Below are 72,089 nucleotides of genomic sequence, written 5' to 3'. Positions count from 1 at the left end.
TCTTGGAGATTTATGAAAGAGAGAGAAGATGAGTTTGAGAAGAGAGATAATTAGGTGGAGGAGAAAATCTCTAAAAACATGTATGTGAGTGGAGATGAAGGAGAGAGGAAAAAAAACATATAAGAAAAAACTATTTTGATAGGCCATGTGTGATGTGATATCTTAAAAACATCATCAAAAATCAAGGGGCTCTATTTCCCAATGTCCAAATTTATGTGTCAACCTACAAACATGAAAGGAACCCAACTCAACCAATGTCGAGCATGAATGTTTGCTGCAGGTTTGTTTAAGCAAACTTGTTGCAAGCTTATAATATGGGCCCCCCTCTTTCTCATACACCCATATTATGTATATTACACACATGCATACATATTTAATATTTTTTAATAGGGTTGTAAAAATTTGTTGTTGTGAAAGAAAGTAAGGTTTTTGATAAAAGTTTGAAATATGATGTGGCGATGATGTGGCAGTTTATATGAGTTTATTGTTGTGGATACTTTTAGTAATGCTCTAATTAAGTCTTTGCAATTGCATTGTTTGTGCTTCTTTGTCTCCTAGCTTAATTTGTGTTCTTCGTTGCCTCCTCTCTACACTAAAAAATTCCAACTTGGAACATATAATAATGTAAAATAAAACAATTAAAACTATTAAGTTTTGTGCCAAAAGAGGTCTAACAATAAAAGATTCGATTGACTTTTATTATGGGGCGTAGCTTCGATCAGATCCGAGGAAACTTCATGCATAATTTATGTAGAAATCCCCCAAATTGGCCATTTTCATCCAAAGGATTCTAAGATTAACCTTGTATTGAAAATCCCTAAAATGGCCGCTTCAAAAACTGTTAATCGCCCGTTTTCATTTGTCATTCACCCCAATAAAATCCTTCACCTGTTAAAAAGATTAGCCATCCAACTGTTTTTATAAAAGCCCGACCGTTTTTAATAAGAATATGACAATTTAGATTGGCCACCCGAGCGGTTTTATAAACATCTAACCATTAAGATTGGTCACCCGATCGTACTTTATACAGTCGAATCTGATGGAAACAAAACTTTAAACCAAAAGTTATATATCTTTACTTTTAAAGATAGGTTGCAAACAAACCATATTCGATGGCTAGCTATGTTTGCAGCAGTTTCTATTGATCGCAAATTTTGGCCGCATTTGCCTCTTTTTTCAATAGTAAGTGTCGTTCGGGTATCTTGATCACAATATGCTTATGTGATTCCTTTAACTTTTTTGTTAGTTGGATGAAAACTTTAAGGTCGTCAAGATGGATTTGTTCTACGACAGAGGAAAACTACTCGCCGGTCTCATGAAGGGTGCAACTTGTGGTGCTGTTGGTGAAACCGTTACTGGTGCAGGGTCTTCGGCGTGTCCTTTTTCTTAAGGGATGGCAGATGGGTTTATTTGCTAGTCAATTTGACATGTTTTTACAGGCTGGATTGGAATAAATGAAGTTGTGTTTTCGTTTTTACAGAATTGGAATAAATGTAGTTGTGTTTTCTTTTAGCGTTTGTACTGTCGTATGTCTTGTTTTCCGTTTTAATTTTATTAGTATGTTACTAGAGATGTTGTCCATCACTGTCTTTTATTATTGTAACAACTTATTATAACTTAATTTAAGGCCTACTGCTTGTGTTTCAATATGTTTACGAGAAACAAATAAAAATTACAAGGAAAACAAAAGGGCTTTTATTGTTCTGAAACTCTCATAATCGTGTTCATTGTTATGTAGAAGATTATGGGCCGCGCACTAACTATGAAGTGTCGGTGATTCTCCTATGATGTATTCAGTACTTGACCTGTTTCTTTAACTCATAGATAAGTAGTTTTCAATACTTGACACTGTATATTCTAGCTTCAAAATATGTCATTAGAATCTTTAGCTTAAGCATTTTTATTAAACAAACTAGCAGATAGGTTTTGGTGATTATCAGCCATAGTCTATAGGATCTAATAGGTTTGAAAGCAAACCATTGGTTTTGGATTCGGTTTGGGAGTAATGGGTCAGAATCATGTTATAGGAGCGTTTGAATGGGTATTTTAGATTTAGTCGTTACTTAACAACTGTATAGTCGTAGTTGGTCACCTGTCATAGAAGCACCGCAGAATTCATCGTAATTCATTTGAACTATATCTAGGTATGTATTTTACATCAAATTCGACTTCTCTTCTGGATTATTGGTAATTTCGCTATCATGAATTGGATGAACTAAACCTCGACTATTCCTAACCTAGCTTATAATTTGGGATTTCTTGTACAAACTAGATTGCAAGAATTCATCTATTAAATAAACTTGCCTTGGATATATACTTCAACAACGCTTCATCTGTAAGTGAATATGTTTTTCTTGTCATTCAATAATAGAATTATCAATTGAAACCTAATGTCCCAAGGTTCGTGATTTGCATTCAGTGCTAATTTTGAATTTATGGGTTTGCCCATTTTGTTTGAAAGGCTACAATGCTAGGAATCGCACATGGCACTTAACACTTGCATGCCTTTGAACTATCTAGCCGCTTAATACTAAGAGCTAATCTAATACACACGTTTCTATATCGTTGGGTAAGTTATCAGTAATTGGAAAATATGTAAATGTTGTCACTCAGTAGTAAGTTGACCTAAAATTCTGTTTTGGTTAGGTTGTTAGCTCTGTGAAATGGCTTTGAAGATGAGTTAGAACTTAATGCATTTCATATGTGTATGAGTAGCTGGTTAAATTGTTGATTGGGATGTCCATCATGGAAATTGTAACCAAAAGATGTTTCGGAAGACTCTCAACAGTGTTGTTCTTCTCTATTCACAGGTAAAACACATGATTTATTTTTGTTACTCTTTCCTATGTTTGTTTGTAAAACATGTTCTCTATATATAATGTGTTCGCCACGCCTAAGAAGTTCCTTATATTTTAGATTGCAGCAGCTATGAGTCGCCTTTTGTTTGTTTGAATCATTGAATAACTTACCAGAATCTTTAAAATGATACTTATATGATAATCTCTTGCAGAGTAAAAATAATCAGTTTTCTTTCCTAAAAATCAAATGTGTAATTTGAAACTTTAAGAAGCTTGCTATTAATTACAGCAAAGACAAAGCTGAGAATTAATTACCAGTATGTATTTGATGATTATGCATACGGAGTAGTTCAGATTTATTACAGAAATTTACAAAGTATCTTTGTTGCATACTGGTTTCATTTGATAAAGAGCATATCTATATCAACAAGAATAACTATTCCTTCATAAATAGAGGATTCAAAGGATACAATGACAAGAAATCAAGAGTTAATATATCAAAAACCAGTAGAATATTATGAACACATTAATTTTTCATATCTTGGTCAATGAAATGGTTACCAGAAGGCTTCTTTGTTTCTTTTTTGTGAGATATTCGGCCACGAGCTTCCCAAACTTCTTAAATAGCATGTCAATAATGGAATCCCCGAAATGAGAAATCAACAACGGTTCAAGAATCGCTCTCATAAGTTTAGTTATGTTTACCGTGTGGATTCGGCTGAGCTCATTAGAATCATACATGTTTGTGTAATCTGTGTCGTAGGGATCCCAATTTAGTTTAAAACCATTCATGTTATCAAGAGAAAACGATCCCTCGTGTTCAATAATGTTCCTAACTTCATCCTCACATGGAAGATACAATGGAACATTGAATGAGTTAATGTCCGATTCATTAACCATTCCCTGTAGTAATAGTTAAAGCGTAATTGGTTAGTCACATGAGCAGAGCGGAATAACTAGAACCAGGGGCGAAGGATATCAAGGGCCAGGGGTGGCCCCGCCCCCATGTTTTTTCGCGCATTAGTGTAAATTTAGTTGTTTTTCGCCTGAATTTTTTTATGCGTAGTGTAATTTTAGCTATTTTCGGCCAAAAGTTTGAGCCCGGCCCCCCTCGTTTATGAATTTTGTAATACATTTTGAGTCCCCCCCCCCCCCGACATTCGTGTCCAAGCTTCGCCACTGACTAGAAATTTTACCCAAATAAATTATTCACTATTTTGAATTCGAAATTGGGTATTAAAGAACCATATATATATACCTCTTTCGTCATGTCGACAAGTGATTGCCCGAGTAGCTCCAAGAGTGCATAATAATCATCTTTTCTTGGATCAACCGTACTCCGAACAGCAAAAGTTAAAATCATGCTTCCACCATGTACTACTTCCTCAGAACGCATTCGTAAAAACTTTGTAAAATCAATATGATATTGTTTTCCATATGCTTGGTATACATCCGGAGGACTTGTTTTTGCCATGCATATATTTGATCCGTTATTTTCAAGGCCTTGAGGCACCTATCACATATTAGAGTGACAATAGTTTTATCATTCCCAATAGTCTTGAAATCATATCAGATAATTAAAACTACAAAGTTGGATATTACGGATACCTGAGAAAGCCAATGGTTACTATTAGCACAGTGTACAAGGTGCAAACTTTGGTCCGGGAAAAGTCGACCATAAAAGGAACCTGGAACAGCAGAAACAAAACAAGGGCCAAAACTTTCTCCTTTGTCCCTCTTAAGCTTTTCATAAAAGTCGGGTAATAACTTGAAAATAGAATTGAAATCATTTCCAAAGAGGTCATTTAAACACACTTGAATCTGTGGCATTTTACGATCATTTTCTTGGCACACCTCATACAATGTATCAATAATATTAGACGCAACCAATAACGTATTGGTGCCAGACGAGCACCCTAAATCTGCAACTGTGAAACAGTCTTTGAAAACATCATGCTTAGCCAAACCCTTGATTGATTGCTTTAAAAATGGCACAGCTTTTCGTATCCCATTTTCCTGGAAGAAAACAAGAACAAGTAATTTAAGACGTACATCTTTTTGTAAAGAAAATTAAAATAAAAGGCAAGCGGGCACAAGTGGCGCCACTTATGTTTATGGTATCACTCAAACCTGCATCATGGAGTTGTTGGCATAGCTTGATTCGCCATCGCCAGCATTCATATGCAGGATGTTTCCTAGGGTCATGGTTTCCTTCTCTTTGCCTTTGTTCTACTTTTTGCGTGGCTGCATACCTTTTGTTGCTTTAAATAGGCCTTAAGTTTACTAGTTTAGCCGACTTTATTAAAGCCCTTAACATTAAAAAATAAAAAATACATTTATAACTATACAGTTTTTGAAATCTTTTATTTTATTGGGCGTTTGGTAATTGGACAATTTCTAGATAAGGAGTATTAAGACTTTATCATAGGGGTGTGCGTGATTCAGTTTGATTTAGTTATTAGCATTAACCTAACCGAATTGATACGGTTCGGTTAATTTCGGTTAATAACTGATATCAAACATTAGCTAAAATTTTGCTTAATAATGCATTAAATGAATGCTTAAATGTATGAAATGAATGTGTAAATATATGAAATTAAGATATTAGTACATGGAATTGAGATATAAATACATGAAAATGATAGTACTAAACTATTAATACGTATAATACATGAAATAGAGGAAAAAATGCTAGAAAATATGATAAAAATGAAGAGTTCGGTGCGGTTCGGTTAATTTCGATTATTTCGATTTCGGTTAGTTCGGTTAGGTTCCGGCGGTTATCGTTTCAGTAACGATTCGGTTTTTGATCACCCCTGTTTTGACCCTCGTGTTACGAGGTTGTATTACATTAATCGTTTCTAATAATTATATATCTTTTTTTTATTTCAATTTTATTTATTGTAAGAGAGTTAATAATATACTTAAGATTTGATGATGAAAGGTGTTTCACAAATAAATGAGATGTTATAACACGGTTAAAAAAGATATTTGGGTTTGGTGAGACCCATGACTCGCTTATTTTTTTACTATAAAATTGTTTCTTATATATAAATAATATCTTTTATAAAAAAATCGGATACTACTTTTTAGTATATCCCTAGTTTATAAGATTTTCATATTAAATATTTGGTGCGAATAATTTTTAATTTAATGAGATGTTATAACCCGTTTAAGGGCTATTTGGGTTTGGTAAGACACACACCCATGAAATTCGGGTAAAATGCATGAGAAACTTGTATTTACAAATAAAACAATCTGTTAGTTTGAGAAAACATAGGGAGTTTTCGTTTAGGGTTGCTTATAACCTCCACAAATGTATGGCTTGCTTATAACACACCCTTTTTATACCCAACCAATAGCTTCGTTGTGGGAGAGAACTTATTGGATATGGTTTTTGTTATTAAAAAGTTTTATGTCATTTAGAGTTAATTGCAGTTATGGTTTCTGTGGTGAAACCCAAAACACAGCTTGCAATCCCATGGCGACACTTTTCGCATATATGCGGGCCTTGTGGTGGTCCTTTTTTTCAATTTGTGTTTTCCGTTAAGTCTGTGTTAATAATTTCTGTTAAACTGAAGGGTAAACCGGTCTTTTCACACATAAACTTAATAAAATATATTTGATTTTGTATAAATGTGGTGATTTTAGAAGCTGATTTGCAGTGTGCCAGGGTTGCAATTAGGGTTTCTAATGTGTAATGTTTGTTGATTTTTGTTTGGTTTTGTGTGGGTGTTTTAGGGTTTTGATTTGGGTTTGAGGTTTCATGTGGTTTTGAGTTGGGTTTATGTGTTACTGATCCGTTTGAGTGGACATGGTACTGTATGCTAATTTCTGTAGCTAAAACTTGCTTTTAGTTAAGAAGTTAAATTAGTTTCTAAAGTTGTGTGTTTAAAGTATTAGAATTCTTGTTGACCAATTGTATGATATGAACTATGTGTGTGTGGTAAGTCAGTAACTACGATTTTTGAATGTTATATTGTTTAAATTGTTTATTGTTGCTTTAAAAAAATATGTATTATTTATAATTAAGAAACAATTTTATTGATAAAAAAATACACTGGTCATGGGTCATCAAACCCAGATAGCTTTTAAATGGGATTTAACATATTATTTGTGAAAGTCTTTCAACATGAAATCCTAAGTATATTATTAACTTTCTTATAATAAATTAACTTAAAATCCAAAATATATATAAATATTAAAAACGAAAAATGTAAAACAACTCTCATAAAACGAGAGATAAAACCTAGTAATTATATAAGCCTATAATTTACAATCGTTTATAATTTATTCAGCTAACCACGGAAATTTAAATGGAAAGGCTAAAAGGTCGAACACGTCGATCTTGAGAATATGAAAAGTGAAATAATTGCATTAAACAAAGTAATTATTAAAAGAAAAACCATAGCATAACAATTGAATAATAAGAACATCCTAAAATCAATTTAACAAAACCTTAGACTAAGCGTACTGGGCGAATAGTTGGGGCGACATGGGGGCGATAGGGGCTACAACACCCCTCACCCCCGGCCGAAATGTGGGGCGATATGGGGGGAACCTTTTGTCGCCTGGTTTGTTTAATAAAATAATAATATTTAATTGTTTTGACCGTTGAACGGTCATAATTTAAAAAAAATAAATAAAAACTTAATATAAATATCAAAGCAATTCAACCTATTTTTCATCATATCATACACAAACTCAAACACAAATACCAAACTAATTCAATCATTTTCACCATTTCATACTTCCTCACAATTTCATTTCATTTTATCTCAAAATGGATTCCCCGGATACCCCGAACTCTTTCGAAATTTGGGATCAAGTAATTAAGGAGAGTCAAAGAATTTGTCAAGTACAATAATGAGTGTTTGAGGAGACAAAAGAGGTCATAAACGAAACGCGGGCCGTCGCCAATACGATAGTGTCTGGCTCTACAAGCTCTTCGTTACCACGTAGGCGATCGTATATCAATTGGGATCGTACCGAAACGAACGATCGTTTGATGAAGGACTACTTTAACAAAACACCTACATATAACGACGCTATGTTTCAACGTCGTTTTCGGATGTCTAAGCGTTTATTTTTGCACATCGTGGGAGATTTGAAGCGAGAGTATACGCATTTTCAACAAAATCCCTACGCAAGAGGATATTTAGGATTCACCGTCATCCAAAAGTGTAATTCGGCGCTACGCATTCTCGCATACGGCAACACGACCGACATCAAGACGAGTATTTAAAGATGACTGAGAAAACGACTCGAGACGCGTTGGAGAATTTTTGCATCTGTAAAATTTAAATTGTTTACATTAATTACTATCTTTAATATAGATATTTTTATAATAATTTATTTGTATAGGAATAATACAATTATACGTTGGTTGTTATCTGAGGGTTACAACTTCAAACGACCTGACTCGCATATACGATGTACACGAAAACAAACATTATTTATCCCGGCTTTATCGGGAGTATAGATTGCATGCATTGGGAGTGGAGCAACTGTCCAACCGCATGGCGAGGTCAATACACTCGTGGTGACCATGGAGTGTCAACGTTTAGTCTTCAAGTCATTTGTTCTCTGGATTTGGTCGGCCTAGTTCGGCTCCGTCGGTTACAACAACGACATAAACGTTCTTAACGCGTCCGCCATGCTAGAGTGTTACATCAACCGAAGCATACCGGTCTTACCGTTTTATGTTAATGACACCTTCTATCGTCACGGATACTATTTGGGAGATGGGATATATCCAGAGTACTCGATCATCGTCAAAACGTTTCAAGACCCGATCGAAGAAAAAAGAGAATACTTTAAGAAGAAACAAGAGTCCGTGCGAAAAGATATTGAGAGGTGTTTCGGGGTTCTAAAAAACGTTGGCATTATATGAAAAAACCATGTCGTGTATAGACGATGGCAAAAATTAGCGATGCCATGTATATGTGTATCATATTGCATAATATGATTTTAGAAAACACTGCAAAGCAATATGTCAACACTATATACCAGGAAGCGTTCCAGAACAGTTCCCTCAACCAACCGCAGAGCAACGAACGCAAAACCTTCACGAGTTCATATCAAGTAAGATACATAACCAACTTAAGGTGGATTTGGTTCAACACGTGTAGGATAATCATCCCATTGAAGTAGAGGACGAATACGAAGACAAGGAGGAAGACGAGGACGAGGAGGAGAACAAAGACGAGGACGATGAGGATAACGAAGACGAAGATGAAGACGATGACGAAGACGAAGACGAAGATTAGTATTTTTATATGTACTTTTTATTTTATTTTTTGGTGTGTTTTTTTATTTTGATTATATTTTATATTTCTTTTATTTAGTTAATTTAATAAATTTTAATAACTTAAATGGTTTTGGTTTATTTACTTTAACTACAAAAATATAATAATAAAAAAGGTGATGTGGCACTGGAGGGGTTACAAAATCATTACACCGCAAAAACAAATTCTTACCCTTTGTTGGCTGGACGCCAAGTGTCGCAATTCGCCCAATTTGTAACCCCTCCACTACGCGTAGTCTTATACCAAATAACCAAATAATAAAATAATCATCCAAAGTTTGTTAATAATATAATATGAAGAAATGGAAGCTAACATGTCGATGTAAGAAAACAAAGTTGTCCATAATGATCCTAACGTAATTACTAAGCAATTTATATTATTGCAATTATGGGAAATTTATGACAAGGTTTTATAAATTATGTGTCTGCCTTGCAATTCACTCTCCATTCAAAATGTACAAGTCCATTGTTGTACGATAATATTGTATTATATATGGATAACTATGTAATGTACATACGTATTACTGTGCGATGCTGTTGTATTACACATGTTAATGTGTAATTTGTATTACACATGTGTAATGTGTAGTGTTGTGTATTTTTTTTGTGTTCAGTCGTTTTTAATTGCATATATTCAATATTTAAGTATTTTATATGTGTAGTAGTGTTGTATTATATGTAAAAATATAAAAAATAAAAGTTGATGTAGTGCACATGTACATTAATTTTGCAATACACACGTACTAACGTGTGTTCGATGTGTGCATTAGACTTATATTGCATATATACAATAGTGTATTATATGTACAATAGTGTTGTATTTTATGCAATACAACATTGTTGCATATATGCAATACACACTATTGCACATATGCACTACACCGGCAAATGTTTTTTTTTTAACAATATCTACAAATAAAAATAATGAAAAAAAGCAACGAAAAAAAAATAAGAAAAAAAGTTAAAAATAATTATTTACGAGTTTTTAAGTTTTCTTTTTAAGAGAAGTTTTCATTTGATCCTACACACACACACATATATATATAAATCTTTGGGCAAACATCGGCTATGATTATAGTGGGGTCTCATGAAGGGTGCAACTTGTGGTGCTGTTGGTGAAACCGTTACTGGTGCAGGGTCTTCGGCGTGTCCTTTTTCTTAAGGGATGGCAGATGGGTTTATTTGCTAGTCAATTTGACATGTTTTTACAGGCCGGATTGGAATAAATGAAGTTGTCTTTTCGTTTTTACAGAATTGGAATAAATGTAGTTGTGTTTTCTTTTAGCGTTTGTACTGTCGTATGTCTTGTTTTCCGTTTTAATTTTATTAGTATGTTACTAGAGATGTTGTCCATCACTGTCTTTTATTCTTGTAACAACTTATTATAACTTAATGTAAGGCCTACCGCTTGTGTTTCAATAAGTTTACGAGAAACAAATAAATAATTACAAGGAAAGGCACATTTTAGAACAATATTGCTAGGTGTTGAAAGGCACTTTGACATCAGGTTGATTATAATTTTATATTTATCATAATAGCTATATACATTAATATTTCGGTTGCTACAATATTTTTTCTCTCTGTCAAATAGTAGGGGTGGGTAAAAGTCAGTTTGGTTTGGTGATGAGGCTTAATCATAAACATAACCATGTTTTCGTTACGAAAGATTGTTTGACCAAAATCATAACCGAATGATCGGTTAACCATGGGTTGGTTTTTTTCCCTTTGTTCTAGTTGAAAATGGTTCTATTATGGTGTTCCGAGCTTAATTATGATGTTTCGAAGCTGAAATATGTCGGCTCCACACTTGGTAGTTGTATCATATACTAGATGTTTGAAGCTAGAAATGAAGTATAAAAAACGGAAATAGAGGTATAAAATTTGGATAAACACAAACATATAAGATTCGGTTCAATGCCGGTTAAAATCGGTTTGATGAAGACATGTTTGCCATAACCCTAACTGAATGGGTGGTTAACTAGATTCAGTTGATTATAATCGTCGGTTTGTACAGCTTTGATTAATTTCGGTTTCTTTTTAGTTAACGGCCTGGTTTTCGATTATGGTTTGCGATTTGCTCACCCATGTTAAATAGACTAGAAATAAATACCAACAATTAAGTGTGTTTTGTCGATTCTTTTTCAACCTAGTAGCTTTTATCAAAAGAAAGTGGGTTTTAGGTGTCTAACAAGAGTGTTAATGGGTTTTAGGTGTTCCTCTATCTGATATGGAGGAACCGATCTAATGGCACGCCAAGTCAGCGGTGACATGTAAGTAAGAGATGACCGGATCCTCTATCTTAGATGGTTGGATCTAAGATTCCATCTTTGCACACATGGCAGCCTAACAAGAAATCCTTCATCTGTGATGGAAGGATTGAAATATATATTTTCATTTTTAGCAAACTTATGTATAATAAAAAAAGATATGAAATGTGACACGGGAAATGAATTAACAAGAAAAATTAAGGTTCTTATAAAATGTGGAATTTAATAGAATCTATGTTAAGTGTTGCGATCGGTCCAGGATGTGCGAACAATAACATATTGACCACAAATGCAAATTACCATTAAGAATTTATGATGTAAGGTTGTATACCATCAGTTAAAAATTTAGACATGTGTATATCTTAAAATCTCACACTATTTTGCTTTTATAGAATATCCCGTCTCTGTTCTTCACAAAAGTGTGTAAGCCATGTGACCAAGACCACACCCATGAGTGTGCCAAAACTGAAATTTGAGTTCAATCTCTCCGTCTCATATTGAGGGTTTCACTCATTTTTAAGTTGCACATTTTTTATTTATTTATTATACGTAAGTTTATTAATTAAAAATAAAAATATGGAGTTCAGTCCCTCCATCTCAGATGGAGGATTTCTTGTTAGGCTGCCATGTGGCGCAAAGGAGGAATCTTCAATCCAGCCATCTGAGATGGCGTAAGGCCTGGACCCGGGTGCCCTACTTTGATGTTGGATTTACTCATAAACACAGTTCTAAATATTAGAGTAAATTAAAACTTTGCGTGGAAGACTTAAACTTTAATCATATATTTCAAAACATGAAATACTTGTTTAAAACATTATTCAACATGTCTCAATATTAAACATCAAAACATAACCTCATAAACTTTTCTTCTTCTTTATAGATGTCCAGTCTTCACCCAGTGTTTTGTGTCCCTCTCAAGCCATCTCCTTCATTCTATTTGTTTGTGTGCACACTAAATGTCAGCTACGCTGAGCGTAATCAAGCAACATACATTACATTCACATACTTACATATACGTGTCCGAATATACATATTACATACTTAACCTGTTTAACTTCCTTTCATACATACATGCATTCATACTTCATTTCTTTATACTTACCTTACTTAACATATACATAATTACTTCTAAGTTTTAAAGAGTCTTTCGCTCTATAACATCACAAATATTTTTAGAGTCTGTTCCATTTGTTCACATATATTATTATGGTATGTTTCCTACATTCGCATATATTATTAGGGTATGTTCCTATCGTCTAATATATTATAAGGGTCTACAACCATACATACATTTCCTTTACACACACACACTTCTAGCATTTCCTTTATACATTCAACATTTATATATTATTCATAAAGCATTCACATAACATACACTTATCACTTAAGATAAATGTATTAACTAATCACATAGGAGTGTAACATCGTGAAAATTTTGCATCAAAAATACCAAGTTTTAATATATTTTTATTTTATTTTATATTATATTACACATAATATAATAACAAAACCCTAACACATATTAACATAACACAACAAGGCAGCGCCTCTTCTCTTTCAAACCTCCACCCTCCCTCACGGCAGCACCACCGTCACGCAGCACCGTCGCAGCACCACCGTCACAGCACCACCACCCATCACCTGGGTTGCAGATTAGATAGAGAGAGTCTGAAACCAGGAGATCATTTCTTTTGATTCTATATTAATTGGGTTTGTTTCATAGATCTGTTTGCGGTTTATTAATTGGGTTGCAGATTGGATAGAGCTATTTACCCTGAGTTCTGGGTATTCGATTGTGTTTTATGTATCCATACTTTTAGTTGTTTGATTCTATGTTAGTATGATTCAACAACTAAAAATAATTTATTGTAAATTTGGAGATTTGTCTTCAAATTTAAAGTTTGTTGATTTTTAAATTAGTGTTTGAAATTGTTTATTATTGTTCTATTTTTATGAATGTAGTCATTTATAATAAACGAGTTTTTTTTTTGTTTTTTGGATATTCGGATATCCGAAGTTTCGGATTCGGATTCGGATAGTGATTTTCACTATCTGAAAGGTTCGGATATCTGGTTTTGAACAGCCCTACATCGCGTATCGTGATGACGTGGTCTGACAGCCGGAAACGTGTCTTGCCACGTGTCCACACGTGTCGTCACGTGGCAAGCCTACATGTGAATCATCATAGCTACGTCGCGATACGCGACGGCTATGTCTTGACCCATCGCGTATCGCGACAGGGACCCAAGATCAGTCTATAAATAGGGCTAACCAGCCCTCATTCCATCCACACCAATTCAAACATACTTTCTCTCTCTCTAGAAATTACCCCTCTTTACCTCGTAAAGCGTGCCAACCCTTTTCGTAATCCGTGCCATAAACCCTTAATACATCTATAAGTACATGCAATACACCGAAGACATACATTGAAGTGCGTGAAATCCCGAGACGACCCGACGTCCCGCTTCAAAGTGCGTGCCGACAGGTTTTGAAGACCGGTGATCCTCGTTTTACGTGAAGGAATGTGTTGATCAAGATTCTCGATATACGTACAAGCGTCGAAGTGCTGCCCGAGAGTCTAGAAAATAATAAGCCAAGTAAGGTATGGGTAATGCCCGAATAAAATATTATAAGGTTTAGACCTTAGTCGAGGGTATGCTCGATACCTCGAAAATAAAGTAAATAGAGTCAAATTAAATAGAGTCAAATTGAATTAATAAACATTAGATCACGTATCTATAAAACGTTATAAACAATAAGTAAACGTTGGCCCTCAGGCTGTCGTATACGTTAGTTCTTTTTTGTTAGTCTTTGCTTAATTACTCTTTTTATTTGGTTTCGGTTTAACTTTCTTTCACAAACCGAACATGTGCAAGATGCTTTTCGGTATACTACGATTTTATTTTTCAGGTTTTATCTTTCAATTATTATAACGAGTGACGTTTTCGTACCAATTCCTTGCTAATTTTATTTTAATGTAATTTACTGGTAGATATAAAACAAAAGGACCAAAATAGCAATTTACTCCATTATAAGTTGTATTTAATTACCCGCCAAAAAAAGAATATGTGCCCTCCACCCAAATGTCATTTCAAACAAACCCTTTTCATCATTTGATCTAAATCTTGAGTATGACCCAAAATCAGATAAAGAAAATGATAAAAAAACTTGTTCTTGATCAAGAAAATGAGTGTGAAGATGAAGATGGGATTTTGTGTTGTGTGTGTCAAAGCACAGATGGGGACCCACAAGACCCAATTGTGTTTTGTGATGGGTGTGATTTAATGGTGCACACCACTTGTTACGAGTCCACTTGTGACCAACGTGCCTGATAATGATTGGTTTTGTGCTAAATGTGAAACTAGTGAAAAAACAAGAATGACATCCTTGACTTGTTGTATGTGTCCGGTTAAGACCGGGGCGTTGAAACCGACGGTTGATGGTCGTTGGGCGCATATTGTGTGCGCGTTGTTTATTCCGGAAGTGTTTTATAGTGACCCGGAGGGGAGGGAAGGGATTGATTGTTTGAAAGTTGTTGAGAGGAGATGGGGAGGGGAGTGTTATGTTTGTGGGAAATCGAGCGGGTGTGTTATCGATTGTTCGGAAGAGAAGTGTGGGTTGAGGTTTCATGTGAGTTGTGGGTTGAATGAAGATTTGTGTTTTAAGTATAAGCAAGGGAGGAATAAGGGGGCTATTGTTGCTGGATTTTGTAGAAGTCATACTGATTTGTGGATGAAGGTATTAAATTGGGATTATTATTATTATTATTATTATTATTATTATTATTATTATTACTAATTTGATACATAAATTAATGAAATGATTATTTATTAATGTTTTGATTTGTTTGTTTGCAGCAACAAGCAACTGGGAAGTACAAGATTGTAGCAAGGAATGAGTGACAAGATTTGATAGTTTAGAATAGAGTTTTTTTTTTTTTTTTTTTTTTTTTTTTTTTTTAACTTTAAAGTGTTTTAGATCATAGTTTGTTTTTTGTTTTCATAGTTGATTAGGGAGTTTAAAGTCATTGGTAGCTTTTGGTTTTATTTGTTGTTAGCATTGTTGTTTGTTATACAATAATTTCAGTTTTAATGGTTTTAATATTCAATTTGCAAAGTGAAAATGTGTTCATTTGATGACAAATACAACAACAAAGATCAGACATAGAATGAAAAGAAATAAATTTTTTTTTGACTTGTCTTTAAGAGGACATGGAGTGGTCTCGGATCCCATTTTCTCACCTCTTCGCGACTTCCATTTCGTGCACTCTAAGTGAAGAAATACGAGTATGCAATTGGACAGATTTTTGTGTTTCTTGGTTAAGAATTTGTACTTTTTTAACTTTGTTCTTGTTTATGAAATTTGTATTTTGTTTCTGTTTGTTATCATTTGTTTATAAGCTAAATACACATAAATGAAAAAGAATTTAAGTGATCTTAGGGGGTGTTTGGCTAAGCTTTTAAAACTTGTTTATTAAAAAGCAAAAGGTGTTTGGTAAAGCTCCTTTACAAGCTTTAAAATTGAGTTTTTCAAAAAATAAATAAGCAAATTTAAAAACTTACCCAAACACCCCCTTCCTAATGAGCATAAATGAACAAATAGGTGTATCAACATTCGGTTCTTGCTTGTTTAATCATATGCTTGTTTGTTATATAAATAATATTTTTCGTCCGTAAAGTTTACTAAATATTTGGTTGATCAGTTCATTTAAGATCAATAACATTTTTCTTGAGGTAATTCCACATAGATAACTTCTTTTTTTTTATCAATACATATTAAGCTTTTGACAGACAAACAGACGGTTCACGAACATTCTACCGAATGAAAATTTATGTTCGTGTCCGTCCATTAAGAAATTGAGTTTGTCCGTGTCCATCCATTAATATTGTAAACGGACACCAATGGACAAACGAACATGTGAGCATTAATGGACAACATACACTAATGTGCAAATATAAACGGTTACATATTAATTCCAAAACATAAATCTAAACAACTTAACCTACAAATTTGGAATGACACCATATAACATTCAAATATTATATATTAACATAATGGATCATTATAAGAGACATAAAACATATGTAGTAATACAAAAGTGTGATTAATAACACTAGAAATTCCACAGTTGAATTATAATACTGGATACATCTAAACATTTACGATACCGGACGAACGTTATCGGACGGACATTACCGGACGTAATCGGACGAACGTTACCGGACGTTCACGAACACTATCAAACGGACTTGGCCTTTGTCCGTGTTCGCCCGTTAAGCTTACCGAACGAATTTTTTGTCCATGTCCGGTTTGTTTATTAGACAGATAAACATAAACGAACTTCTTGCTGAACAGACGACCGGAGGTCCGGTTCTCTTACAACACTACATGTCAACAATTGTCAAAACGTTTGTTTATGTGCAGTTATATTGGGCCAGCCCAGCCCAGCTCTCACTTGACTTTGGCGGATCATGAAAAACAATAGTAAACAAAAAACTTAAAACACACTTGTCAAACTCAAACTTCTCTCATAAGAGTCTATGGTGTACATAGGTTGGTTTGAATCGTATCTTTATTCAAACCACGTAAAAACTGAAAATTTAGTTTTTCGGTTTTGATTTTTTGGTTTTATGTATGGTTTTAGTTTGATTTGGTTATAGACTATTTTTAGTATGTTTTTAATAAAAATGTTTGGGTCCAAAAAGTGATCAAATATTTTGAATATGAGCATGACATTTTACCCCCCTAAAACCTTTGTTAATAAGAATGAGCCTTGAACTTGTCACAATACAATAATATTATTTAAGTTTGGTTTTTAATAAGAAAAAAAAAATTCTGTTTGGGTAATTTGTTCACCTTTCCTAGAAACCCAAATTAAATTCTACTATGGAATTTACATTGTAAGAATTTCTGACACTATACAAAATTCGTGGGTTTGAGGTTAGTAGAAATTCGTGTTAGTTTCGACTGAACCTCAAGCACATTTTTTAGTTGGCCGTGTATGAGTCAACCTTTACCTAGTTGGTTGGTCTGGTTATATAGAAAAAACAGATTTGTTTTATGTCATAACTTGGATTAATTGGATATATAGTTTAAACGTAATTATTTTATGCACATTTGTATTTTTTTTATGTATGTTTGTAATTCTAGAGAATTAACATGTAAACTATAAATATAATTCTAGCTAAGCAGATCGTATTTGTGTCAACTTACAAAAACTCATGTCGTGTTCGAGTTTCCGCATGAACCCACAAAAACTCTTCACGTGAAGGGGATACATTTACTGCTGCTTAGGGGGGGAGGGGGTGGTGCAAAGCTCATCACACACCACCTCCAATGGTGGTGTGTCACATCACCAACCCCAAATCCATCACATGTGATGGGTTTTTACTAGGGGTGGTGGTGTGGTGTTATTAATCCATCACATGCTCGCTCCAACGGCTCCCTCCCATTCCCAACGTAGTCCTCTCCTCGATAAACACTCATCACTTGCGTGATGGCTATCACGCAACTATACCCTATCACGCGTGACAATTGACCGGCGGCGGTATTCACTTAGCCATCACGCGTGATGGGGAGCTCATCACGCAGTGCCCCGCCCCCTCTTATGTCGTTGCTTTTATTGAAGGATAACTTAAAGTTAAATGCCAGAGAATTGCAGGTGAGCACATGCATGTTTTTTGTTAATAATTTTTGGTATTTTATTTTTTATACTAATTTTGTTCAATATGATTTATGTTGATGATTTGCAGCATCTTTTTTGTGTGCAAGTGAAGGGAGCCATTACAAGCTTGCCTCTTGGATCTTCTATAGTCTATTTAAGGAATATAAAGTTAATTAAACTAAAATTATTTCTCACATAAATAAGGTATATATAAAAAAGTATATATATGCAATTCAATTCAAGTTTATTTTGATAATGGCCTTTTTAATATCCAAAATATATCTAGAATACACACCTATTATGACCTTAAGTGAGGTTAATGAAATTCTTATATGTTTAATTTGTATTATTTGCGCGTAAATAATCCAACAACTTAGAATAGATAAAACCCGTCTTTTGTTAGACAAGTGATCTTCAAGGGGTTAAAGACAAAAAAACAACGGAATTTGAATTCAACTATCAGACCTTTGCTAGAGGGAGTCAGACGTTTAACATTGCGTCAGTTTCATACTTTCATACAACTTATCATCATGGCGTGACACCGACATTTTCTGTAAATTATTGAAATAAATTATTAATCAAAGAATGTTACTATGTAAAATATCAACTAATCGTCCTTATGTCTTATCTTGTACCCAATTAACATGCACATGGGCCTACACAATGTCTCAATTCTTTCAAATGAATAAAACAACAAAAAAAATTGATAAAAAGTAGACTCCATTTAACCATTTTTTTCTCTCTTTTAACTTTATCATATGTCCCCTTTAAAGACCATTAGTAATGTACTATATTACTTTCACTAGCATACACAATTCTCTCTAACAAACACAAAGTTACTCACTCACCATATTTCTTCAAGAAACATAAAAATGGCTTTATGTTTTATATTTCTTCTCATGCTTCTCCTAACTCATTTATCTATACATTCATCGTCGCCCATATCAAATCTCGACGGTTAAAACTCAAATCTTTAATCTTGTTTTACATGTGTTTAATCAGTAATGTATTTTTTTTATGTTACTTAACTTATTCGTGTTGGTTTGTTACCAGATACCGAAGTTGGCAAATTCAGTGCCACAAAGTTGAACGGTAAGGTAAAACCGTTATTGTAACCTTCGTGTTTTTGATTATTTTTTTGGTTCTTGATGCTAACTGTTTCTATGTATCTTAGTTGTTCATGGAGAATAATAATAGTGGCAAGAGGTTGGAGTTGCATGAGGTACACTCAGGGCCAAATCCGATAAGTAATTCCTTCAAAGAAGAGGCTCCTAACGTAAACTTACAAACCGCACCTTGATCGTCTACTTTGACCTTTATTTTGCGTAGATTGGTAATAAAGTGAACATATATTATTACTTTTCAACACCTTCATTCTTGTTTTTAGATAGTCAATGTGGGTGTTGCTTAGATTGTGTTAATTTTGCTACTAAGCAAGTAATTATATGGTTTTTAGTCTTTTTGTGACGGTTGTAACTTGTAAACATAAAGCTTGAGACTAGTTAGCTCAAGAAAGTGGCTTAAGTCGACCACTTCCAAATGGTTAGCTCCATAAAGTGGCCCCATGTCATTGTGTCCGGTGGGTTTAAACGAGCTAAGCTAAGCCTAAATTTGCCTAAACTTGAGTTCGACTCATTAACTTACTAGCTCGAGCTAGACTCGTTTCCAGTTTTATTTCCAAAGTCCAAATCCGCTTGTAATTTATTAATTAATTAATATATGTTTTAGATATGCATAAAATTGAAAAAATATATAATACATATGTATATGTTAATATATATTATGTAGTTATTTTATCATAATTTTATAAATAATAACAATTATCATATAAAAGTATATTACATATAAATTATATAAATAGCAGACTCGTTTATGTTCACATAATATGTATTAATTGTATATATTATATTCACGAGCCAACTCGGGTTCTGGCTCGTTTATTAAACAAGCTCATCTTTAGGCTTGAGCTCAGGCTCTAACTCATTAAAGTCCAGCATGATTTAAGTTTTTAGCGAGTCAATCGAGAATAACTCATAAAAGACATGACTCGTTTACACCCGTAAATATTATATTGTTTACTATAAACAGAAGAAAATAACCAATTTTCACTAAAAAAATCTGATTGGAGAAACTTTCTTTCCACATTACCTTTACATTTGGTCCAACAGAATCTTTGAAAGCATATATTGTTTGTGAAATCCCAGATAAAGACGGCAGGCACTACAACGGTTGTACCATCAAATCTATCTCATTGAACCGTTTGGAACCACTCTTTCTGAAAATGTCAACTCTCAGTACTGATTTTTACACTTTAGGTCTGACTTGTCTAAAAACAACATCAAGAAAACTTACTTTAGTCAGGTTTCGGACATGAGATCTTAGAGGTCTCAAGTCTAAACCATCATTCCTAATGTCGTTGGACCAGAAGGTTAATGGATCCACACCGTTAATATGTATTATGTAAAAAGGTCCAAATAAGCGTATAGCAATTTAAAGGGTCTAGGCTAATAAAAAATTGACAAAATGGCGAAAGATGTCCTTTAACGAAAGAAATGGCACAACACACACTTCACGTTTCAAATCTCTTTCACGTTAAGTCCTTTAGTGCTAACCCAGTTAATTTTTCTAGTTAAATTTGAACAAGTGCAAGGGACATGAGGGGTAGTATTGTAATTTTACATATTATTTAATAAATAAAAGTAAAAAGAATAAAAAAAAATTTAAAAATATATATTTTTTCCTATACTCTCTCATTCTTTTTCCACACTCTCTATCTTCTTTCTTCTTCTTCTTTCTTCACTGCCATTCTGACCAGATGAAGGTCACCACCACCACAATAGGCCATCGTCGCCGAAAACCTCGCTTCAAATCTCCCCCTATCGCCACATTATTTCCTCAACAAACCGCCGCCACCACACAAGCGCAATCAACTAACACTATCTACCCACAATCGTCAAAGATCTCAATGACTTTATACCTCGCCGGCCGTGGTTGCTGGTTGAGGCGGAGGCGAAGCCGGAACTGGCCATGGTTGCAAGTGCATAGCTTGCAAAAGCCCTAATTTTAAGGATCTAGGGTTTCAAAATACTCATCACCCTCCTCTCGATTTCATCCCTTAAAAACCTTAATAGAACTTCTTGGATTTGGGGAAGAAGATGAGGTTGAGCCTTTGAGGAGAGTATGGCAGTGGTAGCGATTGTGATGGTGTGGACGGGTGATGGCGGCGGCGTAAGGTGGTGGGTGGTGGTAGATGAAGGTGGTGGTGGTGGCGGTGGCGGTCTGCAAGAGGTGGTATTGGCTGGTTGTTGGTGGTGGTGGTGGATATTAAAGGAGAAGGAAGATGAGAGAGAGAGAGAGATTATATATTTTTTAAATGCTTTTAATATTTTTTATATAAAATGGTGAAATGACTTATATACCCTCATGTGCTTTGCACTTGATCAGTTTTAATTAGGTTAAGGCTAAAGGACCTAACGTGAAATGGATTTGAAATGTGAAGTATGTATTCTGCCATTTCTTTCGCTAAAGGACGTCTACTGAAAAAACGTTCAAACGTAAAGGACGTCTTTTGCTATTTTGTCTAAAAAAATTAGTTAATAAGGGTCTAAAAATAGTTTTTTCTATTTTAGGGAATATGTCAAAGAATATTTATCTGGTTTTAAAAATCTTCTAAGTATGTCAATTCATCAAATTTTTCTTCAAATCGGGTCACTAGATCTTTAAATCGAGCCTCATCAGATTTTTTGTGCGTCTAGAAAGCAATAGAGGAGAACATGTGGGGGTTGGGTTTGTAATGTATGTAGTTATATTCAAAAAGTGTTAATTATTTTTAAAATAAATATATAAGAAATAAAATTCACGTTATTATGCCACATCAACATCAAAAAATAGATACAAAGATTTCTCACTGAAACGAAAACGAGAAATTGGTAGAAAAAACATGTTAAAAGCCTATAGTTTAACAAAATATAAAAATTGAGTGATTTATTATAACACTTTTTAAACTTGAATGATATAATTAGAATATTTTTAAAACTCGGTTAATATTCTAAAAGTCACCCTTTTATTTTATATATAGAGACACATTTTTTATTATTCTATGTAGCATCCGAAACCTCAAAGGCATGTTTGATTATGTGGTAATAATATTACCGTAATGATATACCGTTAATACTTTTAACATGAATATGTTAAATAACAAAAGTTAAAAATATATAATATTTTTTTTCTTGCATGTATCATGCCTACCGACGTGCCGTGGGTAAATTGGGCAACAAAGAAGTTAAAACCTACACGTATAATTATATTATATTGATATAAATGAGCAAATATATTTAATAATTATAAGATGTATAGTTGATAAGTGATAGCAATGACACAATGATTGTCTTTGTCCCGATGCTTAATTGGCATCGTTGTCACTAGAAAAAGCTTATTAACAAATGGTGGATGTGATATTTTACCTATAATGGAACTTGTATTAGTCTACATCATTTTATTTAGATATTTGTTTTAAATTTCTTAGATTATTTCAATTTGTGTAATGTTTCATGTATTTATGGAAAACGTATGAATTATACGTGACATGACACGTGTATTTTAGAGTGAGGTATATATATCAGCTAAATAATACATTGGTTTTTAGATTCATTGTTGCAACTGTTTAGACACACCTTTATAATTGGATGGTTCATGCATGCGTCAAACCTGGGCAATGTTGGTGCATCGTTGTACTTTAGATGCATTGTTGTAATTTGTTTAAATGCAACGTTGTAACTCGTTTAGGCAAACACAAATGAAATCAAACGTGTGTCGACATTAAAAATCATAAAAGGCTTTTTATGTTCTAAACTAGTGAATTCCACACGCCCTATTCAATTACTAGAAAACAAGATGTTGTCAAAATCCAGTTCACTGCTTATTTCAATCACTAGTACATTGGCTTGTGACTCGACCAACCAAAATTATTGATTACAATTGAAAACGAGTCTCCAAACTTACAATTTAAACACGTAAAAACTAACAATGTTAGAAATTAGTTTACATTTAAGTTACGTATAAACTAATAATCTTAGAAATTGGTGTGCGTTTGCGATTTATGTTTAGAGTCGGGTTTAACCAACTTCATGGCCGGCTCTTGGGGTGTGCAAAGCGGGCGATCGGCCGGGGCACGTTTTCTTCGGGGGCACAAATTTTTAAAAATTCCCGATGTTATATATGTAGAATACCCGAATGTTTATAATCACTATTTTTATATTACTCAAACACCTTTTAGACCCCATTTTTTTGGATTAACCAAAGATTTTTAGGCCCACTAAAATTTGAAAAATGCCTAGTACTTTTAATTAATCAATATAAGTTAAATAAATAGAAGAAACGAATAGGCGCGATAATAGCAAAATCGACTTCAAAGGCCAACAACCACGTCGACTTCAAACACCAGCAGTCACGCTACCATATGAAAATATGAGTTTTTCAAAATTATAGTTATTGAAATCCTATTTTCGACCCAAAATGCATCAAGAAAGACTTAGTGGGTTGGTGATGAAAGTTATCAAGAACGGAACATTAGAGAGCATAAACTGCGAAGAGTTAATTCACCAATTTGCTATAAAAAATGTTATGAGAGCTTCACAAATCCTTAATTAGCTATAAATCTATTAAGTGTGTCATAAACTCATTTTTTTAATGAAATTATATAGAAACATAGATATTACATCAACATAGCAAGTAGGCGGGCAACAAGCTGTGCCGCCACCCCTTTCTGAATTGCAAACCCTAACCTGCTAAAGACATACCTCTGCCCTTTTGGAGTCGACACATTGCTATGCACAACCTGTTGGACCCTGGTTAGGAAACGAATAGCTTCCGGTGCCAAGGAGCCAAAGGTATCAAAAGCCAGAGGGACAAAAACATGTTGGTTCTCTTCGCAGGTTTTAGCATGTTTCTCCACCTTCTTCGTTTCAGCCCTTTTCATTGCTTGCCCAGCTACAAACCCATTATCCCTCAAACCAGCTAAGGGAGATACCTCTGTGAGGTCAACACAAGCGTGTTTTCCCCCGGCCCAACCAAAGACGAGCAAATCTGCCGGTCGTAGAGTGGATCTCCCTTCCGTGGGGACTGTATGAAATTTTATGTTAATCGCTATAATTTTAATCGGCGTATAAAAAATGTGTTTACATTATTTAGTATGTTAAGGTTTAAGGGGCATATTTTTTTCGGCTTGGCCGAGGCACGTGAATTTTCAGAGCCGGCCCTGACCAACTTACACGATGTTTGCCACAATTGATCCCATTTTCAACATCTTATACTGATTTGTGAAATTATTAGGCAACTTGAATGGAGTTGTGTAAACTAAAATTTCAACGACTGTTAAGTGTGGGTTGAGCATCATCTTACTCGAGAATAGTTTGCTATTCTAGGCGATGGCCACCGAGTTTGGATGCCCGAATAACACTTACAACTTCTTGAGATTTTGGTCGGTGCACATTTATAGGGAATCATCCTTGAATACAATGAAACGAAGCACCAATTAAGGTTTCATTTCATACGATGGTGTGCACCCGAATTGAAGGGTTCATGCATGCATCGAACGTGGGCAATTTGGACGCATCGTTGTACTCTAAAGACTAAAAAAGGCTAAATTAAGATATTTAGATCGATCATTCAATATACAATTAGTTGGTTCTTAGCCCATTACCCAGTGACCCATAAGTTTCTTTAGATGTGGAATTATAATTAATATAAATTTTGGCTTAATCCGAATTGAAATGAACTTCAAATAGGTTACGAATTGTGAATAGAATATGTGAAATCTGTTTTGAATTCGAATAAAAAACAAATCTAGTTTCAATCACTCATGCATTAACCAACCAAACTACTAAATGGAGTGAGTGCTCCGATATTACTAATTACAATTGAAGACGAGTCTCCAAAATAACAACCCAAACACGTAAAAACTAACAATGCTAGAAATTCATGTACATTTGACATTTAAGTGACGGATAAACTAACAATCTCATAAATTGGTGTGCATTTGCCATTGATGTTGAGAGTCGGGGTCAACCAATTTACAAGATGCTTGCCACAATTGATCACATCTTCAACGACTTTTATTGACCCGTGAAATAACTAGACAACTTGTGAAGCACAGTAGAAACTAAGATTTCAACAACTGTTAAGTGAGGGTTGAAAATGATCTTAAGAAAAGAAACCAGTGTGTTCTTTCATTACTCGAGAATGGTTTGTTATACTTGGCGATGATGCCACCGAGTTTGGATGCCTGTAACACTTGCAACATCTTGAGATTTTGATTGGTGCCACTTTTGTAGCAAACTATTCTTGAATACAATGAAACAAAGCACTTGTTAAGGTTTCATTTCTCAAGATAATGTGCTAGACCCTCACTTAAAAAGCATCAAAAGAATTTAAAAAACAAAAACAAAATCTAGTATAGGATTAATTCTAAGTTAATTGAAACTATGGTCACATGCAAGTGGTTCATAATACAAAATTATGTGTGTGCCTCTCATTTTATACTGATTATTCCTTGGCAAGTTTGTCTTATGTAGCAATGTAGGATCAATTTATGTTCTTAGTTTGCCAGTGTGGGCCAAAATGCAAAGCAAAAGTAGTCATGGTTCCTAGTTTCTCACATGCCTATCGATATTTTTTTTACATTCGTAATAATTATGTTTTAAAATAAAAAAATATAGTAATTGTGTATGTATTTATATTTAGAGTGTGTTTATCAAATTCAAGTTATTTGAATTGAATTATTTTTTTTTTATTTAAAAACTGAATTTGAATTTTATTCAATCTTGCCTAGAATTTGATTCGAATTTGCAAAAAAATTGAATAAACCGTTTCAAATAGTATTCGAATTCTAGTCGAATCAAATAAAAATTCTAACGTTTAAAAAATAAATAGAAAAATATTCCTAAACTAATATCGAACTCATACATAATACTTCACTTGCTACTTTAGCCTGAACTAGTTACAAAATCAACATAAACATGACTAAAATAAGTCAAAATGTCCAACAACATAAAGACTAACAATAGTAGACAAAAGGATTCAAATCAAGTTATCAAGTGTAATTAAACAACTGAACGGCTAATCGACATTTTTTAGCCCAAAATAACTTAACTAAATCATATAATTTGAAGCCAATATAAAAGTACATTGATATATAAAAATAAAATACTAAAAGTATATATAAAAATGTTATGTGGGTTATTTGAATCGAATTGAATTTGAGATATCAGATTCAAATTCGATTCGCATTCAAATTAGATTTAAATCAAATAAGAATTCGATTCAAATAACTAGAAATTTGAATTTGAATTCGGTTCAATTGAATCTTGGGTTTTATATATATTTCAAACACATAGTTTACATATTTTATAGACTTGCCCTTATATATCAAAAATAGTATCAAATCTTGCCAACCAAATCCAACATTAAAAATAGTTATTTTAAAGTTTATAATGTTACTAACAAAGGCTCAATCATATGGATACATACCATGGCCCATGAAGAAATAGTGGTTTCATTAATAATTGTAAAAACTCCTAGTTGTCTGCATTGTGGGAATGATTGGGTTTTATTCACAAATTTGGCATAATAATATTTTATAGCTCAGTGAGTGATTTACACACTCAAACCTCAATTACTGTTAAAACAATAAAGCTATATATTATTTGTATTTTATGCTATTTTCCAACACATTATTAACTTTGTAATTATTATATATATAGCTTAAAGTTTTTAAAAATTAATAAAAATTGATACACTTGATATTTCCATGGATTTAATGACTATAAAGGTTAATTATCTCATATTTCTATGGATTTTATAACTAGTAGACAGAATTGATTCAACCTAACCATTTATGAGGTTGCGGGTATTTGCTGGAATCGACTGATCACTTGTTGATCTCATACATGTTTGCAACGATAGTGTGGTGGCAAGTTTGTTTGTGGCTAAAAACTTTCGATTCCTCATAATATGAAGAGGAAGGTGATTATGGTTGCGGTTATGGCTACGACGTGGAATCTACTGAAAAGGAGGAATAAAGCTATTTTTGATAACTTTTACTCTAATTTCAAAGTCGTTGAACTAATCAAGAAGGACGTCGCATTTTGGTTACAACATAGAGCCAAATCTGTTAATTATATATAACTGATGTAGGCTTAGCCCGTTTTATTATAATAATATTGTTTAAAAAAATCTAATATTATCACCAGCATATCAAAAAAATAGCCTGACTTATCATTTATTTATTTTTTTTGAACTGCAACTTTCTATAACCAAAGCCAATCCCCTCCTAACAAGAACCTAGCAAGGGACGACAACAATACAAAACATCAACAATTACAAAGCCAAACATTTCCACCTAGACCAATCCAAATCACGCATATCCATAAATAACTTAGCGCTATGATGTTGCTGAGAATGTCATTTATCCTAATGGGCTCATTTTCACAAATCGCTTTGTTCCGAGCTTTCTAAATACACCAACAAGCCACCATTATAATCGAGCACGCCATTCGCCTCTTATTCTCCTTCTCCGGTACCTGTTGGACATGACTAAAAATTTCTTGAATCGATGAAACGTCTTAACGGCGGAATATTACACCATGAACTGATGCTACTCCACACCACCGGAGCAACACAACAACCAGGTAATAAATGGTCAACAGACTCAACCGACGTCAAACAACATATGCTAACATTCGGCTCCACAATAGCATTTATTTTATCAAGTTATCACTCGTTGGCAGACGATTGAGTAAAGCCAGCCAAACTACCATATTAACCTTCATATAAACTCATCTAATCCACTCCAAAATGCGCTCTTTAGGAGTGAAAAACATGCTATTATAAGGCGATTGACTTATCATTTATTTACGATATGAAAAATATGCTATTAAATTTAAAAAAAAAATCTGGTGGTAATTTTATCACGTGCATTTTTTTAACATTTTTTTTTAACTTTAGAAGTGAAAAAGAGGTCGGTGCACATGGCAGACTACGTCACCTTGGTCAATTTTATGAGGTCTATATTTTATGTTATTGATGTTAAAGGGGACCAGACTATGGTAACATCAGACCTACTAATATAAGGACACCTAACCAACCAAACAAAACATACAAAACAAATGATTCCAAACCAATATAATAATATTTACATTATACGGTGACAAAAGGTTTATATAAAAATATGTCATGTAATAAAAATAACTCACATGTCAAAATTTGATGATGAATCACCATACTCAAACTTGAGGACAACTGTGAATCCTTATCACGATAATGATATTACTAGGTTGTACCATTAGTGACACATGTTTTCTATATTTAGTTTTTCATTATTATATGTGAGTTTTTTTTAAGAAGGTGAGCTATCTAGTTAGATCAGATATTGAGGGTTTTACTTTTTATGACACGTGGTTTTTACCTATAGGTTTTTAAGATTACACGAATTCTTTTTAGAATGCTAGATGTCTTGTGAGATCAGATAGAGGTGTGCTAAATGCATTAGTCGGTTTTGGTCTTAGTTTTAAACCAAGCTTCAGTATTTTGATTTTACATACGGAGCTTGGTTTAGTTATTGGTTGTTTTCGATTTTCTATTTAAACTTGACATGTTAGAGCGTTGAACTTTTGGGTTGAACTTTTGACGTAAAACTTTTGCTAACTACTTATGAACGAACTGAATTGAAACTTTTGACAAAAAGTAATGACTTAAAGGTATAAATCTAATAACAAACATTTAAACAAGTTCAATATCATTTGGTTCAATTTTGGTACAACTCAGTTCGGTTCAAATACGAAATGATTTTGGGATTAAATCTTGATGATACAACACCACACTCAAACTCTTGTGTATATATGTTTTTTCTTTAACTTTTGTCCACTCTACTTAAAAAAAAGCTTTATTGTTTGGCTCGTTAACCCTAGTAATAAAACTTCTGTCACAAAATTTTTACCAAAACAAATCGAACCAATACTTACAGACTTCCCACCATGTACTCGTCGCAACACAGTAACTTTCCAACATGCCATACATGTTTCACATATACACTTTTAGCCCTTCAATTTTTATTTCACATCTTTACTTTTTGGTTCCTCAACTTTGATAACAAAACCTTATCATAAAACATTAAAACTTTTACTATAAAAAATCAAACCAATACCAAATTTCCCATCATGTCCTCACCTTAACACGAAGTTCCAAAGCAGATTGATAACAACAACGATAATAATAGTAATAGTAATAGTTATATAAAAAGGTTGTTAGTTTGATTCTCACTTGTTTCACTTTTTGTGAATCAAGACAATGAAAGAGTTAAGCTAGATCTCGTACAAGATTGTCAGTTCGAATTTCAAACCCACCCAGATTTTCATCTCACCATGTGGTATGCCAAAGAGTTTCGCTTTTGAGTCGGCACCACACTGACTATCAAGTGGCAGCATACGAACGCCCAAACCAAACCCTGAATCCAACATGAACCCAGTTATAACAAACATAATCTTATCAAAATAGATGATGTATTGGAAACAGTCAATTAAATATTAACTAAACTAAACAAGTAATAAAAACTAGACTTAAGACTCAACTACATAAAACACCGGCAAGTGAACCGATCAATTGTACTAAAGCTAAGCAAGTCCGGAATATCAAACCCACAGGACTCTATAAATTACGTTAATTAACTAATTAGACTCGACTTACGAGACGACTATTTATTATTAATGTTTAAAGGGGGTTTTTAAACTAAGATTAAACCAAGAAAGCAAATAAACAAGTAAACTAGAAAAACAAGCAATTAATCACAAGATCGAAACCAATCAGAGAAGGAATCTACCTAGGTAAGAATCCCATGTATCAACAATCATCAAGCAATGGACAAATAACATGATATGGAAACTGATTTCTAAATATATTCATCTAACAAACCCTAAAGGACCCTCAATCGCATCAAGTAAAATCATAAAGAACGAATATTAGATTATTAAGCAATCCGTTATATTGATTCCCTCACAGTCAAAACATTAAATTAATAAAAGATAAACGAAACACGAACTAAACCGAACTCAAAGCATTAAAGAAACACAACTTTACACGGGATTCGAAATGTATAAATAGATGTATATCAATAGAGCAACTAAGCTCTCTAATTAATTTAATTAATACTGGTACATATATAGGTATGAGTACAAATACGATGATCTAAACACAAAAAAACGCATTTCTAATAACAATATAAAAAGGAGGAGGAGGTTAAAGGTTCAAAAGTTAGCAAAGTCCGTACTCTATAAGCAAACTTGGGTTGGGTGGATAAACAATTAGAAACCCACTTTCTATTTCTTATTGCTCATTTCTCGTTTCTCTCTCATATAAAAATATACATAACATATACATACACTACAAGATCTTGAGATCAATCAATCAATAATAATAATCCCCAATTCATTTCATTCAGTACCTACTGATTGATTCTACTTGTATCTATCTATCTATTAAACCAATCAATCGATCAATGATAGTATTACTTGTGGTGGTGGTGTCATATTATTATTAATTAATTCTCTTCTCTTCTCTTCTCTTCTCTTCTTCTCTCTCTAAGTAGCCGTTGTCGGTGCCGTTAATTAGGGTTAGGGTTTTCATTTATCATCCATTCGATTTGAGTCAAATTTGTTAAATTGAAACACATTTATGAGTAATTCGGTTAGCTGATTCGTACCTCCGGTGAATGCCGTTCAATCTCCGGCTGATTTTCCGGCGAATCTTTTAATTTTTTTTATTATTTTTATCTGAATTTGATTTTTGAGAAATTAAAGACTGTTGGAGGTTGATTGAAGATGCAGCAGCAGGATCGGAGAAGAAAGGTTTAGTTTTTAAATAATTTGGTTATTATTTGAGTTGAATTTGTTATTATATTTACAGATTACAGCTGTTTACTTGCTTTTGTATGTGTTTTAGATGCTTTTATTTAGTGGGAGTATATTAAATTTAGATCTGTTTTGGATAATGTTTATTTATGAAGTAACTGTTTTTGTGTTATGTAGTTGTTATAATTATTGAGATTAAAAAAAGTTGTTTATTTAATGTTATAAGATTGTAATCTGATTTCGCCGAGTTCAAAAAAGGTTAATATTTTTTAATTAATATGGTGAATTAAGCCGTTATGAAATCATGATTGTTGCGAATTAAATATGTTTACTTGCTTTTGTATGCGTTTTTGAGTTTGAGATCTGTTTTGGAGAATGTTTATTTATGAAGTAACTGTTTTTGTGTTATGTAGTTATAATTATTGAGATTAAAAAAAGTTTGTTTATTTAATGTTATAAGATTGTAATCTGATTTTGCAGAGTTCAAAAAAGGTTAAATTTTTTTTTTAACTAATATGGTGAATTAAACCGTTATGAAATCATGATTGTTGCGTATTACAGATGTTTACTTGCTTTTGTATGTGTTTGGTATTTTTGATTTTAAGATCTGTTTTGGAGAATGTTTATTTATGAAGTAACTGTTTGTAGAGACTAGAGAATATTGATTTAGTTATTATACAGAATTTAAACTGTTTGTTGATTATTTTTTTTAATTAATGTTATTATAGTGTAATCTGAACTTTCAGAGTTCAAAAATGGTTAGTTATCAAACCGTTAAAAAGTCATGATCGTCGCGAGTTACAGATGTTTACCTGCTTTTGTATGTGTTTTAGATGTAATTTGGGGATTTTTGAATTTAAGATTTGTTTTGGAGAATGTTTATTCATGAAGTAACTGTTTGTAGAGAATATTGATTCAGTTTTTATTATATAGAGAATTTAAACTGTGTGTTGATTATTGTTTATTTAATGTTATTATATTGTTATCTGAACTTGCATAATTCAAAAAAGGTTAGTTTTTTTTACCGAATATGGTGATACAAACCGTTATGAAATCGTGATCGTCGCGAATTACAGATCTTTATTTGCTTTTGTATGAGTTTTAGATGCTGTTATTGCTTGTAGATCAAGATACATGATTTATTTTGGAGAATGTGTATACATAAAGTAACTGTTTGTAGAGACTAGAGAATATTGATTCAGTTTTGTAGTTGTTATGATTATAGAGAGTTCAAACTGTTTGTTGATTATTGTTTATTTCAATGTTGAGTCTTTCACTAAATATGGTAAATTTAACCGTTAAAAAATAATGATCGTCGTGAATTACAGATCTTTACTTGCTTTGTGTGAGTTTTAGATGCTGTTATTGCTTGTAGATCAAGTCCTTAAATGTTCCGTATGGGGATTTTTCGATTAATGATCTAGTTTGTTTATGGAATGTTTATTCATGAAGTAACTGTTTGTAGAGATCTGCCATTATGATTGTAAAGGTTCAACATGTTTGTTGATTATTGTTTATATTAATGATGCAGAGTTCAAAAGAGGTGGAGTTTTTCACTGAATATGGTGAATCAAACCGTTACAAGATTCTTGAAATAATAGGAAAAGGAAGTTATGGAGTTGTTTGTGCAGCGGTGGACACGCAAACGGGTGAAAAGGTTGCAATAAAGAAAATAACAAACATTTTTGAACATTCGTCGGACGCGATTCGAATTTTGCGGGAAATTAAATTGCTCCGGCTGTTACGTCATCCCGATATTGTTGAAATTAAACGCATTATGATGCCACCATCAAGACGGGACTTTAAAGATATTTATGTTGTGTTTGAACTCATGGAATCTGATCTTCATCAAGTCATAAAGGCCAATGATGACTTGACACACGAGCATCATAGATTTTTTCTATATCAAATGCTTCGCGCTTTGAAATATATGCATACAGGTAACCTTTTGACATCAAATATATATATTTCTGGTACATTTTTGTCTTGTTTTCGTCATTGACATTTCTATTTACTTAAATATGGTCCTTTGTCCTGATTGGATGTTTCAAAAATGACATTTTTTTATATAAATTTTGTAACTTGTTATCTAAAAATGTTAGGTTATACATAGTGTGAGTATATCGATTACAATATTCAACATTTAATGACTCAAAAGTTTATTCAAATTTGTATGAAATCAGCAAACGTTTATCATCGAGATCTGAAACCGAAGAACATACTAGCAAATGCAAATTGCAAACTCAAGATATGCGATTTTGGTTTAGCAAGGGCTGCATTTACAGATACTCCAACAACAATATTTTGGACTGTACGTTACCTATTCAGTTATTACACATTTTGTTCTACAAATGCACATCGAATAACACCTTTCAGTTTTATTTGAACATTGCAGGATTATGTGGCAACAAGATGGTATAGAGCTCCTGAGTTATGCGGATCTTTTTATTCAAAGGTATAATATAAATTATTAGGTCTTGTGTCAATTTGTTTTCATACATTTTTCTTATTTATTGTTTTTTTAATTGCAGTATACCCCTGCTGTTGATATTTGGGGCATTGGATGTATATTTGCTGAAGTATTGACCGGAAAACCACTTTTTCCTGGAAAAAGTGTTGTTCATCAATTGGAACTCATTACCGATCTTCTCGGGACACCGTCACCCGACACCATTTCTAGAGTACGTTAAATTACATCGTTTTAAAACTTATGATTATTTACAAAATCTTGATCTATAGTCCCAATAACATACTTTTAGAAAATTATTAATTTGGTACTCGTTAAACCTCTGCAGGTACGTAATGATAAGGCAAGAAAGTATTTAACTGATATGCGTAAAAAGAAACCCGTGTCGTTTTCTGAGAAATTTACAGAAGTTGATTCGGTCGCACTTAAGCTATTACAAAGACTATTGGCGTTTGACCCGAAGGACCGACCGACTGCAGAACAAGCCCTAGCCGATCCGTACTTCAAGGGACTATCGAAAGTCGAACGTGAGCCGTCATGTCAGTCGTTTTCCAAATTGGAATTTGAGTTTGAGAGACGAAGAGTCACAAAAGATGATATTAGAGAGTTAATATTCCGGGAAATTCTAGAATACCAGCCTCAGTTGCTCAAAGATTACATGGCTGGCAATGATCGTTCCAATTTTCTTTATCCTAGGTTGTTAATGTTTGAAATTGGTTTTGGTTTTCTGTATCGTGTTGCTCATTGGTTAACATGTTTATATTAATGTGCAGCGCGATTGGTCAGTTTAGGCGGCAGTTTGCTTATTTTGAGGAAAACGTTGGTAAAAGCGGGCCTGTTATACCTCCAGAGAGGAAACATGTTTCGGTTCCGAGGTAAAACGTTACAGATTGCATATTAAAGTGATATATGTAGTTGCCTATTTTTATTAGGGGAAACCGCACGGAGTAGAAATAGAAAACAAAATTTTAAATTAGGCTAAAATATAAAAACAGAAGGTAGTTTGTTTTTCTAATATTGATAAGTTGTGTGTGTGTGTGTTTATATATAATATAATATAAATATAAATATAATATATAATATGCCAGTTCACAGTTGGCATCTGACTTGACAATTTTAATATATATTTTATATTTTTATAAAGATAAGTTTTTCAAAATTCCAATGAGTTTGTTTTGCACATAAGCTTTCTTTTTGCATGACTTCTGATGTGGGGAGTGGCATGGCATCAACCATATAATATACACTGTATTATATATATCATATATGCCACTTGGCATCTAACTTGACATTAAAATATAAATATATTTAAAGATTAGTTTTTCCAAAGCTATAATTTTTTTCCTTTACAAATATGAATATCTTTTGCATACATGACTTGTGATGTGTTGGCTGACATGGCATCAACCAGTGCCACATCAGCTAGAAATTGGCAGTTAAAATCAGCTTATTTTCTTTTATTAATATTTTGTAATATACTCAGGTCAACAGTTGCTTCAAGCACAACTGCTCCCAAGCTGCAACAATGTTTGGCTGCATTTGACAACCGACCGATGGTGGAAAATACCATGTCTCACGGCGGTGGAGATGCGGATGCAACCACAAATATTTTCAGTGCTGCCGCTCGACCGCCACCAAGAATGCCCAAAGGTAACTAAAAACTTTCATTTCCTACATTTAACCGCATAAACCAAGCGTGTGCGTGACATGCTATTTTGCTAAACATGATCAGCACGAGTTGTGGGCCCGGTTCTTCCATTAGAGAGTAACAGAAGCATGAAAGACGTGTATGATCCGAGAGTAATGGTTAGAAACACAAACACAGTTGGTCTTTCTCCACATTACGCGACACATGGTCAACAGAAGTCAACAGGCGGGAAGTTGACTCAAGGGCTGGTCAATAGTAACCCGTACTACAAGCAAACGCATGGTCAACAACAGTCAAATGAACGAGTAACGCTTGATGCGAAGTTATTGCAGTCCCAGTCCCATAGAGAGGTGGGTGTTTATCATATGGGGTGATTATAAAGGTTGTGGTTTTCGGCTTTTAATTTACGAGTTTCTTTTTTTTTTAATTACATACTAGTGTTTGTTCTCTTATATTATTAGGTTAAAAATGGTGTTTTAGTTGATGTATATTGCTTGCACACTCTTTTAGCTTTTTTTTTTAATAAGGATAATATCTAAATAAATTGTTTGTATCAAATGGATTTGGATTGCAATATTGCATTTAGGTGGTTGTCTATTAGGATATATTATTCAAGATAATGTTTTTAAGATTATTAATGTCATTAAAATGAAAGCTAACACGCTTTCAATTTTGAATGGGAAAGTCTAAACCGTGTCTTATCAAATTTCAACATATTTAAGGATAAGAAGTTATTATGTTTGAAATTTCACTTAATCAAATTATGACATATTTAAGGGTAGTAAGTCGTATTTAAAATTGTTTAATTTTTTACATTTAAATGCATTTTAGATAAATATATGGATTTCAATAATTGAATTTAGGTTATGGATTTCTTTTTCTTTTTTCTATTAAAACATTGGTTTAAAACATTGGTTTGGATCAAATACAAATAAAATTAACGTGCTAAACATGAGAATCAAGTAGAGTATTATATATACAAGTAGAGTAATTACATCATAGAGTAATTATTATAGAGTACTTATATAATTATTCTACTTGTATATTAATTACTCTACTTGATTCTCACGTTTAACACGTTAATTTCATTTGTACGTTAATTTTCCCCAAAACAACATTGAGATTTATGGTTATGTACAATGCATGTATTGATGTATATGTGTAAAAACCAAACTTTTAATGAGCTTTACAAGAAATGAAAATAGCTATCATCTCACACTCAATAAAGCGCATAATGGTCATGTAAATATGATTAAAATTAAACTTAAGTTATTTTATAAACAAATTAAACGACATTTTCTTGTCCCCCACGCTCGTGAAGGCAACCATAGAAAAGTCTTCCACGACCCGCTCACGAAAGTCTGGCGCAATGTCCCGTGGACGTGAGACTGATATGACACTCCCCTCTCCACGATACCATTACACATTACCTAGCATCTATAATGTTGTATTTTAAATATTAACACTAGTTTTTAAAACAAATCAAGGGTATAATCCAAAAACAATATATGCTATTGAAAATACTAATACTCAACATGTTTACAACCTTGCTTGTACCGACAATGCAATGTGAATGAAACTTGTCCAAAATAGTGTTAAATAAATAAATGTGGTTGATCAATCATTTTCATTGCAAGTGTTTGACCTAAAAGCCCATATCTTGTTGTAAATAAATATAAATTTCTTGATAACTTCTACCTAAATCACTAGCTGTTCTCTTTATCTTTGTGCAACCAACAACCATTCCACATGTGATTCTTTTCCTTTTCTGGAAACAGGGACCAATTTGCCCTTAAAAGTAATCATTTAAAAGAGATCAACTGGTAGCAAGGGCAAAACCTTTTCACTAGCAAACTAAATAAGTAGTTGGACATAACTTTCACATCTTATTTTATTTATTCTTGACTCCATAATTTGTTAATGTTACATAATGGTGAGAAGCTCGTTCATGAGTTAGCAGACTCTTTCCTGAACCGGCTTGTTAGAAAAAGTAAGACAAACTCTAACCTGGGCTACGAGTGGAATTACAGAGCCCATTACTGGTTGACGGATTAGTCTCGACAACCCGGACCCAAATTCCACCATCTAGGGTTTGATTTCGTTAATTATGATTTTCCCCAAAATTTTGCAATTTTTAAACTTTTTTTAATTTAGCATCACGTGTTTTTCACCGGTTAGCATAAGTTACGTTCTTATTTTCTTAATTTCAATATTTAAGTGTTGAGTTGTAAATTTGACAAGACTGTCAAATTTAGAATTCCATGAGCCATCTTATGTAATCGTTTAATTTATTAAAAAATTATCAACTTTTAGTTGTGAATTCAGGGTTTCATCAAAAACTGCTTTCTTTAGCTTTACGTCACAAATTCAAACCAAAAGATAAAGCATTTCAATATATTTTTTATATTAATTATACATATGTATTAAACATTCACACTGGAATCTCTAAATCCTACTTTCTCTAAATATAGAGAAAAAAATAAAAACAACAAAAACATCAGTCAAGTGAAATTTATTAATAAAGAAAAAACTAATAAAAACAATAGTGATCCTCTAATTATCTATACACTATTTAAATTATTACTATTTATCAATCTATATTATTTTGTAGGTATATGAAATCGAGACAAAACAATTTATTAAAATGTTTGTGAGTAAGTTAGATATACATATGGATAATCCAAGGAACATGTTTTAAAAAAAATTAAAAAAATATATATTTTACTTAAATTTTATAGATAAACACAAAAAATTAGATGACAATGCTTACAATAAAATAGAGATAAAACTTCCTTTCACTTCATTTGTGTTTTGTGATTACTAATTCGTACACATTAAACTCACCTGACTTTACTCTGTACCAATCAAACTCCAACACCTGTCACTTGTCATTCATGGGTCCCACAAGTCACAAGAGAATGTCAAGTGAAATAATGTAAAGCCATCACCTTTATATAATAGTAATCTCAATTATTATTATTATTATCATCATTATTTCTCTCTCACTATAGCTTCCCATTTTCTTGATCTTCAATATCTTTTCTGGTATCATATTTGCAAGATCTCAAAACACACACACAAACAGTGTGTGAATATAAACTCATGGTCATTTCTTTATTATAACATATGACTTTTGAAACCATGACAAAAGTAAAAAAAAAAACACAAATCCCAAACATAGATTCCTCAAACATGGTACAATATTAAAGCTTCCATGCCTAACACACCATCCTTCACTTCAAAACTATTATGAGTAACACCAAGTTTCTTGGATTATACATCACAATATCCATATTAGCATTTGTAATATCAAAGATCACAATCGCGGTGTTATGTTATCGTCGATGGAAACAAAAGCAGTTGGTGATCCAAGATACCTTTTCCGGTAAAACTTTTATTTATTTTGCTATATAATATATAGGGTTTGGATCAAATACATATGAAATTAACATTGAAATTAACTTGCTAAATGTGATAATCAAGCAGAGTAATTATATATACAAGTAGAGTAATTATGTAATTACATCATAATGTAATTACATAATTACTCTACTTGTATATATAATTACTCTATTTGATTCTCACATTTAGCACGTTAATTTCAGTTGTACGTTAACATTCCCCTATATATACTATATGTTATATGTTACTTGTTACATATTATATAAACATTTAACTTGATGTGCATATGTAGGTGGCAAATTGGTGTTGTTTAGATCACAAAAGATGAAGTCACTAAAATCAAGTACTTTTTTGAAGAAAACTATGAAATTGACTAATAAAGATAGGATTGGATCCGGAGGGTACGGGACGGTTTATAGGTTGATTTTAAACGAGTCGATGTCTTTTGCGGTAAAGAAGCTAAGAAGAGAATCCACTGAGAATGACCGCAGTTTTGAAAGAGAGCTGGAGTCAATGGGAGATATAAAGCATAGGAATATAGTTACACTTTATGATTATTACACCACGCCTAATTTTAATTTGTTGATTTATGAATTGATGCCTAATGGAAGCTTGGATGCATTGCTACATGGTATGAGTTTGACTTATGAGGTCAAATCTTTGACTCTTTAATTTATAAATATATGAATTTGGTTATGAATTTTGAACATAATATTTTTGTATCTCCATTTTAGATTACTAGGTTTCGATATTGCGATTATAGTTTCAAGAAAGTATTATAAATCTTTACATGAAGTTGAAGTTTGACTTTAGTTGTGTTGACTTTGATAGTCAATTAGTCATACTGCTTGCATTGGTCATAAACTCATAATTCATAACCAACTTTAGTTTGGTGATTTATGACGTAACGCTTAATGGAAACTTGGATACACTACTTCATGGTATGAGTTTGACTTCTGAGGTCAAATCTTTGACTTTTGAAATCTACAATTATATAAACTTTGTTATAAATTATGAACTTACCATTTTCCTATTTGCATTTTATATTATTAAGTTTCAATATCAAGATTGTAGTTTTATGAAAGTTGAAGAAGCGTGGATCGACTTACTTGTATACGATCAACGTTCCTCGAGTACGAATATGCTATATCACCGATGGTTTTCCGAGATACGAGTTCTTCCACCTACAAAACGAACAGCACCGTGAGCTTACCCCTCAGAAAGGGACAGAGGGGTCGTCTTTGGGGTAACCCTCCGGTGTGAGAATCAGGTATTGTAGGAGAAGATAATCAAGATGTAAAAATGAGTAAAGGACTTAGAATATATTTTCTTGCCCCCCTCCAACTGTGGAGGTGGTGTGGTATTTATAGTATTAGGGTTTCCAATGACTGGGCTCAGACCCAATTAGGGCCTTTTTGGCCTCCTCCTATTGCTTCGCGCCACGTGTACTTAGGACACCAGGTGCTTTTTCATTGATTATTCTCTGACCAAGGTATTTCACCTGACCCATGTGCCATCACGTGGTGGCACATAGGCTTTGCTGAGTTGTCCACCCTTCATTGGCAGCTGTCAACATCAGCACATTCTTTATTCCTTAAAAGATACCTTCTGGAAGGTTGTCTGATGAGTACAATCATGGTTGTCCTTATCCTGATTTGGATTAGTCTATTGTCTCATTTGTTGTGTGTCGCTTACGCGCGGCCTTTATGCGCCTATCCCGGAGATTCGCAAGGTCTTCTCTTTATTCTCACAGATGTTTCATGCGCTTGCGCATATGTGATATGCGCCACGCGCAGATGTTTCATGCGCTTGCGCATAGGTTTTGGCTTTGTGTCTTCATGACATCCTGATTTCAAGCCTCTTGTGTATATCTTGTGGGTTGACCCGCCCCGCTCGATGTTAAGGCGGGTGCATACCTCTTCAAGCCCCCCCGGTCTAATGTGTGTCTTGTCTCGCGCGAGCGAGGTAAGATAGATATTAGACTTAATAGTTTGCTTTTTCAATAGGGCTTGTTTTTTCTTTTTCTTTTCTTGTACGCGCGTTGCGCGAAATTCCATCCCTTTGGTTAAAACGAATCGTCAATGCACGTGGTTGGTTGGTGTTGACATGCATCAGAGATGGAGACGTTATGTGTCAGACCTTTCGTGTGCTCGAGGTGCTACAGTGGCTTTTCACGTCTCCTCATACAGTGTCAGGAACACGTGTCGCGCTTATGTTGACCTACGCCTGCGAGTGGGGGCGCGTGAGCGTAGATCTGATTATTACTTGTTTCTCTCTCTCTCTCTCTCCTGGGCCCATAAAACCAAACCTTTTGAACGGTTTTTTCTTCATCTCCACTGTCATTTTCAGAGCTTTTGCCTATCATTTACATTCCGATTAAGAGCTTTCGTCTTTGTCCCTGAATTCCGTGCTTAAAGTAACCTTATTGTTCGATTCGCAATTGTATGTCTGATAACCCAGACACCACAATTTCCCCTAGTAAAGGCCGTGTGAAATCAGTGGTTATGTCTACTTTGAAGAAAACCGGCAAGGGTACTCAGGTTGCCAAGGCTTCGTCGGAGGAAGGGGGAAAGAATAAAACGGCGAAAAGATGGGACGAGATCCCCTGCAAGTTGAAACAGCCTGAGCTTGACGGTCTCATTGCTTCTCAGGGTTTTCTCCCTGAGTATGGTTGTCTGCTCCCGGCAGCCGGGCAGACGGCTGCGGATCCTCCTGCCGGCTATATCTCTCTATATTCTCATTTTCTTACTCACTGTAACCTTCGTCTTCCGATGACAAGGTTTATAGGTGCGCTCCTTCAATTTTATGGGATTCACATATCCCAAGTTCACCCTTTTGGGTTGGTGCGCATGACTCATTTTGAGTTTATGTGCAAAGCTCAGCGCGAAGAGCCTACTCCTCGCCGCTTTCAATATTTCTATAAACCAAAGGTTCAAGATTCTTGGTTTTCGTTTACTCCGCACAGTCAGAAGGTTAAATGCTCTACTGTCACTTTTAAGAGCCTTCATGACTGGACTGAGAAGTTTTTCTACGTCAAAGCTGGTGTTATTCCAATCCACATGACTATGCGCGCGATCACTTCTGCGCCCGCGGATGACAATGTCCTTAAGAACCCAACGGGCACATGGGTTAAAAAATTAACTGCTGAACCATCCCCCGCCAAGAATATTTGCGAGGAAGCGTTGGTGGGGGTTGGTATGAGCAAGAGGTGGACTGACAGCGAGACTGAGCCTGTCATCCATGTTGATGGCTCAGGTGGGTTGTTTGTTCATTGCATTAATTTTGCGCGAGTATAATTCGTTTTGTTGATATCACTTGTCTTGTTTTATGCAGAAAGCAAGGAATACATCCACGCCGCCTATGACGAGCATACAGAAGGTGGCTCTGTCGCCCTGAACGCTGGGGAAGTTGCTTTCCCTGATCGCTTCGATGATATGTTCATCCCTGTCGACTTAGAATTTTGCTTTGACAGCGATGTGCCTGGTAAGCCCTTGTATTTGTGTTTAGGCCCTTAGAATACCAAATTTGGTTTTAACATTTCTGTTGCGCGTATTGTAGATGCGCTCGCTAATTATGAGTTGGAGTCTGTGGGAGAGGGAGGGGAGGCGGCAGAAGCTGAAGCGCAAAAACTCAAGCGCAAGGCTAAAGGCAAGACTGGCGCAGGGGCCAGTAAAAAACAGAAAAAAGATGATGCCTCTGTTGCCCAGAATCTTCCTCCTACTCAAGTGAAGGGACTTGAGAAAACCAAGGGTTTTACTTCCAAGTTTTCCTCGTCTTCTTTGCCTCAAGGTGTGGGCAATCCTCCAGTCCACACGAGGTATGGTGCTGTCACCTCATCTCTGCGCGCGGCAGACAAGGGAAGCGGTGCTGCGCCTGCTGTTTCGTCTTCACCAACAGGTATACTTTGTTTATATTTTGTGGTTTTATGAGCGTGATTCCGATAGAGTTATTAATGAAGCTTTGTTCACTCAAATGTTTGTAGAGCCGGCAACGTTGGTGGCTCAACCTCAGGCGCAGCAAGGTGCCAAGGCTATGCCGAAGGTTGTTTTGAAGTCCTCTGTTTTGCCCTCAAAAAGGGGGAAAATGGACTTCATGGAGATGCTTAATTCGCGGACTGCGGTGCGCCAAGGTATTTATTGCGCTTTGATTGTCTGATTTTTTCCTTTAGTTCAAGTCATGAATCATTTCTCCTTGTTGGTTTTTTCATAGGAATTATAGCTGGCACACAAGCTGCTGGTGGCACTGCTAGCGCTGGCGCCGTTAGTTCTGCTCCTGCTCCAACAAGTACTGAATCTCCCCTTATTGGGATCACTAAGGAGCAGGAGACTATATTTCGCGCTACTCTAACAGCGTCAAGACCCCCTCACCTCCTCCTGCGCGCAGCCCTCCTCGTGAGACTATTTTTGATTCTTCCAAGTCGCAGGAGAAGAGACCTGTTATAGAGGATGATGAGGAGGTTGATTTTGAAAATTCTGATGGTGGCCGCGTAAGCCCTACAGCGCCACGCGATTTCGTGGCGCAGCCTTCTTCTCATGGGGCAGGCAGGAGCTCATCAGCTGGCGCTAACCTTTCTGCCAGTTCTCCTCAGGTATAACTTTATTTTGCTCCGCTGCTCAGACTTCCAAATTAGTGTTTAGATAACTAAAACGTTTCTTTGCGATGCTTTGTGCTTGTAGGGAGCCGATCACATATACCGCCCGAGCTGGAGTATCACTGAAGAGAGCTCATTCCAATCCTTGGGCGTATGTGAAGACTTTTGGGCTCACTCTGTTCCTCCAGCTGAAAGGAGGTTTCAAGAGGACCGCGTTCGCGTGGATTTGCTTAATGACCACCTTTTTGCTGGGTGTGCGTTTTTTGCTGCCTCCCAAGAGCTTCGCCATGATTATATAAAGGTACGTGATGCCCTTGCGGAGGCCAAGCAAGAGGCTAAGATTTCTGCTTGGAATCTTTCTGATGCCCGAGAGAAGGCTGAGAAACTCCAAGCAGAACTTAGCGAGAACCGGGCTAGTTCCAACGCTGCTTTTGTGAAGCGCGGGCTTGAGCTGCAAGCTGCGCGAGAGAAACTGCAAGTGGCAGAGGCAGATGCGGCAAAGCACGCGCGTCAAGCGCGTGACCTGGAGTTGGCAGTGGAGGCGCGTGACCAAACTATTGCGCAGGTTAATATTGAAAAATCTTTGTTGGAAAGTGAGGTTGCGCACCTGAAAGAAGAGCTTGTTGCTGCGCAAGCAGTGAAGAAAGAGGCCTTGGCGGCGGCGGCATCCGAAAAGGAAAAGCTGAAGCAAGCCAAAGAAACGGTTAAGTTGTTAAACTCTCAGATTCCTTCTTTTGAGACGTCTGTCTCTTCTCTTGCGCAGGATCGTCATTGGCTGATTTCACAGGGTGTGACTCGTTGCGCTTATTCCATGAAATATTCAGACGAGTTCCAGACCCTTGTGATGGACTGTAATGCGGCGTCGCGCTTGGTGGGTCGGGCTGAGGGGTTTAAGGATGGTTATGAATATGGCATGCTAAAGAAGAATCCATCCGACTACCCTTATCAGCTCGACGCTGTCTGCGCTGACATGGCTGAGGTGGGGGAGAAGTACTTGAATACTCCAATTCCCATCCTTGAGCAGGTATTTTAACCTTAATGAGTTTACTTGACTTATTTTCATAATTTTTTGTACTTATACTGGTCCTTGTGACTTACAGATAGCCGCGCTTGCTGACCAGCCCGATCTTGGCGCTTTAAAAAAATTACTTGATGAATGTGAAGGGACTGGTGACAATGATGATGGCGCGGGCAACGCTACCTCTGCCAGCGGCTCTGGCGTGGCCAAAGGACCTACTCCTGACGCTATCATGACAGAAGACGACTATATTCAAGACGAACAGCTTGATTATGGTAAATTTGGAGATGACGAGGAGCGAGCTGCGCCAGATGCTGAGGGAGGAAATAATGATGAGGAAAATGAAGAGGCTGACATTAACATAGAGACTTGAAAAACCCTTCTTGTTTTTTTTTTTTTTAGTTGTGTTTGTAGTTTCTACCTCATCATTTGTAAATTTGTGAACTTCTATATTTTGGAATGAAATTTTGTTTTTCCCTTATTCGCATCTTGCGCATTCCCAATTCATCTCTTTATATTGCATGCGTGTGCTTGTTGAATATAAGGTATGCTTACACATTGAAACTTGAACAAGGTTGTAAGGAAATTATTTTTACTTAATCCTTAACGGTTGTCATATTTCAAGTTACTTTGCGATATTCTGAATATGCTGACACGTGCCTTGGCCTTTCATTATTCCTCTTTTGCGCGACGTTATCGTGCATTTATTATAGGGAATTATGAATGAGTTTTTTAGCCTTTACGTGCCAGTATGTGTTACTCTGTCTATATCCATTATAATCTCATGCGTGGCCCCGACCTGAGACCTTAACAACTATGCTTTGGCGTGTGCTTTGTCTTAGTTGTGCTTAGGTATTTTTATGGTCCGGCTGCGCAATACATAGGATGGATGCTATGAGTAATTTGAGCTAAGGCTCATATTATTGGGCTAAGGCCCTGACGTTTCAGAGTTAAAACTCGTTAACGCGTCTGAGCTTGAAGCTCGCGATGTATGTTTTACTTCGTTTTATTTTTAGTTTGATGTCAATACAATGTTGTCATATTGCTCAAAATTAATAAAGGGAAGTGTGAAACATGTATGCAAAAGGTAATAGAACGCATATTAAAATAGAGCGTATCATTATTCATAATGGCTTACAAAGCCTTGATTACAAATTTGACAACTTTTACATGAAACATTTTCTAAGTTGTGCTGCGTTCCATGTGCGCGGGATCTTCTTTCCATTTAAATCTTTTAAAGCGTATGCGCCTTTTCCCAATTCTTCCGAGACTTGATAAGGTCCCTCCCAGTTGGGAGACATCTTTCCCGGGGGTATTGCGCGACTAGCTTCATTGTTCCGAAGGACAAAATCATTCTTCTTGAAGTGACATTCTTTCACGCGCTGATTGTAGTATTTTTCTAGCTTTTTCTTGTATTTGGCTTCACTGATGATAGCCGCCTCTCTGCGTCCCTCAAGTAAATTGAGATCCAACCTCCTTTCTTGCTCGTTATCCGTCTTACTCATCATGAGCACTCTATAGGATGGGCATCCAATCTCTGCTGGAATCATAGCCTCCGTTCCATAGGTTAGGCTGAACGGGGACTCGCCATTGCTGGTTTTGCTTAATGTCCTGTGCACCCACAGGACATTAGGTAACTCCTCGACCCATGCATGGGACTCTCCTTCCAACCTTTTCTTCAGCCCATTCAGCAAGCTTTTGTTCGCCCGTTCCACTTGGCCATTCCCTTGAGGATGGTATGCTGAAGTGAAGACCTGATTGATGTGCAATTCCTTGAACCAACTGGATATCTTCCTGTCAGTGAATTGTTTGCCATTGTCGCTCACGATTTCCATGGGCAGGCCAAAACGGCATATGATGTGGCTCCAAATAAATTGCTTCATTGCCTCGGCTGTGATTTTTGCCAGTGGCTTGGCTTCAACCCATTTTGTGAAATAGTCTACTGTCACTACCAAAAACTTTACTCGCCCTGGCGCTTGTGGTAAGGGACCCACAATATCGATTGCCCACTTGTGGAAAGGCCATGCAGAGGTCACCGGAATCAAGTTGTTCTTAGGCCGCATGGTATTTGGCGCATAGCTCTGACACGCTTTGCATTTTTGGATCTCTTTTAACGCGTCCAAGTACATGCCTGGCCAATAGTAACCTGCGTTCATTGCCTTGGCGATCACCATGCGCGGGCCAGCATGTATTCCACAGATTCCTTCGTGTATTTCTCTGATCACATAACTTACTTCCTCAGCGTCTAGGCATTTCATGAGTGGTCCAAGATAAGAGCGTCGATATAACGTACCATCGAGCATTTCGTAGTTCTGCGACTTGTGTCTTATCTTCCTCGCCTGTGCGCGATCGTCTGGTACCTTTCCCTCCTTCAAGAATTCCATTATTGGAGTTATCCATGATGAAGGTGTTGTATGAATTACAAGAACTGACTTCGCACCCACTAACGGGTTGCTCATTACTTCCACCCTGACATCTTTGCCAAAATGATCGAAGCTGGTTGATGCCATCTTGCTTAGCGCGTCGGCAGACTTATTTTCACTGCGCGGAATGTGTTTGATTCTGAAAAAGTCAAATTGTTCGGTGAGTTTCTTCGCCTGCTCTAGATACAAAGGCATGGTGTTCTCCTTGGCATCATAAAGGCCATTGACTTGTGCTGCTACCAGGTATGAATCTACATGAGCCTCTAGCTTTTTAACTCCAAACTTGTGCGCGATGCGCAAACCAGCCAGCAAGGCTTCATACTCAGCTTCATTGTTGGTGCTCTTGAAATCCAACCTGATTGCGTAAGTATACTCATGATTTTCTGGATCCACCAGTTTGAGGCCTACGCCGGACCCTTCGTTGTTTGAAGCTCCATCAGTGAATAATCTCCAAACGTTTTCTTCATTACTGGCTTGCGGAGGGTCTACTTCGCGCTGAGCCTCTTCAACTTTTCCTTCAGGGATTTCTGCGATGAAATCAGCTAAGACTTGTCCCTTGATTGCTGGACGAGGCTTATATGTGATCGTGTGCTCCCCTAATTCCAGCGCCCATTTTGTCAGCCTTCCTGAGAGTGCGGGACGTCGCAAGACTTGCTGGATGTTGTAATCAGTCAGGACTTCAATAGGATGACCATTGAAATATCTATGAAGCTTGCGCGATGCATGTGTTAGTGATAAAACTAGCTTTTCTATGATGGTGTAGCGCGTCTCAGGATCTGTCAGCATCCGACTTACATAATAAATTGGTGTTTGGATTCCCTTGCGATCCACCAATAATACTGCGCCAATGGCGCGCTCTCCTGTTGACAGGTACAACGTTAAAGTTTCACCAGGTAGTGGAGCTGTGAGCGCAGGCAGATTTATCAGACATTCTTTTATCTCACTGAAAGCTTGCTCGGCCTCAGGCGTCCACTTGAATTGGCTTTTCTTTAAGCAATTTCTCAATGTGTTAATGAATGGGGTAGATTTGCTTGCATGGTTTGCTAGGAACCTGTTAATTGATACTAATCTACCATTCAACTTTTGAACTTCCTTCATGGTGGACGGTGAGGGCATGCTGAGGATAGTCTCCACCTTCTCTGGGTTCACCTTGAAACCATCCTTGGTGACCATTACGCCGAGAAATTTCCCTTCTTCCACGCCGAATGTGCATTTGCTCGGGTTGAGCTTCATGTTTACTTCCTTTAGGCGCCGAAGGGTTTCTTTGATGTCTTTGAGCATTTGTTTTTCCTCCCTGCTTTTCATCACCAAATCATCCACGTAGACTTCTAAGTTTTTTCCAATCTGCTCGTTGAAAATTGCATCCATGAGTCTTTGGTAAGTGGCTCCTGCATTCTTCAAACCAAAGGGCATTTTTGTGTAACAGAAACACCCTTGTCAGTTCTGAAAGCAGTCTTGTCTTCATCCTGTGGTGCCATTTGAATTTGGTGATAGCCCTTATAGGCATCCAGGAAACATTTGAGCTTAAACGGCACCACAGAGTCCACCTTCATGTCAATGTTTGGGAGGGGGTAACAATCTTTTGGACACGCCTTGTTGAGGTCCTTGAAATCAATGCACATTCTCCATGACCCATTGCTCTTCTTTACCATCACAGGATTGGCTACCCATGTTTGATATCGTATTGGGCGAATGATATTCGCGCGCAGTAGATCTTCTACTTGCTCATTCATGGCCTTTGTCTTCTCGTCTCCCATGACTCTTTTCTTTTGAGCAATTGGCTCCACGGACTTGAATGTGTTGAGAGAGTGTTGCGCCAGGTCTCGCGGAACCCCAGTCATATCAGAATGTTGCCACGCGAAGACTGACATATACGTTGTGAGCAATCTTTTCATTCTCACTCTTGTGTCATCTGATATCGTAGCTCCGATTGTGATTGTTTGTTCTGGGAATTTTGGGTTGAGAATCCATTCTTCTGGCGCGTTGTTTGCCACTGGAAGCTTCATTCTCCCCTCTCGAGGTATACTTATTACTGCGCATAAATGATCTCGGTACACAAATGTTACTCTTGTTGGTGTTGGGAACCCCAACGCGCCATGCGCTGGTGACGGTATGGCGTTGAATTGGGCAATCGTTCCTCTGCCCAAGATCATACTATGGCATGAAGTGGTGGGCAAGACCAGGAAGTTGACAATTTCAGCTCGCTTGTGCTTCTCATCCCCCATAGTTTGTTCGAATTGTATCTGACCTAGGGGGTGAATAATTTCGTTTGAGACACCCGAGATTGGTGCACTCACAACTTCAAGCCTTGCTTGGTCTGCTGGATCCAACTTCCTGAAACATTGCTCATACATGATGTCTGACTCACTACCGGTGTCCACCAGGACTCTTGACACCTCATAATGAGCGATGCGTGCAGTGATGACTAGAGGGCTGCTGATAGACAGGCCTCCTCTGATTCTTGGAAAGATTACTTGTTGCTCGCGCCAATCCCCTTGGATTTGCGCGCTTCTCTTCCTCGATCTTTGCCCTTGCCTTCTTCCTCCAGCTACACAGATTCTTTTGAATTTTTTACTGGCTGAGGCTCCGTCTGGTTGTTCGTTCTCTGGTCTTGGATTTTTTACCAGGTGAGCCAACTTGCCTTATTTCACATCTTTTTCGATCGCATCCTTCAAATGATGGCATGCATCAGTGTTGTGCCCTGTGGATTTGTGAAACTCACAATATTTGCCACTGTTCGGTGGTCCCTTATGGAGTAATGGCCTGGGGTTTTTAAACTGGACATTCTCTGTGCTTAACACTTGCGAAGGTGTTTTGGTGATGGGAGTCCATATTCTTGGTAGAGGTCTGTTAGGCTCTCTGCCGCCTTCCTTCTTGTCACCTTCTCCGCGATTAAGAATGTCTTTTTGGTGTTGGGGTGAACTTTGTTGCGCTTGCTTTTCTGTAGGAGAATAATTGGTTTGTTGCAACCTGGACCATACGGAGTTTTGTTTGCGCCTCTTTTCATTGTTGCGTGGTGCTTCTGTTTGATGCTTTTTATCTCTTGCTCTGTCTTGGGCAATTTGCTTTTCATTTCGCGCGAAGACTCGCGATGCTTCCATAAGCTTAGCCCAAGTGGTTGGCATGCCTTCTCTGCTCACAAGAGCTCTGCAGAGTTGATCACTGCGCGCACCTTGTATAAAGGCCACGCACAAGAGTTGTTCAGTGATGCCTCCAATTGCAAGAGATTCCTGATTGAAACGAGCTATGTAGTCTTCAATGGTTTCATCATTCCTGCGTACGCAGTGCATGATGTCATCGGGGTCGCGCGTGTGTCTGCGCTGCTGTACAAAGTGAGCCTGGAACTTTTCCAATAGCTCTTCGAACCCATTGATTTGTCCTGTCGGCAAGCTTTCGAACCAGACACGCGCTGCGCCTGTGAGGCAGCGAGCAAACATGTGACACCATGTTGGCATCGTCCAGCTTTCTAAGTTTCCAGTGTTATAAAAACCTTGTAAGAAATCATCTGGATCTGTTGTACCATCGTACTTGCCTAAACCACTTGGCATCTTGGTTTTGTGTTGAATGGGAGCCTTCGCAATGCGCTCAGCGAATTTTGAATGTTTTACCAAGATGACTGGCCTATATGGTGTGGTTACGTCCACTTGCTCTTTCGCTTGTGGGTTGTATGGTGTGTATAAATCCATATCAGCTTTGGCTCCAGGTGCTATGTGCATGTGTGCGCGAAGCTGTGAACCTCCTGCATGAGTATCTCTCGTCTTCTTCATGCTGTGCACCTCTTCCTCATCACTAATATCAACTTGTTCGGTGTGAACAGAATGACCGTCTTCCAGCGCGCGCGTCTTTTTTGTTGTTCCCTGAATGGTTTGTTTATCAAATGCGAGCCTTTGTGTTAAATCGGCTAACTTTTTGTGTTTTACCAACTCATTGTATTTGTCCATTAAACGCCGTTGTTCGTTTATGAGCCATTCTTTAGGGTCATTGGTTTCAACTTCCGGGCCCATTGGTCCTTTTTGTTTTGCACCAGTCAGATTTTGGAACGTGAGATCGTCTGGGGGGAGTTTCAGTTTGACTATGAGGTGTTGTGTTGAAGGGATGGTTACTGGTGGTGCGCGCAAAGCCTCAAGGGTCAACTTCTGCTTCCGCAAGCAAAGTTCCCGCGTGGCGTTATCAAAGCCTCAAGGGTCAACTTCTGCTTCCGCAAGCAAAGTTCCCGCGTGGCGTTATCAAAGCCTCAAGGGTCAACTTTTGCTTCCGCAAGCAAAGTTCCCGCGCGGCGTTATCAAAGCCTCAAGGGTCAACTTCTGCTTCCGCAAGCAAAGTCCCCGCGTGGCGTTATCAAAGCCTCAAGGGTCAACTTCTGCTTCCGCAAGCAAAGTTCCCGCGTGGCGTTATCAAAGTCTTAAGGGTCAACTTTAGCTTCCGCAATCAACTTTTGCTTCCGCAAGCAAAGTTCCCGCGAAACAAATGCACAATCAAAGCCTCAAGGGTCAACTTTAGCTTCCGCAATCAACATCAACCTCCACGCCGTTCGCGAAACAAACAAGCCGCATGCGTGCTCCGGCGATTCAACTCCGCCATAGCATGCCGCACGCGCTAAATAATAATTGGCGGATCACATTGTGAACTCCCGCGGATCAATGAATAACTCTAGCGGGCAACTTAAATGTTGGAAGGGACCAACCTCACATACCGCGGGTCACTAACGCGCAACTGCGGATCAAATCTGACCTCCGCGGGTCATGGCGAGAAACTCCAGCAGCTTAAGTACAACCTCTGCGGGTCACAAGAAAGCTTCCGCGGGTCAAGCCCGGCTTTTGCGGATCACATGTACGCTCTGAGCAAAAAAATGGCCGGTCAGGTACGGCTCCCGCAGGCCAAGTTAAAGCTCCGACACGATCACCGCGGGTAACATACGCGCCAAACTTAAAGGTTGGGAATCCTCATAAACCCATACGGCTACACGCCAAACTTAAAGGTTGGGAATCCTCATAAACCCATAAGGCCACGCGCCAAACTTAAAGGTTGGGAATCCTCATAAACCCATAAGGCCACGCGCCAAACTTAAAGGTTGGGAATCCTCATAAACCCATAAGGCCACGCGCCAAACTTAAAGGTTGGGAATCCTCATAAACCCATAAGGCCACGCGCCAAATTTAAAGGTTGGGAATCCTCATAAACCCATACGGCCATCGGTCGCGCGCCAAACTTAAAGGTTGCGAATCCTCATAAACCCATACGGCTTCGCGCCGAATACAAGACCGAACGCGGCTCCGCTCCGCTCAACACGCCATCATGATTAAACCTCTTATAACCCGAAGCAAAGTATACATGCAAAAAGGTACATTTGGGAAGCACCGGGTCCAAAAAACCGTACAAGCACTCCTAATAAGTCCAGAACTCCAACTAACCGCTTGCACGCCCAGAAGCAGCACTGGACTAGGGGGACTAGTGGAGGTAGGATCCTAAATACCCGGTGGGTCCAGTTTCCAATTTTCTTATCATCATCCAAGAATTTCATTGAAAAACCTATCACCGGAAAAAACAAAAACATGGCGGGCAATTAGAGTCCATGCCGCCTCCTGCTCCGGCAAGCAAGCCGCAAGTTGTGATGATCACCGTGGCACAACTCTCCGCCACCGCGCATGCGCTCGCCGTGGTTCAATACAATGCTAACATTCATGCGCACCACGACAAGTGAACCTCGCCACCGGATAATGTCATTGCGCCACCACGCGTACACGCCACCGCGGATAACCATCTGGCCGCCATGGTGCATGCCACCATGCATGAGTTCCACCGCTATGAAGCAGCAGCGCGCCATCACGCATGCGCGCTGGCGCCGAGCACCGCACCACCGCGATCCAACACCTCGTCACCGTGCATGCGCATCGCTAAACAACACACCGCCATCATACTTGCGGATCAACACTACGCAATCACATCACAAAAGAACACTGCGCCATATGCGTGGGCGCCGTCGCGGAACAACACCGCGTCATTAAGGATGGGCGCCTCCAAAAATTTGGTCTTTTGCATCCGCATCATTGTTCAAGCGGGAAGACATGAAGGCCGCCATCACGAAGACCACCATGCTTGTTATTTGTATTCCGTTCACGGCGTGTCAACCGCTTTCTCATGCGCGTAGGCGGACAAAAACAGGCACAGCGGATTAACACCCGCCACCGCGGATCAACATTCTGCCACCGCAGTCGCAGATCAACCCTTCCGCCACTCTACATGCGCACCGCCATGATGCTTGCGCGCAGTCGCGTATCGCATTCCACCACCTATGAAAGATTCCAACGCCATGCATGCGCACGCAACCCTTCGCCGTGCATGCGCGCTCAACTCTCCGCCATGCATGCGCGCTCAACTTTCAGCCGCTATGCATGCGCGCCCGCGGATCACCACTCCGCCGCCATGCATACGCGACCTTGGATCACCACTCCGCCTCCATGCATGCGCGCACCTCAGATCAACACTCCGTTAGACGAACACCGATCACCGCGGATCATTATGAACGCCGCGGGTCACCTATGAACATTCGCAGGTCACTAATGAAAGTCAGTGGATCAAAACAACGTAAGTCGCCTCTGCAACCTCATGAAAGCTCCAGCATCTGCGGCCACGCGCCAAACATAAAGGTCGGGAGCCTAATAATATCCCAAACGGCTACGCGCCACACTTAAAGGTTGGGAATCCTTATAAACCCATATGGCCACGCGCCAAACATAAAGGTCGGGAGCCTAATAATATCCCACATGGCCACGCGCCAAACATAAAGGTCGGGAGCCTAATAATATCCCAAACGGCCACGCGCCAACGTAGGTTGGGCACACCTCATAATTTGCCCGAGGCTGGGAACCTTGTAATACATCCACTTTTAGTTGATATGTTTTTGCAGGTTCGGCTACGAGTCGCACAAGCACCTATGACATTGTTATTATTATCTGGCCGTTTGTGACTCCATTATTATTTTGAAGACAAGCCGGGATAGTCATCCTGCGTAGAAGAGGCCCTTGTGGGCCAGTCATTATCATCATATTATAGCTCATAAGCCGCAACTCGCGCATGCTTCATTATTTTATAGCTCTGCACCATTATTATCATAAGGATCACAACATGTCACCATCATGGAGAAAACCTCTCAAAACTAAAAGACAATAAAGACAAGGCCGAAGAAAGGGGAAAAAAAACCGCCTCATATCCTAACATACCTTATGAAGTCCAGCGCTCCACCTAAACGCTTGCACGCCTAGGAGCAACACTGGACTTGGGGGGCTTGTAGGGGTATGGTACTAAACCCGGCTTATGACCTTTATTTATTATGTCTGGCTTATTTTATTATATGGACTAATACAATATTATTGGGTTGAGGGGGTTTTGTGGAGGTAACCCTAACTGGGCTAGGCCCATTAGGGTACCATGATGGTGGCCATGAGGCTCCCTATATAAGGAGGTCTCCTCCTCCTTATTAAGGGTTGTTGTTGTTCTCAATAAGAGCCACCACCATAACCATTTTTGTGTCTGTAAACAAGAGATCCTCGAGCTTTCTTAGCAGTCACCTCCACACCCCCAAAAGCCATTGCAGATCTGAGCGGAGAAGACGATCCGAGATTTGGTTAGATCTCGAACTACCGGAGAAGAAGATGAAGTCGTGGTTCGTTTATCTCGAACACCGAGGAACATCGTCTTGGATCAGGTCAGATTCATTTCATGTTTCTTCAAAAGTATTATAAATCTTTACATAATATTGAAGTTTGACTTTGACTAGGAAGAACAACTGAGAAAGTTTTAGATTGGGATGCAAGATATAAGATTGCGGTAGGTGCTGCAAGGGGAATATCATATCTTCATCATGACTGCATTCCTCATATTATTCATAGAGATATAAAATCGAGTAATATTTTGTTGGATCATAATATGGAGGCCTGCGTTTCGGATTTTGGGTTGGCTACACTCATGGAGCATGATAAGACTCATGTGACCACTTTAGTAGCCGGGACTTTCGGTTACTTAGCCCCTGGTATGGTCTCACTACTCCCATTATTATCATACATAAACTAACTTTGGATATATGGATCGGTTTGGAACATGCAATACAAGTAGTCACGGGTGTGCATGAAGCTAAGCTAAAATAACCAAACCCGAAAAAACTCGACGGTCTGGTTTTATGTTTTCTAGAAAACATATTTTCAGTTCAGTTTCGGTTTTGCTATCAACCAAAAAACCGAAAAACAAAAAAAGAGATTTTAAATTTTTAAACAATTTATAAAAGTTAAGAAATTGTGTAGCCCAAAACTTTTAAGTACAAATGTGTAATAATCAATTAATTGTTAATCAACAAAAACATTTAGGCCCAAAGTCTCAGTGCTAGATTTGTTATTTTGGCGCAAAATTTTCAAACCAAAATGGTAAAACTAAAAAAACTAAAACAGACGGTTTACAAATACCCTGAAACATATTTTTGGTCCGGTTTAAACCCAAAACCGATCCATGCACACTTGTATAGATGATTGGAGGTGAAGGTGATCTATACACTATCATATATTTCAAATTTACAATTTTACCCTTTTGTTCTTTTGTGTTTTTTTATGATGGAAAGTTTATTTTTTAAAGTTAAATGTGTTGTGAATTTCATATTACAAATATGTCATATTTAAAAAATAGTCTAAATTATCATATAAAAAGTAATACTTGTGTTTCCAGAGTATTTCGACACGGGACGAGCAACGACAAAAGGGGATGTATATAGTTACGGTGTAGTTTTACTCGAGCTCTTAACGGGCAAAAGACCGTCAGACGCAACGTTTGTCGAAGAGGGAACAAAACTGATAACATGGGTAAGTCTTTAAAAAGTCAAAGCTTTGACCTTTTTGTATTTCTTGAATAATGATGAACTTAATTTAAACTGTTATGCAACAACAGGTGAAAACAGTTGTTCAAGATAAGAAGGAAGAACATTACATTGATAGCAGATTAGAATGTGTATGTGTTGATGAGATTAACAAGGCATTTATTATAGCATTAATGTGCCTAGAAACAGATCCAAACAAAAGACCAAACATGTTAGAAGTACTAAAGATGCTTGAAAAGATCAGACCAGATCACCTTGTAACTATATCATCATAGTTATCATATCCATGGTCACAACTCACAACCTTTTTTTGTTAAAGAAAATTTGTAAGAGACTTTGGTAGTGAATATATTGAGTTTACTCGATGAAGTCAAATCGTCGATAGTTGAAGATTTGAAGGCAGGAGGGACAATATTCACATTTTCGGATTCAGTTGATAAGTGAATATGTTCATGACAATATTCACTTTTTCAGATTTAGTTGATAAGTCAAAATGTGAATATTGTCCCTCCTGCCTTCAAATCTTCAACTATCGGCGATTTGACTTCATCGAGTAAACTCGGTATATTCACTACCAAAGGCTCTTATAAATTTTCTTTAACAAAAAATGGTTGTGAGTTGTGACCATGCATATGGTAACTATGATGATACAGTTACAAGGTGATCTGGTCTGATCTTTTCAAGCATCTTTAGTACTTCTAACATGTTTGGTCTTTTGTTTGGATCTGTTTCTAGGCACATTAATGCTATAATAAATGCCTTGTTAATCTCATCAAGAAGACACACACGCGTAAGTTGAAGGTAGCAGAGATGAGGATGCTAAGGTGGATGTGTGGGCACACAAGGTTAGACCAAATAAGAAACGATGTTTTTCGGGAAAGACTAGGGGTGGCTAGTATATCAGATAAAATAAGGGAATGCAGATTGAGATGGTTTGGAGATGTAAAAAAGGAGACATACAACGGCTCCCGTTAGATCAGTGGAAACTCTTTTACAGAGGGGATGAGGGGTAGAGGTAGACCCAAGATGACTTGGGATGAGAGGATTAGGCGTGATTTGCTAGACTTGCACCTCTCTGAGGACATGGTTAAGGATAGGAGTTTATGGAGACGTAAAATTAAGGTTAACGACATTCAGGAGGAGGGCTATTTCTTGTTATGGCCTCTATATTTGTTGTTGTAACTTTTACCTTAGTTTTGTGTTAGTCTATCTATAATGAAATGTTGCTTGAAACGTACTAATATCATATTGTTTTAGTTTATTATCTACTGCTATTCTTTTATTTTATGTTGTATAATTTTATTTTATTTGTTTATCTATTTGCTCTCGAGTTGGGGGTTTCGCCGGATTAACCTCTCCATCCTGATAGATAGATGTAAGGTTTGCCTATATCCCACTCTTCCCAGACCATACATCAGTTTAGACTATTTGTGTGAAATACTGGGTATGTTTGATTGATTGATATGTTGAATTCACAAGTAAAAGTAAATCGTAAATACGTAACACTAAAGTCTCATATCTAACAACTATAGAACCAATTTGCTTTTCAACATAACCATGGTCTCTAAGTTAAAGTTTTTAATTTAAAGGAAATTTCCAAAATAAACTAAAAGTTAACGGTTTCAAACTAAAATAAGTTTTCAACTCCCGCCAAATAAACATGCACTCTTTGTGTGGATCCACAGGCTATGTGAACCCGCTAGGGAGCGTGTCATTTTGAAAAGACAACGCCTCTACATGGCACAAAATGTTCCGGAATAGCATGCAAATTGAAAGAAAATTAATATTCATATACCACCTATGCCCGTCGACGGCTGGCCCGCACCATGCATGACTGGTTTCAAAAGATTTTCAATTAGAATTTAATCAATATCTATATCATGGCTCATGACTGGTCTCTAAGGGTTCAATTCAAACATTTCCGTGACCATTATTGTGATTTTATAACACATTTTCTAAATTTTATGGTTTAATATAGTTCATTGTGATTAGATCTTTTTATTTTCCATTAATTAAATTAGATTGTTTATTGTGATTATATATTTATACTGCTTTGTTAATTAAAATCCGAATTTTAGAAGCAACAAAATACAAGGGAACTAGTGACACATTTCATTATTTAATAAATAATGCATGAAATTTTTTAGGATCTAAAATATTTACTTTCTTTGCTAGAATAGTTTGAATTTGTAAAGGTTCAAAGATTATTCATAATGTGAAGGAATCACGTTATCAATTTGGAGCATAATAATAATAATAACAACCTGAAATCACATTATTAACAAGTAACAACCATAAGGAGTCATCAAATCCCAAAAAAAGTAAATACTAAACCAATGAAAGTAATCAGAAATTAACATTATATTTAATTAATTGTTTATGGTACGTAAAGAAAGATAACTAAATTGGTATATAATGGATCAACACTATTTTTACTTAACTTCTCATTTAAGTATTAATTTATCTAAGCAAGATGTTAATGAATATATGTGTTTTCACATGAATTTTTATATTTCAAAATAATAAGATTTATATGATGGATTTAGAAGTCACATGACATCAAGTACTTGTTTCAAGGTCACATGATCTAAAGTACATCACAAATACATGAAATCCAACACCATTGTGAATCTCAACTCAATTTTCCTTGGCATTTGGCATCCCACTATATTGATACTTCCCGTTTAGACCGTTCTAGCTGAGTTTTTAGATTCAAATTTATCTTGTATTAATCTTATCTGATCTTATTGGTTAGCACTTAGCAGCAGCAATGTTAGACTCAGGGCCGGTCCAACGATTTTGGTGGCCTAAAGCAAGTAAAAAATCGGGGACCTTTTCTAAGAAATTTAGAGTTGTACTTTTCAAAAAAAAAAATCATCCCAATTCACAATCAATTAAATGAATAGGCTAATTTTTTAACTAAAATAGTTTCAGTTCTCTTTAGATACTCTATTTTATAATATAACCTAGTACATGATTATTTTTCCTTTAAAAGAAAACCAACGATAATTTAAATATGTTGAAACACGTCATGATGCAACTTGATTGCAGAATACTGAAAAACATCATGTGGAAAACAACACACAAATTGGTCTTTTTTAACATTGACGTTTATAATTATGATACACATATATCATTTTAATTTCGAGAAAAAATAAGCTAGATAAGATAATGTTGAATATTAACCATATGAACTTGAAACAAGTTTTGATCTAATTAGAAACTACTGTATATGCTTAAATTATTATTCAATTTTTTTACAATATATACTTAATCATTGAATTAATACATAATTCATTTAAGATTACTGAAAAAAAAAGAAGCCTACCAAACAGACTAATAAAAGTAGAAAAGATGCATGTCAAATACTATAGAGATGATTTTTATATGTATGCATTTTGGGTTTTAATTGTTCTATTTTTTAGGGCTCTAAAAAATTATTAATTTTGTTGAGAGATAAAGGGCTCTGAACCTTGGTTCAAAAAGAAAAAGCGAAGACAGCCTACCACCACGATAAAACAGTTGTTTGCTTATAATAGCTAAATAAAAATTATATATGTTATGTATATAGCTCTTTATAAAATGGGGGCTTAAATATTTGGGGGCCCAAAACCCTAGCTTAGGTTTGGTATACTGTTGGGCCGGCCCTAGTTAGATTACCTAAAAAAAGGTTGTCTTTTTCAAAAAGTAAACATTATATAAAAATGGTTAACAAGCTTAAATCCTACACAAAGTACCAGTTTTCATGCATTTGGAAAGATTGAATATGCCAAATTGAGCTCTAATCCCATTAATTGAAAATTGTAAACATTTTTACTTAAAATTTTTTTTTTTTCATAAAATGCTCAAGACTTCCATTAAATACCACCTTTGTTTAATTGCTTTCCCACACACAAAATCAAAAAATCATCAATGGCTGTGAAACTCACTGCTTCAGTTTTCATCCTCCTGCTGTCATTCTTTTCAGGTAATTTACCTTTTTGCCCCTGCATCACAATGCATACCTTACAAATGACAATCTTACATGTTCATCCATGCAGTTTAAAAGCCCATCTCAAGTTTTCTTGAATTTAACATTTTTATTGATTACTGCTTGAATTTTAACATATTTTTCTTTCTTTATGCAGTTGAGACTTTGAGATCAGTTCATGCAGAGGTTCATAAATTCAAGATTTCTCATATAATAATAATAATAACAACAACAACAACAACAAAAGAAGAAAAGAATAATTTTGGTGCTTTTTGACTGTTTTTTAATCCAAATATAGATAGCTAAAGCCTCAAGATTATGCATAAAACTAAAAATAAGTTTTTTTTTTTTTTTTAATTTTTCTTATGGGTTTGCAAAAACTTGGTGGGTGGCTAAAACCATCATCATAAAATCAAGATTTATAATAATACTAACACCCAAAAAAAAAAACTGTCTTGATGCATTTTGACTGTTTTGTTAATATATATGGCCAAAGCTTCAAGATTTACAGAAAACTAAAATAAATAATTTTTTAATGGATTTGCAGAAAACTTGGTGTGTCATGTGTGACTAAAACATCATCATAAAATCAAGATTTAAAATAATACCATCACCAAAAAAAAAAAAGGAAAAAAGAAACTATCTTGATGCCTTATGACTGTTTTGTTAATATATATAGTCAAAGCTTCAAGATTTGTATAAAACCAAAACTAACCATTGTTTTTAATGGGAAAATTTTGTTTGTCATCATGTCACATGTGTGACTAAATCATTATCACAAAACCATGATTTTCCATAAAACTAACCAAAAAAGAACAATATTCTTGATGCATAATTTAACCACTTTTTAAATCCAAATATAGATGGCCAAAGCTTCAACATTTGCATAACACCAAACATAATCATTCTCTCTTATGCGTTCGCAGAAAACTTGGTGCGTGGCTAAACCATCATCCAGCGACGAGGCTCTAATAGAAAATATCAAGTACGCATGCTCAGAAGTGGATTGTGGTGTCCTTCAAGAAGGCGGAGCTTGTTATTCGCCCGATACTCTAATCAATCACGCCTCCGTTGCGATGAACTTGTATTATCAGTCCAAAGGAAGAAACTTTTGGAACTGTGATTTTACACGTTCTGCTCTCCTTACAGTCACTGACCCTAGTGAGTGATCTATTGTCTATCAACTTATTATTTGTGTACAATTTTTTGATAGTTAGATGCTGAAATAATAATATTTGCAACTTTTTGGCAGGTTATGAAGGCTGCCAGTATATGCACAAATGACATGGGAGAAGTTATAGAAGATTTAATTTGCTTTGATCAACATATGTAGTCATAAATTCAATAAGATTATATTAAATGAAATTTTAAGCTTTAAAATATGTTTTTTAGCTTCTTGTTACGTGACACCTTAAGCAAACCCTCATCTATATCTTAAGTTAAAACCATCAACATGTTCTGGATACATTATATTATGCACAAAACCGAGTCCAAATAGTAATGTTATATATGACTTAAAGATCTATGAACGTAATTTTTAAAAGAGTTACTTTTTGCTATCCAAAAAGGTCTAGCGACGCAGCTTGTTGCCCCATTTGCATTTTATTTCGATAAAAATAATTTTTTATGGAATATAGGCCATCTCAATATCTTAAACTCTTAAAAGAGTTAGAATCAGCTTGATTTATCGATTATGTTACGGGCTGGCATATGCATCTTGAGATTGAAAGGGTTCGACTTGTTTAGCGTAACATAACATGTCTCATGATTTTGTGTTTGAATCATTCCATCATATTGAATTAATTTGCATATTATAGTTTCTTTAAAGACGTATTTATAAAGAGAGAGAGAGAGAGAGAGAGAGAGAGAAATAAAACTGAAGAGCATTTGGACTGTGCTACGTTGCACCCATGTACATACCTTATTAAAGCATCCACAACAACAAACCTTTGAAAAAACAAAAACCCTTCATTTTCTTCCACAACTACAAACATCCAGGCACCACATTTAAAATTATTAAGTATGTGTGTGTGGGGGGGGGGATCGTCTGAACATGGTTGTAAAAATCTTGATTAAGCCGATTGATTTAAAAAAAACACACACACAATAATCAACCTAACCTTGTCACAAATTTATAAAGTATGTCTCCACCGTGTAGCTCAATTGGTTAAGGGGCGTAAGACTTGGAGCAATAAATTTATAAAGTATGGTACAATTATTATAAATAAAACTTTTATTTTACGTAATAATTGACAAATAATTTCTCCCCAGCTTCCAATTAAAATTAAAATTAACCAAAAAGCCCACAAACTGATATTTCAGCCCAATTAAAATAAAAACAACCAACAAATCAAACATGGGCCTTTCTTAGGGTTTCAAAACAAAACAAACACTTATCCTGTAAAACCAAACACCACATGTTCCTCAAACTCAATGTGCCTTTTGAGAGAACCAGGGGACAACACTCCATGCCGCCAGTGTTCCGTTGCCGGCATATAATAAACCAACCATCCCTTAGTCTCTGTCGTAGAAGTAATACACTCACTTGCTTTTGCTCAGATCAAGGGCTTACATTAATTTTTAAATAAGTGTAACGTTTGTTGTTACAAAATATGGCCGATCCAAAGGGATCTTGTTAATAATAATAATATTATTATTATTATTATTATTATTATTTAAACTTGATCTCTATTTCACCCGGCCTATATTAATGGTTATATGTTATGGGGGCAGCCTCAAGGGTTTGCACATGTTCTTGAATTTTTGTTGTGTTAATTCAGGGAACTGCCTCATATCTATTATCCTACATATTATCACTGTTACTTTTTTATGGTTTTTATTGTTTTTTTTTTTCTTAAGTGCTTGATGTGTTAATTTTTTGTCTTGGTTTTTAAAAATAATTTTAGGCTAAATAATTTCCTTTTAGTTACATGTACATACTTTATTAATATATGAAATGAATGTAAAAATACATGACATTGAGATATATGTACATGAAATGGTGCTTTTAATGTGAAAATATGAATCTCATTAAATACATCCGATTGAGATATACTATATATATGAAAATATGAATGATTTGATTTGGTTTAATTTGTTAACGGGGTTTAAAAAATAATTGAACAATGTTTTTCAGTTAATTTGATTATTAAATAATTTGAGGTTTGGATAACTGATGTTATGTTTAGGTAGGTATGAGCTGGTGCTGTACCGGTATTAAAAGTAGTATTTTCAAAATACCGAACTTAAAAATCACCAATTTTTGGTATAGGTATTTAAATATTTGGTCTGGTACCGAAACGGTATTGGTATTGAAAGTTAAATTTCGGAAAGTCTTGTATCTTATTTTACCGATGTTGATCTCAAATTTATATTAAGTATGCAGTGAGTTTATGTGGATTTGTGACCGTGATAGGTAAGACCTATCCGAGTAAAAAAATGTATGTCGAGTGATTATGAAGTGATGTTTTGATGATTCTGGCATTATTCAAATATATTCATTCACCAATTATGCTTGTTATCTTCAAAATTTAGTCATACACTCATTGATTTTGTAATATAATTATGTGTAACTCATTAACAACTTTGACCATATTAAACATGTTTCTTAGGCTATGCGTAGTGAATGGACTACAAAATAGTGAGTTTTGCGTATTAGGTTTTTGTTTTAGGGGTGTAGTGTGTTGTAACTTAATATAAATACATATAAAATAATAGTTAATCAAAGAAGGAAGTGGGCGACATGCGCATCCTCCCCACAAATTGCCCATTTGTTGCACTAGGGGCGGTGTTGTCGCCCCCTTCTCCTTCCCACCACACCTAGCCTTTTATAGTTATATTAGTCAACAATTCAAACAATTTTTTTGTTTTAGTTTCCGTGCTACAACGAAGCCGGTCAAAATTGTTTGTATTTGTGTTGACTCAACGCTTAGGTTATACCAATGCATAAGTTTACTAACAAAACCACACCTACACCTTCCAACAAAATTTTTTTGGGCCATTGCCGTACTGTAACGACACAAAATCAAAATCAAATGAATTTTTGTTAATTTGCCGCCTCAAGCTTCGTTTTAAATAATTTGTTTTTTGTATATAATAATTTAGTATGTTACTTTAATGAAATTTTTAACGCTTAAATTTTACTACAAGTGTTTCCGATACCGACAGGTTCGCATTGACTCATTGTCATAACGCTTAGGGTTTACACATGCTTGAGTTCATCACTGGGATTTTGCCAGCCGTCATTGCGCTGGGTAAAAAATTTAGTTATGTCCTAGCAAGCGTTAGGACATGAACAACATTACGTAGAAAATAAATAGTAGTAAATGATTTTTAAACCTCCCAATCCAAGAGATATGATCATTGAAAAACGTTTGTTGTAACGGTTCATCTCAAAAAACAAGTTGTTCCTCAATCAAAACCGTAGATGTTGCCGACAGAATGCCAAGAAGCAAAGCACGTACTGAAAACATGATCACTAGTCTCGTCAAACTCATTACATAACATACATATAGTGTATTATTCAACACCCTCCAAGCACAAATATTTTCTTGTTGGAAGAATATAATCATCGATAACCTTCTTAACGCCTTTGAAACCGTGAATTCCATCATGTCCCCGAAACTCAAACCCATCTATCTAGAGTTCTCGTTAAACTTGTTCCGAAACATTTCTCAAATCAGACGTTCCATTTTACGAACTAACATCAACTTTTACGATTTCTGAAACAGAACAATTTCTGCAACTTTAAAATGAATTGCCAATAAACAACACTAAAGTGGAGCGGATTAGATACATGAATAACACAAGATATTCAATACAATAGTAGTAGAGCAGATTACATCATTACATGATTAACCACAACCTCAAGAAGGTTTTTTGTTTATAAACACTCTAATCGTTTCTATCATGATTGAACGAAGAGTAATCGTTAATAACTTTATATCATGATCGAATTGATTTCATATATCCACTTCTTAGTTATATGGACCGCAAGTCTTAATCCCAATCCCAGTCATCATTTGTAACTCCAAAAATCACAGCAATTGTTGCAAGAATAGCCTACAATGCAAAAATCACGCTGTATTATGCAGTTCTTGATAGGGTTGTAAACGAATCAAACGTTCAGTGAACAGTTCGTGAACCGCTCTGTGGGAAGTTCATTTACGTTTGTTCTTTTAATAAATGAATGAACACGAACATGAACAGAGGTTGTGTTCGTTCATTTGTGTTCGCTTAAGTACATTTACGGTCGTTTGTTAGTTAAAAGGTTTGTTTTATATTTTTATAATATTTTATTTGTAATTCGTTTACGTTCGTTTGTTTATGATTGTTAGTTAAATGTTTGTTTTATTTTTTTTATAGTATTTTATTTGTAATAACAAACCTAACATTGAAATTTTATAATTTTATTATTGTTTATGTTCAGTCGTTTCGTCAACAGTTTGTTTACTTGCTTTAACCAATAAAAAATCTAACTTGTGCTTCATTAACAATATCAGAATAAAATCGCCGATTGGCGGATGACTTTGTTTATGATAATTATTATTATTATCACAAGTGCTTATATTTAATTAAGGTGAACCGTTAGTGAACAAGTTCATAGTACATGTTCGTTTGCGTTCATGAACCGTTAGTGAACAAGTTCAATTTACTAACGAAAAAACACGAACGAGAATTTCCATTCGGTTAGCGTTCATGGACCGTTCGTGAAAAAGTTTAATACTAAACAAACGAACATGAACAAGTCTTCTTTCAGTTCGTTTACAGCCCAAGTCCTCGAGGTTTTTAACATATTATTGGTTATTAAACGAATACCCGAGTGGGAATATCTTACAGCAATGAGGCATGCAATGTATCCAGGTTTCTCACGGTAATCGTATTGTGCACATATTAGAATAAACGCTCCAACATACCACGGTATTGCAGCCAAGAAGAAACCAATTATGAACCTTTTATAGAGAAAGCCATGATCAAATTAGTACATAAATCTTCCTTATTACTTGCTAAATAAATGATTAAACATTAAATAATATTTTGAATTAATAAAAGATAAAAGACTTACAAGCACCAGCCCATTCCAATACCGCAGCAGCATGGAAACCGCCTCTCTCGTACGGGTCTTCCTTCAGCGATCGCATAACCTGCAACATTATCGACCATAGCATAAACTAAGTTACTAAAACATAAATTTGAAAACTTGTTCAAAGCAACAATAAGGAGTATGATTTTGTAATACAATCATACAAAGATAATATTACAAGCAATCTTTTAGAAATATATAGTATTCCTATTTATGATTGTTTCGTATTTTGGTGTAACTTTAATGCATCCCTTCACATATCTTTTGTAAATTCAATGATTTTTCACATAGACAAAATATATAATAAAGAACCATTTTCTCTCTTTTTTACGGTATAAAAGCGTGGTGAGTGACAACTAAAGTTAAATCTCATAGTATACAGAATCACTGTGACACGATCCTTAAGAGTAGTTAACCACGTGATGCGTGAGTGTGTGACCATCCCCAAGAAAGATTGTACAATGAGCATCAATCAATCCTTGAAGATGCTCAATGCAGGTTGACTTGTGGGCTAGATCTCAAGGTCCTTGTCATCGTGACCCCGGATGCTACAAGATTAACTTAAACGTCACTCAAATGAAGAGAAAGTCGCTCTTTGTTATGTATTTTGTGTACTTAAAAATCCAACATTTTGCCCTAATTTTTAACAATCAATCACGTAACCGCATAATAAACCCTAAATAAGAAAAAAAAACAGTCCGCCACTTTTAATTTAACAGTCTATTTATAATCAAGTAATCATCCACATTAACATCATAACCTAACGTCATCAAACGTACTGCATTCAAAACTGATCAATTCGAAGTAAGAAAACGCCAATCGAATAAACCTCACAACAATTCGAAGCAACAAACTCCTACATGAAGATAAAATCCAACATTTTGTTTTCCACACACAACAAAAATCACAATCAATAAAATGACCACATAATAAACCTGAAGCTAGCACTCTAATCAACTAATCATCCGCATTAACATCATAAGTAGTCTAGGAGCGGCAAATGTGTCATGGTCGGGTCAAAACGGGTCATGGGTCGGGTCAACTAAAAAAAGGGTTTTTTGGGTTCGGGTCCCAACGGGTCAGGATCAAATGGGTTCGGATCAAACGGGTTTGGGTCAAAACGGGTCGGGTCAACTAAAAAATGTTTCTTTGGTTTCGGATCGGGTCAGGGTCAAATGGGTTCGGATCAAAACGGGTCAGAGTCAAATGGTTTGAGTCAAAACGTGTCACGGGTCGGGTCAACTAAAAAAGGGTTTTTTGGGTTCGGGTCGAAACGGGTCATGATCAAATGGGTTAGGGTCAAAACGGGTCAGGGGTCGGGTCAGCTAAAAAGGGTTTTTGGGTTCGGGTCGAAACGGCTCATGATTAAATGGGTTCGGGTCAGAACGGATTACTTGAAAACAGATTACTTCAAAATCAATATCAATAATAATAATACCTGTAACGGCGGCCTGATAACCGTGGACGTAATGGCTGACGTCATGACCACCGGCGGCGGATCCGGGAGGCGGCGCCGGCTGAGGAAAGCCGATGACTGGCGCCGGAGGAGCCGATGGGTAGGTGTTAACACCTTGAAAAGTACCGTAATGATGCTGCTGATCTTGATGGGTCTGCTGCTGGTTGTAATTGTTGTCTGGTTCACTCATGATTTGGTTTGTTAGCACAATTGAAATAATAATAATAAGTGTTTTGATCAGGTGGTTGAAGATTGTATGTATGTATATACGAACACCATTAATAATAATAATAATAATAATACATATAACAAGATAAATATAATCTGGGTTTGGCTAATTACCTACTGACACGTGGATATAACCTCATTATTATGAACCAACAACATTTATATTTATTTATTTTTTTTAGAACAACTCTGTTTTAGCTTTGGTTTGAAAGTTGCTCTAGGAAACTATACCACTTAATGCCGATTGACAGTTATGCACTTGTGGAACACACAGTGGAACGAGAACTCGGATGGATTTTGGATTCAAATCAACTACCTTTACACAAGATCTAGTTTAAATATTTCATTATCGTAATACACCATAAGTGATACTAGTAAGGATCGAATTTGGGTCTCCACTGAAGAACACAGGCGTTCCTATTATTAGGGCATAAGTGGTGAATGAACCCAACAACATATACTTTTGTGGATACCTTTGCAAGAAGTTTTGAATTGGTATAAAACACTAATTGTGATAACCTTTTAAATTATTAAGGATCAATTGCGTGTTTGTCTTTTCTTAAATAGAAAGTTAACATTGACAAAATTGGTCCTTTTAATTTAAAAGACTTTAATTTTAGACCATTAAAAAGACCACTTCAAAAAATCATAAATAAATAAAAAAATCATAAAATAACGCAAATTTTAGGAGGAGGAGGATGAGAAGAAGAAGTAGTAGTTTATCTAGCATCTCTCGTTTCAAAAATTAAAAAGAACATGTGCCAGTAGAGGCGCACACAGAAACTGGTTTGTACCAGATTTCATAACCGGTTACTAACTGATCCTAACCGTCAGTTAGAAACCGGGTTATATTATTGATTTCAAAACCAATTATTAACCGAACCGATTAACCAATTTTTTTATTATTGTTTTATTAAAAATCAAGTTTTTTCCGATGATTAACCGATTAACCGCTCAAATTACCTTATCTGAAAACCCGGTCTAACCGGTTAATTCCCGCCAAAAGAATTCGGTTAGCATATTAACCAATTAATGGTTAATGGTTAATCAGTTTTTGCACCTCTAGTTTCACCTCCAAACTTCATGTCCACTTTTCTTCTGGGCCAGGAAGCCCAATTCATGTTTCAATTTTAGCCCACAACATTTTTTTCATTATTTCTTTTCTTTATCTTCAAAAGTCCAAATAAAATATTCTTTTCCTTTATCAGACACATGTGATAGATATTGATTTTCCATCTCAAATTACGCTGTGTTTCCGAGTTCAACGTAAGGAATGAAAGGAAAAGAAATTGATAGAAAGATAGAGGTGAGCGTATTCTCAAGTTTTTTCTAGAAATAAAAGAATGAAAAGTTAAAAACTCTGTGTTTCTAAGTTTAAGGAGAGAAAGGAAAAGAAAATGAGGGAAAATGTGAGGTTTCTAATGTTGACTCCTTAAACCGATGACTTTATTTGTATTATTATGTAAGCTCATGTTCTTCAAACTGATCACATATTATGATCTTTTTGGCTCATTGTCTCTTGCAATTAACCTACAAAAATAATAAAAGTAATCTGAAGTAGACTCCGTTCCATTAAAACGAGTGTTTACAAAATAATAAGGGATATGGAATTCATAAATGAATTATACGTGGTGAAAATATAATGTTTCAAACATCCTAAAAGTACAACTAACAAGGTTATTCAGATCAAAACAAACTAAAAATTTGTGGAATCGAGTGGCGGTTATAGTTGTATGTGTGTGTCATGACGAAGGTGGTAGTTACTTCAAAAAGAAAAAAAGAAGTTAGAGCGTGTATGGGAAGTTTGTTTAGTTATCAACTTTGGGATGTTGGGATCGAGCCTTGTATTGGAAGCTCCTTTAGACCATCGAGCCATATGCATTTTTAAGTTTTAATTCTTTTGGACCTCATTCATTAATTTCATACTGCACAGCTGAGCTCGAGTCCAACTTCGGCTCGTTTATGTCACTACACTAGCTCAAGCCGAGCTTAGGCTCTTTTAGGTTTTTTTTAATATATAAAAACAATTAAAAACATATATAAATTAATTGATAAATAACAAGACGTCTTGTCCGAGCTTGTGAAAACAAATCACCAGCCGGTCGTCGAGCTCGAGCTTTGGAGAAAGAGCTTAAAACGGGCCGAGCTTGAGCTCTCATAAGTCAAACAAGCCGAGCTCGAGCTTCGGTTCAGCTCGGCCCGACTAGTTTACACCTCTAGTATATATAACTTAAAAAAATGTTTAATATATATGTTATTAAGTTTTGAGGGTAGAAAACAAAACATGAACCCATGATTTCGAAACAGGTTGGAAGTAAGGAAAGCTAATTATGACTACCGCACGCTGGTCGGTCAAATGGTGTCTTTAGGGGTGAGCGATAACCGAAAACCAATGAACTGAATCGAAATTAATTAAAAATCGTTTTTAATAAAAAAAAATGTCTATTTTCTTTTTTTATACCATCGGTCAACCAAAATAAACCGACCGAACCAAACCATTCACGCTTATCTTATATTTCTAACTTTTATGTCTCATTTTCATGTGTTTTATGTTTTATATCTTTATTTCATGAATTTATACCTCCATTTAAAGTATTTCAAACATCTAGGCAAAAGTTTTAGCACAAGTTTGGTTTTGGTTATCAACTGAACCGAACCAAAGATCCACAAACTAACATAATAAATCAAACCGATTAAACGAATACGGATTAGTTAATTCGATGAATTTGGTTTCGGTTTAGGCTAATAATCGAACCGACACGTGCTTACCGCTATGATAAATGATGCATATATGTTCTATAACTACTAAAATTTATAAAAATTCCCGCCTTTTTGAAAAATAGGAATTCCCGATTACTTCAATTTTAAAGATAACAGACAACCATTGAAATTTGGTATAAACATAAAGAACGATCTTCGTAATTATGTTTAAAAACAATTAGTGTGAAAGGTGACACCAACGACTGTTATTTTCTGTGGTGGAATTATTATCTGCTAACTGAAAAAAATAAGAGATTATTAAAATCCATTTTCCTGTGTTTTTATGCTAAAAGATATTTATGTAACATGCTTTAGTTTATGTATATCTATTTTTTCCCCATCGGTGATTGTTTAACATGAAAAAGGAAAAATAATTATATGAGGACAAATATATTAAAAGAATTGTTACATTTAATAGAAAAGGTTTATTGGATATAATAATCTCTATTGAATGATATTGACCGATAATAATCGTTATTCATGTTATCGCCACTATCGGTCCCGGTCCCCTGTTAAAAAGGACTTAGCGGCTTTTCCCTTTATTCCAATATCGAACTCATGTTTTAGGGCTTTTGATCGAAAAGAGAATACAAGTCAATTTATGTAAAACTTATTTCGAAACGCTACTCCTAAACGAAGAATCAGTATTTCAATTTAGGTGTTTGAACTTACAATTAACAAAAAATCAAGTCGTTTACATCATCATTTCAAGTTAAGTTTTACATCAATCGATTCGTATTCTCCTTCTGGTCAAAATCCCTAAAACATTGGTTAAAATTCAGAAAAAAGTATAACGCCGTTAAGTCATTTTTAACGAGGCACCATTTGAGACCAACTTTATAAAATTTGGGACCACCAGTAGCGATAAAATAAATATGAATTATTATCGACAAATACCATTCAATAAGATAGGGTTGAGTTATTCTACAAAGTCCAACAAAAATGAGAAGTGTGAGAAATTATAATTAACAGACACGTGTCAAGTGGGGATTAAAGGAAAATTGAATAAAAGTAATAGTACGCATTTTCTCTTTCGACATGCAATTCACATGTTAATTCACCCGTAACTTTTAATCGTCTATAACGTTTTCATATGATATTTTTTTTTAAAAAATCACCATTACAACAAACGTTTGTTATCTTTAATATGAGTATAATTTTGTTATATAAAAATAAAAAACAATTACGTTGTTGTTTCTTTTTGCTTACTATTATGTCTTTTTTCGTCATTATGTCTTTCTGTTTAACATGGTGCTTTTTTTTGCCAATGTGTCTTTCAACGTATTATTGTGTTTTTTTGTTAAATACTAATAACACTGTTGTGTAATAATAATATGTAAATATAATGAAAAATACCAACATTTAATACATAAAACACAATGATGAATACATATTACACAATAACCTGAAACGTAAAACACAATAATTAATACATATAACACAATGGCCTAAAACGTAAGACACGATGGTAAATACATTTAACACAATGACCTGAAACGTAAAATACAATGGAAACTACATATTACACAATGATTTGAACGTAATACACAATGAACATAATACTATTTTTCTCAAATTAAGTGAATATTGAGCACAATGACTAAAACATAATGATAAGTAGAAAGACAAATATTAAGCACAAAGACATAATGACGAATAAAAAGACACAATGACGTAATATTTGTTTTAATTTTTATCTTTAATATGAGTATCAATTGAAAAACACAAGGATCAAAATATATAACACATTACATAAAAAAAACTCAATTAGCAAACACAATGGATAACCAAATAACACAATATAAAAAAACTCACTAATTTTTTTTATTTTTATATAACAATATGATATTCATATTAAAGATAAAAAAACGCTTATTATTATGATAAAAAATTTATAAAAAAAATGTCGTATGAAAAGTAATAGACGTTTTAAAATAATGAAAGAATTGATATGTGTCTTACGTGTGGAGAAAGAAAGTCATCATAAGTGAGTTATTACCCTATGCCCTTTTCATCGATTTTTATTTTTCAATTAATTCTCACCATTCAAATTTAAGATCAATGAATTAGATTACTTTTTACCCTTTTCATTTTTGTTATATTTTGTATTTTAACTTTACCCTTAATAAATATTATTAAAATCTAATATTCCAAATACTATAATTAAATGATAAGTCATTAGTAAACAGTGATTGCATTTATTAATAGTTAATAATATTTCAATAGTATGTAATAATTAATGCATCATA

General features: G+C 35.7%; 4 protein-coding genes, 1 long non-coding RNA gene and 1 pseudogene across 6 annotated transcripts; 4 read left to right on the top strand and 2 right to left on the bottom strand.

The window, feature by feature from the left end:
- Positions 1–3,313: 3,313 nt before the first annotated feature.
- On the bottom strand, positions 3,314–5,012 carry LOC143634339 (S-adenosyl-L-methionine:benzoic acid/salicylic acid carboxyl methyltransferase 3-like). Its single transcript, XM_077102452.1, has 4 exons — positions 4,929–5,012; positions 4,407–4,814; positions 4,057–4,311; positions 3,314–3,701 (listed from the first exon to the last, which is right to left on the bottom strand). The coding sequence occupies exons 1-4, from the start codon at positions 5,001–5,003 to the stop codon at positions 3,333–3,335; spliced, it is 1,107 nt and encodes a 368-aa protein (XP_076958567.1). The 5' UTR covers positions 5,004–5,012; the 3' UTR covers positions 3,314–3,332.
- Positions 5,013–14,473: 9,461 nt separating this feature from the next.
- LOC143634338 (uncharacterized) lies at positions 14,474–15,316 on the top strand (annotated as a pseudogene). The gene is made up of 2 exons (XR_013153834.1): positions 14,474–15,110; positions 15,230–15,316. The product of XR_013153834.1 is annotated as an uncharacterized LOC143634338 (transcript).
- Positions 15,317–18,789: 3,473 nt separating this feature from the next.
- On the top strand, positions 18,790–19,561 carry LOC143634336 (uncharacterized). Its single transcript, XR_013153833.1, has 3 exons — positions 18,790–18,993; positions 19,090–19,133; positions 19,211–19,561. It is a non-coding gene; the product is annotated as an uncharacterized LOC143634336 (long non-coding RNA).
- An 11,092-nt stretch (positions 19,562–30,653) lies between these two features.
- On the top strand, positions 30,654–35,597 carry LOC143634362 (mitogen-activated protein kinase 18-like). Its single transcript, XM_077102465.1, has 9 exons — positions 30,654–30,932; positions 32,467–32,875; positions 33,119–33,246; positions 33,331–33,390; positions 33,467–33,616; positions 33,731–34,098; positions 34,176–34,277; positions 34,886–35,052; positions 35,135–35,597. Exons 1-9 carry the CDS (start codon positions 30,906–30,908, stop codon positions 35,422–35,424), a joined length of 1,701 nt encoding a protein of 566 aa, XP_076958580.1. The 5' UTR covers positions 30,654–30,905; the 3' UTR covers positions 35,425–35,597.
- Positions 35,598–38,295: 2,698 nt separating this feature from the next.
- On the top strand, positions 38,296–55,671 carry LOC143634335 (receptor-like serine/threonine-protein kinase At1g78530). Its single transcript, XM_077102451.1, has 5 exons — positions 38,296–38,435; positions 38,745–39,083; positions 54,262–54,513; positions 55,197–55,330; positions 55,416–55,671. Exons 1-5 carry the CDS (start codon positions 38,300–38,302, stop codon positions 55,617–55,619), a joined length of 1,065 nt encoding a protein of 354 aa, XP_076958566.1. The 5' UTR covers positions 38,296–38,299; the 3' UTR covers positions 55,620–55,671.
- Positions 55,672–64,154: 8,483 nt separating this feature from the next.
- LOC143634334 (large ribosomal subunit protein eL20z-like) lies at positions 64,155–67,063 on the bottom strand. The gene is made up of 4 exons (XM_077102450.1): positions 66,835–67,063; positions 65,379–65,457; positions 65,151–65,265; positions 64,155–64,375 (listed from the first exon to the last, which is right to left on the bottom strand). The coding sequence occupies exons 1-4, from the start codon at positions 67,040–67,042 to the stop codon at positions 64,313–64,315; spliced, it is 465 nt and encodes a 154-aa protein (XP_076958565.1). The 5' UTR covers positions 67,043–67,063; the 3' UTR covers positions 64,155–64,312.
- Positions 67,064–72,089: the final 5,026 nt, after the last annotated feature.

Source organism: Bidens hawaiensis, unplaced genomic scaffold (assembly GCF_021521415.1).
Source record: "Bidens hawaiensis isolate Kalapana, Puna unplaced genomic scaffold, B.hawaiensis_p1.1 tig00007048_1, whole genome shotgun sequence".
Taxonomy (NCBI): Eukaryota; Viridiplantae; Streptophyta; class Magnoliopsida; order Asterales; family Asteraceae; genus Bidens; species Bidens hawaiensis.
This window is presented reverse-complemented; position numbering and strand designations above follow the sequence as displayed.

Excerpts from the sequence above, each read along its gene's own strand:
- LOC143634335 (XM_077102451.1), top strand. The coding sequence starts at position 38,300 with ATGAGTAACACCAAGTTTCTTGGATTATACATCACAATATCCATATTA. Across the intron at positions 54,514-55,196 it reads TTTCGGTTACTTAGCCCCTG|AGTATTTCGACACGGGACGA; the intron begins GTATGGTCTCAC and ends TTGTGTTTCCAG. Across the intron at positions 55,331-55,415 it reads GAACAAAACTGATAACATGG|GTGAAAACAGTTGTTCAAGA; the intron begins GTAAGTCTTTAA and ends ATGCAACAACAG.
- LOC143634362 (XM_077102465.1), top strand. The coding sequence starts at position 30,906 with ATGCAGCAGCAGGATCGGAGAAGAAAG. Across the intron at positions 33,247-33,330 it reads CAACAACAATATTTTGGACT|GATTATGTGGCAACAAGATG; the intron begins GTACGTTACCTA and ends TGAACATTGCAG. Across the intron at positions 33,617-33,730 it reads CACCCGACACCATTTCTAGA|GTACGTAATGATAAGGCAAG; the intron begins GTACGTTAAATT and ends AAACCTCTGCAG.
- LOC143634334 (XM_077102450.1), bottom strand. The coding sequence starts at position 67,042 with ATGAGTGAACCAGACAACAATTACAACCAGCAGCAGACCCATCAAGAT. Across the intron at positions 65,458-66,834 it reads TTATCAGGCCGCCGTTACAG|GTTATGCGATCGCTGAAGGA; the intron begins GTATTATTATTA and ends ATAATGTTGCAG. Across the intron at positions 65,266-65,378 it reads ATTGGAATGGGCTGGTGCTT|GTTCATAATTGGTTTCTTCT; the intron begins GTAAGTCTTTTA and ends TCTCTATAAAAG.
- LOC143634339 (XM_077102452.1), bottom strand. The coding sequence starts at position 5,003 with ATGACCCTAGGAAACATCCTGCATATGAATGCTGGCGATGGCGAATCA. Across the intron at positions 4,312-4,406 it reads GTAACCATTGGCTTTCTCAG|GTGCCTCAAGGCCTTGAAAA; the intron begins GTATCCGTAATA and ends AATATGTGATAG. Across the intron at positions 3,702-4,056 it reads TTGTCGACATGACGAAAGAG|GGAATGGTTAATGAATCGGA; the intron begins GTATATATATAT and ends CTATTACTACAG.